Source organism: Natrix helvetica, assembly GCF_964273705.1.
Source record: "Natrix helvetica genome assembly, chromosome: 2".
Classification (NCBI taxonomy): domain Eukaryota; kingdom Metazoa; phylum Chordata; class Lepidosauria; order Squamata; family Natricidae; genus Natrix; species Natrix helvetica.
Genome location: NC_138552.1, coordinates 171850160 through 171916582, shown reverse-complemented (window position 1 = coordinate 171916582; position 66423 = coordinate 171850160). Strand labels below are relative to the sequence as shown.

The window sequence follows — 66423 nt, the reverse complement described above, 5'->3', positions numbered from 1 at the left end:
CATATTTTTCACTTTCACTAGTAAGAGTATCAATTTTAGCAATTGATGTGGTTACAGTAATAGAATTATCAACACTTAGTTTGTGAATAAACTAAACCTATACTTAATCCCAAAAAAATACCCTTAAGGAAAATTGAGGAGAAAAATGCCATCCATCAGGTCGCAATAAATGGAAAACAGATTCATCCAAGCAAGTTTACCCAATGCTTGATAGAATTAAGTGGCATGGCGGTTAGATTGGAAATAGTTTTCAGCATGTTGTCTGAAGCACGTTGATCCAACGATCTTCCTTGTCCGTTTGATAAAATACTAACACAATGAACAATACTTTTACAGATTAAGTTGACTTTATTTACTGAATGAGGGAAAAGAGACACTGTTGTTGTTCCCTGTAGTGATGTAATTCTTTAAAAGAATGAGCCACTAGAGGTGCGAGATTTACATTAAGATATGCTTTTGTGGGCATCCCTGGATTTTCTCTTCTAGTCTCGTTTGGGCAGAGACTATGTACAAAAACTGCCTTTCCTCTCTGCTGTCTTTTTCCTAAAGCAGATAGATGCACATGTGGAGGTACAGACACATGTCCTTTTGTTGCATAGCTGGTGGTTGCTTCCTTCTTCGTTGTTTAGGAAGATCAAGTAGGCGCCATTAGGGAGACTTCTAACATCACATCTCTTCCCAGAAAACAGTGCTAGGAGAGTACAATTTGTCTAAAGTATGTACATATAGTTGTATAGGTTTAGCAGGATTTTTTAAAAACATACTAGGGCATTTATGTTAAGCCAGCATCAAACAAACGCTATTAGGATGGCATATTGTACAAATATAGTCTATAATTTAACTGGTTATATTTCTGCTGTTAAAGAAACTTGTTTTTCTTTAAACAAATCTCAGACTTCTCAAAGCCTAGGGAATTTTGGGCTGAGATTTAACTAAAGTAGACGCACACCCCTAATATATATGCATCTATGCAAAATTTCCTTTATGGTTTGTTCCATTGTATATTCAAATGGAGCAAAATTAGACTACACAGATGAAGAAAATGATAGCGTATTCAAAGACATTTTCAAGACAATGTTAACAGCATAATCCTATGCTTTCTTTTCCCCTGTTCAGTCATGTCCAATTCTTGGAAACAACCTGGATAGCTCCTTGCCGTTTCCTTGGCAAGGTCTTTCAGAAGAGGTTTGCCCACTGCCTTCTTCCTAGGGCTGAGAGAAAGTACCTGTCCCAAGGTCACCCAGATGGCTTTGTGCCTAAGGGAGGATTAAGTCACAGTCTCAGTTTCTATCTTGGTGCCTTAACCACTATACTAAACCGGCTCTCTTATCTACTCTGAAGTATCAGTAGATACAATTAGCTAGGCTCACACATTTTACTAGGCCTGGTTTGGTTTTGGCTGATCTCAAAAGGGTAAACAGGGTAGACTTACTTAGCATATAGGTGGGGAATCAAAGAAATAGCAGGGCTGGAGCTTAGTTTGGAAATTTGGAGAATTGTCTTGGAAGAAAGCAATAATAACCGGTGCCCATTTTGTAGCCAAAACAGTGCATCTCATCAGATGACCGCAAAGATACACGCCTGACCCAAAAGAGACTGTACACTTTATGACCTACTTAGAATAACTTTGTCACTTTGAATGTACACTAATCGGCATACATTAAAATGAATTTTTGTTGCATACAGCTCTCAAAGGGTCACCATTTCCAATATACGCTACATAAACATGACAAAATATATACAAAATGATATAAATTTATAATACGAACTCATCATTGTATTAAAACCATGGTTCATGTCTACCATTCATCTTTGATTTAATCAGCACACTATGGTTAAGTAAAATATGGTGTTACCTAATGTGTGGACCTAGAATATAATTTATTTGAAGAAAGTGAACAAAGCCAAGTGTTTGGGTCATTGACCCAACTGCCATACATTTTTAAATAGGACACCTCTTCTAGCATAAGAGCCACCCTGATTTTAGTAATCAGTCCGATTCGAATCAGCATGATTGCAGCACTCTCGCTGTTCTCTCAGCCAGCAGGAAGTATTGAGGTGAAGAATCAGATTGTAGATCAGGTGTAGTCTCTCCCAAGAAATCCCTGACAAATACTCTGCTTCCATCGCCTCTTAGCATTTGGGGATCAAATTTACATTTTCATTTATAAAGGAGAATATTTATAGCTCAGGGTTGAAATGTGGGGTGCTGGGTGCTCCCTGAGCTTGGTTGTTTTCTTGCTGGTACCACCGATGATGTTACCTAGTTTGGGTAATGAAGTATCTGCAAGAAAACAACCAAACTCAGAGAGCACTAAGGACCCCATCCTAGTTGTGTGCCTATGTGACTGAACATGAGAGAAAATCTCTTTTGTGTTTGCTCCTTCAGTGAACAATTTCTCATTAGGTGACTTGTGATTAAATATCGGACAAATACATTACGTAGATCAGTGTCTTTCAACATTGGCAACTTTTAAGATATGTGGACCTCAACTCCTCGTAAATTGCAAGGACATAAACTATTCACTGGCTTATTTTGAATTGGAAGCCTAGTATTCCGTGGGCTCTCATAAGTCTTCTGTACACTCCAACTATAATTTGTACACAAAAAGGTAAGGGTTTTTTTTCCTGGAGGACATGGGAAAGAAAAGTGATGGGGATGTTTTCTGCGTTTAAGATTTGCATCATTTTGTTTACCATAAAGGAACATTTCTGTACAAAACTGAAAAACAGCACATCTAGGCTAACGTGTTCTTACCTCATTCACTAAATAATGTGAAATGATTACGCATATAGTAGAGGTAGTCCTCAACTTACAATGATAATTGAGCCTGGCAATTATAGTCCTAAGTCATGATAATCATAAAGTGAGTCGCCCGGTTTTATGATCTCATTTGTGGCAGTTGTTAAGCGAATCCATTATTCACTATAGGCTGGTTCTTGCCAGAAACCAGAAGTAAATGCAGGTTTCCAGCAAAACTGTTATAAATCATGGTCACGTCACCATGGGGTGCTACAGACAGACACAATTGCAGGCCGGTTGCCGAGCACCCCAAATGCGGTCAGAAGCTGAGCGCTCTAATTGAGGCCCTGATGTTGGAAATTCAAAACCACTTTGTAAATAGCTTTTGCAGGGTGTGGGGGGTCTCCATCATATCTTTGAATGGTCGCTAAGTAACCAATAGAAAGTCAAGGCTCACTTGTACTACTATGTCTGTGTATTCATCATCATTTGAAGCATTTTTTAAATTAAGAGTTTAAACTTATTAAAAATATTTGCAGGCTTTCAGCAAAAATGCTGTAATACTCAACCTATGTACATTGGAAGCATGCCCCACTGAATTCAGTGATAGGGAAGTCACACTAATCTAAATGTGCAGTCACATTGTATATATTTTACTTCGATGTGAATCATTACATGAATTTTACGAGGATCCCAGATATTCTGGCAAATTGTTTGATTTGAATTGAAATTTAGAATGTAACTATTATGAATTCAGAAAAGAACCTGTTTAAAGCAAGCATGAGTTGATGCTATGTTGAAATACCAACATTTCCAGAAATAAACTGGGGAGGGTGTGTTGCCTAAAAACTCTGTAGAAGTTATTCGTTGCTGTTATTCATACCTCGCGATAAAACATTTATTTAATCATAGTTTATTGAATAAATTACAATCAAATAATTTACACGAGAGGACACACCACCATTGAACTAAATGTCAATTTTAGACTCCCTTGACCAAATTGTTCTAACTTCAGAAGCATCTATCTTGCTTAGTATTTAGATGGGAAATCACTAAAAAGAAATCCATGGTTGTAGACTGGACTGGGAACAGGCAGAACAGGACTTCACATAAATGTAAGATAAAGATAATGGCAAACTGTTCTATAATATTTCCAAGACATCCATGAAATTACCAAGTCAAAACATCCTAAAAAGAGACCTTTTTTAAAAAATGAAGGCAATAGATCAAATCTGCTTTAAAAAAGAGAAACTGTAGAAAGAGGCTAGACTAGTTTTGACAATCTACCATCTCCTAACCAACACCTAACCAACTATAAGGGCAATATGAAAAAAACAGCCAATGCGAATGCCCTGCTAGTAGAAGAGCTAAATAGCTTCTTCACCCACTTTGAGGTCAAAAGATCAGTCTCTGTGGCTCTAGCCCAAAGTCCCTCTGATCTCCAGCCACTCACCCTGGATGAACATCAAGTAAGAGCTGAGCTGAAGGCTGTAAATCCCAACAAAGCTGCAGGTCCAGACGGGGTGTTGCGGAAAGTGGTAAAAACCTGTGCTGACCAATGAACAGGGGTCCTGACAAGGATTTTTAACCTTTCCCTGCAACAGGCTAGAGTCCCATCATGCTTGAAAGCAGCCACAAAAACCCCAGTTCTGAAGAAAGCAGCCGTAAAAAGCTTGATTGACTATAGACCCATTGCACTGACGTCTATAGTGGTGAAGTGCTTTGAGAGACTGGTCCTACAACACCTCAGGTCCTTTCTTCCACCAAATTTTGATCAACACCAGTTTGCTTATAGAAGCAACAGGTCGACAGGGGACGCCATCACCACTACTCTACATATTGCACTGAGCCACCTTGAGAAAACTGGGATTTATGTCAGAATGTTTTTTATAGACTATAGCTCGGCCTTTAACACCATCTTACCAGGAATTCTCATTGAAAAGCTGACTGACCTGAATTTCCCTCCCCTCATTTGTGAATGGATCAAAGACTTCCTGATGGATCGTCCACAAACAGTAAGGGTTGGGTCCTTTACATCTTCCACGCTGAAGCTCAGCACAGGCTCCCCTCAGGGCTGTGTGCTCAGCCCATACCTGTACTCGCTGTATACATATGACTGCATATCCTCTGATCCATCCAACATCATAATGAAGTTTGCAGACTACACAACAGTGCTGGGTCTCATAACTGGAGGGGACAAATCAGCATACAGGGAAGAAGTCCAGAAGGTATCCACATGGTGCTCAAGAAACAACTTACATCTAAATACTAGTAAGACAAATGAGATGGTGCTAGATTTCCGGAAGCACAGAGAGGAGCCTGCCCCATTGTATATCGAGGGGGGCTGTGTGGAGAGGGTTTCCTCTTTTAAATTCTTGGGAATGCTTATTAGTCAAGATCTCACCTGGAAAAACAACACGTCTCTAGTGATTGGAAAGGCCCAACAGAGACTTCATTTCCTTAGAGTCCTACGAAAAAATCAGGTGGAACAACGGCTGATGACCTCTTTCTATCGCTCCACCATAGAAAGTGTCTCACATATTGTATTACAGTATGGTATGCTGGTTTAACAGCTGCGGACAGGAAGGCCCTACAGAGAGTGATCAATTTCGTACAAGAAACCATTGGTTGCCCTCTGACACCAGTGGAAGACATCGCCAGATCTCGCTGCTTTAGCAGAGTAAGGAAGATACTCAGAGATGATTCACACCCCGGTCAGTGTCTCTTTGCACTTCTACCATCAGCCATCAAAGTATAGTCAGCCAAACAAACAGGTTTAAAGATAGTTTCTATCCTTGGGCAGTGAGACTTTTAAATACAACCACAATCACTCCATGCACACACTTTTTTTTTTCTTTTTCTTTCTTTTTTCGTTTCTGTTATAATTTTGCACCAGTGAGGTTAAAACCAATTTCGTTGTATTAAGTACAATGACAATAAAGATTATACTTATACTTATTTGGGTAAGTGCTTATCCAGTTCCCAACCCATCCCTTTGTGACTCCTCCTGTGATGCCTCAGACCTGGAGGATTCTGCCTGTCGTCTTCTACACCCATTCCTTGGGAAGGGAGTGGCATCCCCAAGGATTTCTGAGACTATAAAATATTTTAGAGGAATCATCTGTGATTAAGTAGTGTTATATTTCAGAGTGAAAAGGTAATCCATATTATTTCTGGGAACCTAAGGAGTTAAACCAGAACCTTGTGAAGATTAGGACATTTATCTGTGTTTTAGGCACATGCCCATTGTGATTGTTAGGGAAGAATTAATTGAGTGAGTCCAGGGAATAAGGTATATGCACAGGAAATTGTTCTTAGTTTGTTGTTGTTGTTGTTGTTTTGTCTTTTTTAGGATATGGAAATGGGAATGCAAATTTCACTTCACACAAAGTTAGTCTAAGTGATAACTTAGTTACAGTAAATCAAAAATTAAAAGAAAACCTCCAAGCTTAACAGTAAAGAGGAACAAATTTGTAGAACCAGAATTAATAGATTACAATTTCAATATCACTAATTTGTTAAGCTTTTCAAATCAAAATATTTGATTTTTATAGAACGCTCTGTTTACTTAGAAACTGCAAGATTAACACAGGATGAGTATCTTTTTATTTACAAAGTTGAACATCAATATCAGTATACTGCATCATCTGTACATCAAAAAGATTTCCACAGGAATATGAACAGGATAAAATAATGGATAAAAGCAGCATAATTTGAAGTACTGCTTTTATAATATCTACCACCAGCAAAATATGAAAAAATGACAGCTGAATCTGATAGAAAAGAAAATAATTGACTTGATTGTTAAAGATAGTTGTCCAGAACTAGAATTCCTTAGTTCATGTTAACACAAGTCAAAATATTTCTCTCAAGATTCAGAATCGCAGCTAAGCTTTATTCAACTAATCCACAAGTATTTGCTCTCCAAATATAACAGCAGACCAGCATGTTATATAGCAGGAATGGTCCATAATATTCATATGCAAATACTAGATGAAAAAATGATGGTAAGCATTTGTAAGTGGCAAGACAAATATACCCAGATGTGACCAGCCTTTGCTTAGAATATCTTTTCATTAATATCTTTTGTCAATCAGGCCTTATTACTTTGTTTTCCAGGTTGTCCGACTGTCAGATTTTGAAAAAGCAGATACATCTAAACCTTCACCTTTGTTGCACTGCTCATATAAAGTCTGAAATTTAAAAAGACAAGACAAATGATGAGCTTAATCCTTTTTGTCATCTCAAACAAATTCTTAATAAATATTTACTTCCCACCCCAAGTTTTTATTTTTGCTTCTATTTTTCTTCCATTCTTTCAGCCACTTAGAGATAATTTTTTTGCTATTTTTTTCTAAAACTTCTGCAGTAGTGGTATGTAAGTACCAGTTCAGTATATAAACAAGCACAGCAAAAGCATACAAAGGGAGTTTCAATGTTACACACATCCTGCAAATAACATAATTTGTAACACAATTTGATGCAGCTCTTATTTTTCTCCTCTTGTCTTCTATGTACCATACTTTTTTATTCTTCTGGAGGAAACAAAGAAATAACCATCAAAGAAACCTGCTTGATGTTACAAATGCAGCAAAACATAGCAAAATAATTTTCAGGATCAAAAGCAGCTAGTGAGAAAGTTATATTTCTGAGGCTTAACTAAAGTGTTTGTGCATTCATAAAAAAAATAAGGGTTTTGCAATACCTGCCCATTTACAGTTGAATCTCATTGATTTACATAACCTTGGAAAGACACAAGTAACTTGAATAAAATAAATGGCACAGCTTCTGTTCACACATTTTCCTTACTCTTCCCAACACATATTGCAAATAATCTTCTGGAATTTATTTTGGCCATGTTCAGGAGAGGTAAGTTTAATAATTAATTAAATTTAGAGTATCTTCATACTTTCTTATAAGACTTCTCTACCATTTTAGTAAAAACATCAGTTTTAATTAAAATGTTATTTAAAGTCTTTATTGAAAGGATTAAAGTATTTATCTGCAATTATTTTCAAAAGGAATTGGAAATTATGTCCATAAATATGTCATTAGAAACCATCCCACCTACCCCATTATATATTGCTTATTTTGATCAAACCAAGTAGAAGCACATTGTCTAATTAAATATTTTATTTATGTATCTAAACTCAAATAGGCATGATGAAATTTTTCTTTAAAAAAAATCAGGGAAATCCATGAGAAATCAACTGGCTACTTTCCCATTTATAAGCTTGTTCATTTAAAATAGCTTACTTGATATTTCAAAGCACTCTTATTGAATGAGCTGGAATTAAAGACATTCAGGAATATAACTATACTCATGATACTGATCCCGTCAAGATTAGAACACATAGTGTAAATTGTAAATACTCTTCTCCCCCCCCCCCCTGTCAATTTCCTGGAATAAAATTAAAAGTTTCCCCAATTATGCACAGCTCATTTTATCATTTCTTGCTTTGCTGCACTGGTGGGAAAGAAGGACTCTTTTAGGGTCTTCTGTGCAAATACAGGCCTTGGCCAGGGCACAAAGAGTCCCTGGTTGTGGCATGAGAGAAGCCCTGGCAGCACCAGCGTGAAAGGTGGCACAAAAGCTCCCCCAATACAGTAGTGGCACACCGTGTGGCAATGGACAGGGCTGGGAGGTGGCCAATCAAGCAACTGGCCAATAGGCAATCATAAATATAGGCAGACCCAAGTAAGCCTGAATTTTGTCCATGTGACCATGAGAGCAAGGAAACAGCCAGAAATGCGAGGACTGGTGATAAGTCCCTTTGTTTAGCACTGTGATAATTCTGAACATTTGCTGAATGAACAGATGTTAAGCAAGGACTACTTGTGTAGAAGAGTGTCCCACTTCATCTAACTCAAATTATTGATTATTGTCTACTTTAGAAGAGCTTCTATTTCATTAACAACATAATTCCTTATCATTTACTTACTAACAGTTGAAACTATTTCTCACTACACTTTCACCATTCTATCAGCCTATTTCTCTCTCCCCGAAGAAACTCTGAGCAAGAAATATATAGTTCTAACATGATTTTATTATTTTCATTTTAATTATACTAGCAGTAATATTACTTATTTACTTACTCTAGCAGCTTTGGAAATAGAGTTAGGAGAATTCAAGCCGATAAGTTGACCAAGAATACGCTTCATTTCTTCTGATGTTCCTTTTGCATTTTGATGTCCTAGAAGAATTTAAAGTTAAATTCTGTTTGAGATGAATGCCCTATGATTTGATTTAAAACTGTTTGAAAATTTTGGTACATAGCACTTGGTGAACTAACTTAAGCTAGCATACATAATTTAACCTGCAAATAGTTTTTTTAAAAAATCACTTTTAAACAAAATAATTTTGGTAGAATAAACACAATAGTAATATCTATTAGAAAAGTTGAATTACCTGTTTGTGAATTGGACTGTATATGTACATAAGGATGAATCAAAAGTTCAGAGATAGATATTCTTTGCTTGGGATTCCTAATTAAACAATTCTGGGGGGCGGGGAGACATAAAGTTAGGAAATAATTGAAAATAAAACCAATCATACTGAAGAATATATACATAAATCAAGAAATATGAAATCAAGAAACCTATTATGCCTCCATATTCTAGGATAATTAAATGTAATTAAAATAAATCATGACTTGGAAAATTATCTCTAAAGCAGAACTCAGAGCATGAAATTATTATAAAAAAGATACAAAATATTACCTTTAAGACATCTAGAAGATCCTTTTCTGCAATATCAGGAAACATTATTTCATAATTAGGATCAATTATGGCATGAAGTTTTGTTATATAATTTGTTATGTTCTGAAATGGAGTTTTCCCATAAGTCATGGAATATAAAATACAACCCAATGACCATACATCGCTTTTTGGGCTAATCTAAAAAATAGAAAGAAAAACAGGCTCATTCAATCACACCATTATTTTGACATTCTTATCATTCTTAACATAATCATATCTGATACAACTGATTATGCAGTAAGGGAAACCATTTATTTTATACAATCATACATTATGGTTCTGCATACCACCAAAGTGGTATATATAACACCTGTACATGTCGTTAATTCAGAGTCCAATCAATTAAAGTGAAAGATAATGAACCAAAAGTCAACACTGCTTTCAATGTAAACTCTCTAAGTGGCATTAACAAATCAAGCTTTTAGGAATATGATAAAGGAATGCTAAAAATTTGCATCCTTTAAATTACAAATCAAATACCAAAGTGTCTGCATTTAAGTCTGTGTAATTTTATGATCTAACCTCCTTAACAACAGATTCAGCTGAATCTCAGGGATGACAAAGAATAAGTGAGAGTAGGCAGAGAAAACTGGACCAGGAAAGCAAAACATCCACCCTTTAGGAAGTGATTTTGAATAACTGCAGCAGCAACAGCACAGCATGATGTGACATCACATGGAGGTGGCAGTAGTTCTACATCATACAACTTGCCTATGTATCAGTAGAAACGTACAGTAGAGTAAAGATAAGCCAGAGTGAAGAAATCAAGCTTTACTATCACCAATTTTATTTTTGTACTTGAAAGCAACATTACTTGAAGTTGCTGTGGGCTAAATTTTGGCATCAAGGACCAAATAGTTCAGACCAAACATTGGAGTGGGAGGTGTCCCTGTCAATCTTCCTGACATCAAGAAGCAAAGACAGTTCACTATAGAAGGCCAGGCATGGAAGAACATAAATATGAGGACAAAAGAAAGCAATGGCCAATGCCACCCAGTGCACTAACAGGTCAGTGGATGACAAGTTGTACTCTCAGATGCAGATTACATAACTTCATCATTTGCATATTTCAACACAGATGTCATAATTTTGAGGTCATCAACTTGTTGCAGATGCCTATGGGAATAATGCCCCTTACTCTCTAAGCAAGTCATCTTCTATTAATATTAAATCTCTGTTTGCCTACAAGATACTTATTTTAGTAAGATGTCTTCCACTTGCTTAATGTCAGTTAAGCATGGAGGGATCATGCTTCTTTTTAAGGAATCCACTCAAAAGTTAATACAACTCTTAAAGTCACAGCAACCCTTTTTTCTTAGTTCCTGTCAAAGCCTTAAAAAGTTGGGCTGCTTTTGGTACTTTTACAGGACAAAAGAAAAGTGCTGCAATTTGGCAGTTCGAATCTCACCAGGCTCAAGGTTGATTCAGCCTTCCGAAGTCAAAAAAATGAGAACCAATGCACTGACTCTGTAAACAGCTTAGAGAGGGCTGTAAAGCACTATGAAGCGGTATATAAGTCTAAATGCTATTGCTATTAAAGCATGCACAGCCCTCACAATTTCGTGCTGCATAAATAAATCCCATGGGTAAAATCAGTCAATCAGCAGCTGGCCACATTTAAAATGAACTTTTTCTTCCATTTTGTTTCAGAAGAAAAGAGAGATGATAGGAATAAGGAGTTTGCCTCAGCTTTCTTCTCAAGTTTCTTTATAATTTATTTCTAGCTCCTTGTTTAAATAAAATTTGCTCCAATTTAGAATATCAATATTTTATCTTTTGAACTATAGGAAGAAAATATTACCTTTGATCTTGACTTGCCATTTTCTGCACTGGCAGACATATCTTTAATCGCCTCTGGTGGCATGTAATTAATGGTGCCAACCTGTTAACATAAAAAATAGAACTATGTACATTTAAATAATAGTTACATTTAATACTTCTATAATTGATTAATAATGTAAAATATAATATTAGAGATATAGTTCCTTTTTGGGCTTTGAGAATACTCATGGTGGCTACAAATTAAACTTTTTTCGCCCCAAATAGCATGACATTTAAGCAATTTAATCCCAATATTTTACAGACAATTCAATAGAAGTCCGACACCACATAAGAATTCCGCCATTTTAATTCTAATACATGTCTGGGGATGCTATGTAACTATACCCTGCTCTAATATTTTTTACATCAAGTCAGGAATGCCTGATACAATGTTAATGGATACTAATATTAACCATGCTAAAGGATAATTAGATTCTCTGGTTAAGAATTCTAGTAAAATAAAAATCCTAATTCACTCTAGAATCAGTAATAACTACACTAATTTAGCTACTGTCATAATAGGAGAAACTCGTTTTACTAAGAGTGCAGTCATACAACCCATTCATGATTACTTAACCTAAATTTAACAGTAGAACAATTCTACAAATAACAGCAAAATGTGTTACCTTTTTAACAATATTGCCGTGATGGGACAGCAGATACTCCACTTTTAAACCTAAAGGTGGCCATTTAAATATTAAGCTTGTTGGATTCTAGATTCTCATCAGCTTTAATCAGAATAGCCATCCATGAAATAATGAGAGCTAAAGCCACATCTAGAGACCAGACTATTGTCTTCTTAATGTTTTTAAAACCTTAGATGGATGTTTAATACACTTCATAGTCCCATACATTTACATATACAAGACTCTCCTTAAAGTTTTCAGCAACAAAGTGAAATAACTGGAACTGTAATAGCTAGGGCAATTCACTTTTCTCTCTCATTAGAAATCATTATGAACCCTTCAACCTAAACCTTTGGAAAAATAAGATTTGACTCTGGTACAAGCGTACCAAGAAAAAAAAATGAAACACACAAATGTAATGTGTGTGTTGCTGAATGTTTCCTGATTGCAACATGTTCTTATCATACTCCATTATCAAACAACAACAATAAGCAATTATTTAAGATAATTGCTTCTTTTATGTTTAGTAGTTCACACTTGTCTCACCTGGGAATCTTTAACAATGCTAGTCACATCTGGCTGCATCTGATTCGCAATGCCAAAATCTATTAGTTTCAGCATTCCATCTACTAATAGAAAGTTTGCTGGTTTCAGATCACTGTGAACAATACCTGCAAGTTAAAATGTGTTCAATTAATTCAAAGTGTGTCAAGAATTATTATTACTTATCCACATATTAAAACACAAGGTAGGGAAAAAATGAAAATCCTATGTAAAGTATCTAGGCAATCAGGAGTGGAGGGTCTTTGCGTCCCTGCTATCACTGGATCTTTTCTGCTATATGACATTGTAGAAAAGCTGGTTTAGAAAACTTTCTGGAGACACGTGTGCAATTTTGAATTACATTGTTTTCTCCTAGTTTGTCCACTGCATAAATGACCACTTTCCTACACATCAGAACACCATCTTCCCTACTGATTGCCTCTGAAAGCATCTGGAATCCTCAAGTAGTACAAAATATTTCTATTACAATGTGTAATTCCAATTGCAGTTCAAAATTTTAGAATTTTAAATAGTCTGTAAATTGGGGTCTAGCTACTTGGAAGACTAGACTAGAGTCAGGAACAACTAACTCATATGTGCGAAGGGCACCTTTACCTTACTTGACAACTGGTTCATATTTATGACGGTTGCAGTATCCCGAGGTCAGGTGATCCCCTTTTGCAACCTTCTGACAAGCAAAGTCAATGGGAAATCCATATTCACTTAATAATCATGTTACTAAACAACTGCAATGATTCACTTAATAATGACAAAAAGTCATAAAATGGAGCGAAACTCAACAAATTTCTCACTTAGTAACATAAATTCTGAACTCAATTGTGGTCGTAAGTCAAAGGCTACCTGTATCTTAATACCTAGTTTAATTGTAGAATACAGCAATAGCTATCTAAGCTAAAAGGAGCTAAGAAATTTGCTGATTAAAAAAATATTTTCTCACCTGATACTATTATCTTATTAATTTCAATGAAATCTACATAAGCATTTGGTATTGTGTAAATTATTGTGTCAACAGTAATACACAGTCTGACAGCTCATACATGGCGAAAGGAAAACAACTTTATAGCAAATCTGGCTATTCTCAAAGCAAGATTCAAAGTCTCCCTCCCAAAATAAGGCCTTATTCTATAGCTCAATTTGGAAAAAAAGCACATAAATTTAACTTCACTACAGGATTTGTTTTATATAGCAGCAGTCACTGAATTCTTTTGTAAGGGCTTCTCGGACATTCTAGAATAAAATTATTTATTAAAAATGTGTGTACCTATATAAATGATTCCTATCAGTGGTATGTATATAAATATATCTAACTGAAATGTAGTATTGTTTAATATTTAATAATAATATATTTTTACAATTTATATTTTTTTTTCACAGCTAGCTCCAGGAAACCCATTTTTAATTGTATGTATGAATTGTTTTTCAGACAAAAATTCATTCTCATATGCTAACGAATTCTTTTCTCCCTTCATCTTCTGATAGGATACTGTAGTTCATTGAAGTGCCTCAAATTCTCCAAGTATCATCTTTATTCTTAACCATCACTTTTCTTCGTTTGCATGGCTGAATATTTATGACTCTAATAATGAATTCAATCAATCAATCAAGCTTTTATTTCTAAACCGCGCCCTCTCCTAAACAGGACTCGGGGCGGTGTACAGTCATTATTAAAAACCATATACATATCAAAATAGAATACATATACATAAACATAGACACAGACGTAGACGGAGGAGGTAGAAAATATACTGTACCATATTTAATTGAAATACAAATAAAATTAAAATTCCCTTAAAAATTCCACGATAAAATGTTTGCCAGGAGGTGAAAGATGGAGCTATAAATCGGCTAAGCCAGCTAATTGGAACAGGTGGGTCTTAAGCTTCTGTCGGAAGGAGCGGAGGTTGTTAATAGTTCTAATATCGGAGGGGAGGTCATTCCAGAGGGCTGGGCCCATCACAGAGAAGGCTCTACTCCTAGGCGCCACCCGTTGGCACTGCTTGGCGGATGGCACCTGGAGGAGTCCCTCCCTGTGAGAGCGGATAGGTCGCAGAGATGTGTGGGGTGAGATGCGATCCCGCAGGTAACTAGGTCCCATGCCATGGAGCGCTTTAAAGATAGTAACCAACACCTTGAAACGCACCCGAAAAACCACAGGTAGCCAGTGCAGCTCGCGCAGGAATGGTGTTATATGGGAGCATCTTGTTCCTCCCATGATAGCCCGCGCGGCCGCATTCTGAACTAGCTGTAGTCTTCGGGTGCATCTCAAGGGGAGCCCCATGTAGAGAGCATTGCAGTAGTCCAGGCGAGACGTCACCAGCGCATGAGTGACTGTGCGTAGGGCGTCCCGATCCAATAGGGGGCGCAATTGGCGCACCAGGCGAACCTGGTGGAACGCCCCCCTCACCACGGCTGTCACATGGTCATCCATCGACAGCCGGGCATCAAGGAGGACGCCCAAATTGCGCGCCCGTTCCACAGGGGGCAGTAATTCACCCCCTATGGCCAGCGATGGCATCCACTGGTTGAACCGGGGCGCCGGTAGCCACAGCCACTCAGTCTTGGAGGGGTTGAGTTTAAGTCTGTTGTCCAATTATAGCACTTTCTCTCATATCTAACTGTACCTTATGATGGGCAATCTTTTTCCTGATACGGCAGTAACCAACTATGCCCTGTAACTAAGGCAAAGTTGAAAGGGTCATATCATACATGTGGGTGAAAGTGGGTCTAACAGAAATTTTTCTTTTTAGAAACTCTTTGAATGTGCATTTTACTCCTACCATATCATGCATTTAGTCTAGCGGTTTTATTTTCTCTGACTTTAGTTGTATTATCCTAACTGTATTCCTTGCAGTTGTTCCTGTGAGAAGCTATTCTAAAGAACAGAGTTCAAACATGCAAACAGTAGTTACCATGTTGGTGAATTGTATGTACAGCTTCCAGCATGTTTTTCCAATAACTTTTCCGTTCCCATGGATTAATTGTCTTTTTCTTTTTAAGCCAGCTATTAAGATCAATATTGCCACATTCCATCACCATATAGATGTTCTTCTCACTGATTTCACTAAAAGTTGCAAAAATAAAAGTTAATCTGAGAATGCATGTTTGGGTAGGCAGAAAGAGGGATTAAACTGATTTTACAAAAGCATTTACTTACTAATCATAAAGCCGGATGATCTTATCACTATGTTGCTGAAGTTTGTTTAAGTGAGCAATCTCATTTTTATAGCTTTCGATGGTCTGTTGATCTGCTTCTTCTAGATTAACATGTTTGATGGCAAAAAGCTGTTTCTTTTCATCAAGTACTTGAAATACCTTTACAAACCAATTAAAAAAACATAACTAGATTTTTAAAAATATATTACTATATTTACTCTATCGTTTTATTTTGGATAGATACATAACTTCACTGCACTCATTAAGGCTATGAATTTCAACATACTGTGTAATAAAAAATGCCTATATTTAAAAGAACAAACAAACAAAATCCTCAATCATGTATGAAATAATATATACAACAGATTTGGCTGAGGTCCATTTCCCATTTAATACACTATATTAAAGCCAAGGAACCAGTGTTTTATTTTTCACTGCTTCACCACTATCCACAACCTTGTTTTGAGTTCTCTTTTTAAGAGCCTTTAAACAGTATATGATTATTCCCACATTACTTTCAAAGTCTCAAGTTATTTATGGCATTAAATATATGCATTCTTATCACTAGGAGAGTCAAGTATTTATCACTGACTCAAGAGCATCCACATATTTGCATATTTCTACCGACTGGAGCAATGTTAAGGAGAATTAATGCGTATAACGTGTAGCATTGTTATTGTTGGTTTAAACGCATTTGCTGAAAAAGTCTGTCAATGTTTTAATTAAAAATCCTCATGAATTTACTTTTCAACCAGCTTTTCTATCAATTTATATATTTAGAGATCTGAACTTTTTGAGCTCTAAGGTAAGAATAAAATGCTAGATTAATTTTGGCTGATGATAACTGTTTTTGGATTAAAATAGTTTTCAATGACTCACACCTAATAAACTCATAATTGAACGTGTTCCATATGTGTTCCAAATAAGCTAGCTTTGAAGGCTGTCCAGAAGTCCCATCTAGTACAAAATCCAGCTGAGTATGCTATTAAAGGGGGTAGGGGGGAGAGATAAATACCATTATGCATGAGTTCGATGGTAGAAATGTGTATATAGAAATCTCAGCCACTGAAATCACATAGAGCATTAGCCTTGCGTACACAGGATTACAAATTTAGGATTACATCCAGTGTTATGGTCATATTTGGGACTTTTGTTGATATCAATTACCTGTGCATACTCTAAACTAGAGGAGTCCAAACCATACTTTCTAAAATAGATCTGGCATTTTTTCAAGGAAAAGATAATGAGTTGCTAGAATGGTCTAATCTATGGTTGGAAGTATATAATCATATATAAAAATGTATTTTCATGGTTATACACGAAACAATATTTTTTCAACGCAAAATATTTTACTATGATTTGTTTTCAAATAACAGATAAAATAAGTTCCAAGCTGTCAACTGTAGCAACCTTGAGGTGCTACAGTGAACTCCCCAAAGTGCTATGGGATATTTTACATTTTTGAGATCCATATTTTTGCAACACCAAGGGTGTGGTGAACTGAGCTTTGGGAACCTCTGATGTAATCTATTGATATTTTATTTTTCACATACTATCTTAGCCACTTTATTTAAAAAACACACAGGTATATATCACTGTTGTATTGTACATGTTAACATGCTGAATTAACGAATATATTGGATTCTTACCTTACTAGATCCTCCTCTGCCTATTTGTTTTAACACAGAGTACAATTTTCTTTTTACAAGTATGCATTCATTTGGTAATACAGAAGCCGAAACCTGAATAAAAAAGTTTGTATATGAAAAGAAATATACATAGAAAGAATCAAGTGAAATCTCTGGCCTTGTTGCATTTACTGTATTTTATTTTATTTTACCATTTATATTTAATTGGTTTTATTTATACCCAGAGTCACTGAGTTGGATGACATACAATATATATCAGGGGTGTCAAACTTGATTTCATTGAGGGCCGTATCAAGATTGGTTTTGACCTTTGGGAGGGGGGTGGATGTGGGCAGGATGAGTGTGGCCCGCATGATCTCACTTGTGTCGGGAGGGGTGGGGGGTGCCTATGGTGGCCTAAGCACTCTGCCAGCGAAAACGGGCTCCCGAACTCCGTTTTCGGCTGCGACGGCCTCCTGCAACCCTCTGCCAGTGAATATGGAACCCAGGAGGGCCATGCGCCACCCTCGTAAACTCCATTTTCAGTGGCAGAGGCACTGTGGGCCAGTTCTTTGCTGTTCCAGCGCATCCCCGTGGCCCAGATCTAAGCACCCTGCGGGCCAGATTTGACCCCCGGTCATTCAGTTTGACACCCCTGGTATATATATAATGAATTATTTGTTGTTGTTGTTGTTGTTAAAACAAAGGGTAGCTGTATAATAAGCAACATTATTTTATGAAGCTGTAAACCGTAAAATCAAGTAAGAGTCCCTTAGACCTTTTTGTGCCTCTCTTTGTGATTTAAAATTTGGCAGCAAAACAAACATCAGAAGTGTTATTCTCCAGCTTCTTTTTAGAAAATAACAAAGTAAATAATTTGTTAGCTCTCAGACTGACTATACACGCAGATAATCTTCAACTTATGATCGGTCACTTAGCAACCATTCAAACTTATGATGACTTATTCAAAGTTCCAACATCCTCCCCCCGTCACATGGCTGCATTTTAAACACTTGGCAACCAGCCCATTTATGCCTGTTTGCAGCTCCTTGTGGTCACAATTTATGATGGTTTTGCTGTAAACTAGTGTTTACTTCCGGTTTACAACAAAAATTGCCCCATAGTGAACGACGAGTCATTTAATAACCATGGCATTCATTTAATGACATCTGCATTTCTTTAATAACTGCCACAACAATAGTTGTAAAAATCCAGTTCAGTCACATGGCACTCTGCTCTACAACCATCACCATTTATGACCATAATTGCGAGGCTCAATTACAGTAGTAACTTGAAAAGTATTTGTACATAAATGTATTGATAAATGTTTACAAATCAGTCCTTTGACCATGTAAAAAAACCAAGCTTCCTGAGAGTCCAAGATTTAAAATCAGTCTCAAAACAACACTAGCATTACATCGAAGTCAAAAGAGCAATTGACCTTAAAGGGATTTAGTTTCCAATGATCTATGTACAATTAAGAGAACAATTTAAAGTAGACAAAAAAAAAAGACCCTTGGAACAGAACGTAAGGAACATATGTCAGCATTTGACACGAAATTACCTGCAAATTGTGAACATGTAATTGCTAAAATGTACAACCTTTTACTAAAATTGGAAGAAGAACAAATTAAAGAGTGTATGATAAAATGGGCTAAGAGCTTTGGTTATAATATACAGATGGATTAATGGGAAAATATGTGATTGTAAAAAATAATTTTGATAAAATGGATGTACCGCATGGTATGACACCAGAAAAACTTTCTAGAATGTAGAAAGATGCTGCCAACTTTTGGAAATGTGGAAAACATGAAGGGTTGTTATCTCATGCCTGTGGAGCTCTAAAAAGCTAGGAAAAAATGGTTTCAAATACATATAGTGATACAAAGAATAATATTCAATTGAAACCAAAACCTTTTTTGTTGGGACTAATGAATACCCAACTAGAAAAGGCCTATGAAAGATATTTGTTGTACATGGTATCTGAAGCAAGGTTATTATATGTACAAAGATGGATAGACTCTGAAATACCCACAATGGAAGAATGGTTGGTGAAGATGACAAACTTTGCACAGATGGCAAAACTGACTTGCTTGATTAGGGGAAAGACAACAACTACATTTGTCAGTGACAAAACAGGGGGGGAAATGAATTTGTTATTTATGGGTTTGACAATTAGAAAAGATAGAATATGGAAAGAAGGAAACTAGTATAAAATATAACTGCATTTTATTGCATTCATAACTGCAATAAAGAAGATTGGAAGCTGCTTTTTGTATCTTTTCTTTCTTATTCACTAACTTTCTTATTCTTTTGTTTGTTAATTATTCCTTTATCTTTTTCTTTTTTCTACAAATCTGCATTGTTTTACTCTGTAAAAATATTTTCAATAAAAATTAAATTCAAAAGAATTAATGTTAATATGAAGTTACCAGCAAAATTCTTAACTCCTCCTTGCTCAAATGAATGAAACATTATTTAGAAATCAACACTTCTTTTGCATTTTTTAATACAATTTAGAAATAGCTGATACCTGAAATCCACTCTGTAGATGAAATGGAGTTGTTGGAGTACAATGTTGCAAATATGAAAGCTGGTTGTATGGTGTAGTTGCCTTATCCAGAGATAGAAAATTATTTCTTACAACTGGAGTACTGAAACAGGAAGAAAAAATATAATTATTGGACAAAATACTGTATTTCCTAACCATATTTGCAAATAATAAACAACCTGGTTTTTTCTTTCTCTGAGCACTAAGACTTTGTTTTATTGGACTATTGTGGAGTATATGCCCTTTCAATATTTTAAGAAGTACATTAGGCCAACATGAAATAAATTTCCAGAATTACTTTTTCACTTTCAACTTCACATGAATCCCTTAGAACATATTTCAACTCTTCATTCACGTGTCTATTTTCTTATGATGGCTTAAACTATCCAAAACCTAGTTTAAATAATCTATAAATAAATCTGAATGTAAAAAAACAAACAAACCCCAGCCTCAAATGAAATTACCAGGCCACATAATCATGAACCATGCTATTGCGAGGTGTTCCACCAAGAAAAGCTTGACTCTTTCTGTCTGAAGCAGTCTCTGGTGAAATGATACGTGAAACTTGTTCTGACGGTGAACATCTTTTAGGAACTGGAAAGGCAGCATGTTCAAAACTTGAGTTTTTTCCCTGCAAAATGGAAAAGACTTTTATATGACTGGTTCTTAAGAAAAACATATTATATGTCCACTTCCATTGATTCGCAGTTGACAATATAAATTGAACTGGAAAGCAGAAATGGATAATATTACTTACTTTCTACAATGAGTACTACGATCTTAAGACTATTGGGAAAAAACACATCATGGGAGAAATCATAGAATCATAGGGCTAGAAAGGGCCTTGGAGGTCTTCTAGTCCAACCCTCTGCCCAAGGCAGGAGTCATTATTCCATCCCGGACAAATGGTTGTCCAGTCTTTTCCTGAAAAGACTCAATGATGGAAGCAAAAGTAAATCGAAATCACAGATTTATTTTGCTTTTCTAGATGATTAAATGCATTTTTATGACTTCAACAAACAAGGTTAAAATAAACATGGAATTGTGTAATATACAATCAAAGCCAGTCCACTTGATCCCCCCACCCCCACCCCCGATTGCAAAAAGGTTACGTTTTCAGTTTTGCAAATCTAATCAGAATGTGTGCATAATTTTCATTCTGGCTATAGTTTTCTGACAATTCTGCGAATGCTTGGCTGTAATAACCAAACAATCTATCTAGTAAGCTTGTGTCAGTTTGAAAAGTACCTCTGTTCTCCATTTTGATAGACACTCAACCAATCTTCAGGCTTATTAGCAATCATCATAATCAGAGTAACAGCTACAGTATAGCTTTACTTAAAACAATTTAATTGTGTTTCTAGTTAGCATAAGAAACATGATCAATTCCCTTCCCTAGTGGGAAAGGTATAAAGGTAAAGGTTTCCCTTGCACATATGTGCTAATTGTTCCTGACTTTAGGGGCGGTGCTCATCTCCGTTTCAAAGCCGAAGAGCCAGCATTGTCCGAGGATGTCTCAGTGTTGATATGGTCAGCATGACTAAATGCCAAAGGTGCAGAGAAAGGTATATAAAAGAGCGAAAGAAAATATGTTTTTCCCCTACAAAGGATACTGCTCTAGACTAAACACTAGTTTAACATCTACTTTTAACAAACATGTTTATTAAAGTGGAGGCTAAACTTAGTTTTTAGTCTACAGTAACCTTCTTTGTAGGAAAAATCTTTTTTTTTTGCCCCAGTGTTTTTTTCCCTGCAAGTTAAAGGTTCACTTATTTGGGTCCATCAGGTGTTGATCTATTGGTTATAACAGGAATTGACTGAGCAGCTTGTCCCTCAAACCTAACATTATGGGCTGAAAATGACTGAATCAAAGTCACCCAGCCAGTTTTCATGTCTAAGGTGAGACTTGAACTTCTACCACATTAATTTCTCTGTCATTTTAGTGCCTATCTGTCATTTTAGTGCCTATCTGAGTATGCCTATTTGTGACACTAAAAGCTAGTACTTTCCAGATTCCTCTTTACTTTTCTTGATACTTTTTAATAGTAATAATAATTTATAAGGTCTGAATGCTGATCGACTGTCAATGACTCTGGGTGGCTCACAATAATCAGAAAAGAAATTAAAATAAAGATAAATATCAAGTGGAACAAGGAGTCCAATGGGAACTAAATGAGGTATCTGGGATCATACTAATAATATGACCTCACTGCATACCCTCACTTTGAAGTAATGAGGTTTTTTCCTGGACAGGAAAACATGGAAAAAATTTTACAGGAAAATTTTTTACATTGACTAAATTAATAATTTGCATTAACAGATTTACCTCTGAGTTTCTTTTATACTGGGCTTCAAGGTGGGACCATTTATTTTTAGATGCAAGACAATTTAATTTGAATTGCTCCTGCTCCTTTTGGTAACTTCCAAGAGAAAGAAGGGGCTGCTGTTGCCCTTCCAGACAGGTGGATTCTATTATTCTTGGTTCCTCCTGCAGTATTTCAGTTTCTGAAACAAATAATCTAGTTATTAACATGAATATGACAGAGATTTCAGTCATATATCTAAATAGAATATCTAAATAAAACAGCCAGTCAAGAAAAGGACAAATTATATAGGAAATACAAATGTTTTTAAAAGTAATCTATTTGCCAATTTCTGTTGTTTTCTATGGCGGAAACACCTAAAAAGATTTGAAATGGAAAAGGGAATGCGTGAATTCCCTTAAATTTTGCTTCAGAAGAACATAGCCAGTTCAGAATACTTAGACAGAACATTGCAGGTACAGGTCATCCTCAACTTACAACCCAATTAATGACCATTCAAAGTTAGGGTAGCTCAGAAAGAGTGCTTTACAATCTGTAAAGTACTTCCAGCTGTCATAAAATATTGCACCACCAGCCCTGATGGTCACCTAAGCATGATCAGGATGCTTGGCAACCTGTTTACACTTACGGACAGTTTCTAAGCGCTCCACAATCATGGGATTACCATTTGCAATCTTCTCTGTTGGCTTCCCCAGAAAGCCAATGGGGAAGTTGGTAGGGAAAGTTGCAAGCTGCTGCCCCCTTGCCAAAGGATTTCCCCTCCCCCCACTTTCCCATCCTCTCTGTGCACGGAGGGGCAGAAATCCTTCATCGGGCTGCATTGATCTCCAAGATCTGTATCATTTCTGCAGCCCATTGCAGAGGTTCCCTTCTGTGCACCCTAACCCTAACTGCTTACCCTCCTTACCAATTATGGCTGTAGTTCTAGAGAAATCAGTCAGAATCTATATCTGTGATGGTGAACCTATGGCACATTTGCCACAAGTGGCACGTAGTGCCCTCTCTGTGGGCACACAAGTTGTCGCCCTAGTTCGGCTCCACCGCGTATGCGCACACGCTTCCTGCCGGCCAGCTGGTCATCAGGTCTCCAGTGCACATGCGCAGGGGATGGGGTGCATGCAGCCGAGCACATGCACACATGCACGGGGGAGCATGCAGGCAGGCATGGGTGGGGTGGCTCTGGGAGGGCAGGGCTCATGTGCAGGGGCCACACACGCATTGCATTTTGGGGCTTCGGGCGTGTGCACAATTTGGGCACTCACTCCGGAAAAGGTTATCCATCACTGATCTTTATTATTGTATTTTGATTTGACTCAACTAGTAGTTTCCTCTTTTTCCTCTTTCTATAATTCATATACAGATTGTGCTATGTCTATTTCTATGCTCTATTTGAACATAGAAATCTATACATACCAACTTAATTGCCCACAGAAAGCGTATCTTAAATCAGCACACAATATTGCTTCCTTTTCAGAATTAAATTTTCAATACAAAATGCAAAATCAAATTTGACACACAATATTCAAGGTATAAATCATAAGCCTTTTCACTTCCTTGAATTCAAAGGGAAAGTGTTACTTTGGAGCATCTGGAGGCTGTTAAGACGCACCTTTCAAACACCTTAAAGCAGCTGCATCTTTACTCAGGCTGTGTGCTCCATAGATGCATTGAAATCCTACCTTTTTTCTTTTCAACCCAGAGCACTGAACAGTGCTAATAAATTATAAAAATAATAAAGTTATCACAATTCCACATCCATTAAAACAAACCTCTTTTTTTAACATAAACAGGCTCATTCTTCTCCTTTAATGTTAGAGTTGAATTCATAGCAACTTCTGAATTCTCTTCATCTGAATGTATAAGATTTCTAACTGGCAAAGGCTAAATAAAAGAGGAAGAAAAATAACGCTCCAGTTAATGACTGCATTTCCCCATTTCCACTTGCCCAAAATCCAGAGATAAAAATGTGCAGCACATCAAGGGCTTCTGAGCCATGTTAAGCTGATGTTCTCTTCAAAGAGAATTTATGGCATAGAAAACAGTTTCCCAATCTCTCCTCTATGCAAGCTACCACTGGCCTACTGAGTTTAAAGGCTCTACTGAACAATGCAGAATGAGACACAGAGATTACTGGCAAAACCTCTCCTGAAAAACTCTCCTGAAAATCCAGTCTCAATCAAAGGTCTAATGAGTAGAAACTTAAAGCATGTCATAAATATTCCATTTAGTGTCACAATATATCACTTGACCATTCGGTTGAGGTGTTCTCTTTTTTTTAAACTGCTGTGTTGTTAAAGCTGAATATTTAACCTTTAATTTTTGATTGCATTCAAGAGAAAAGAGGGAGGGAAGAAGGTACAGTTCATCCACATTTGTCCACACCAACTGTTATATTTTATTTCATTTCACAAGGTATCACTGAATCGTATCAGTAACTATGTTTTAAAAATAGGGGACAGCAACTTAAATTCAAAGCTAAGAATACAGGTAGTGCCCAACTTACAACCCTTTATTTAGCGATCATTGAAAGTTATAACAGCTTTGGGGGGAAAAAATGATTTATGATCGTTTTTCACCCTGACAAATGTTGCAGAATCCCCATGGGCACATGATCAAAACTTGGGTGCTTGAATACTAGCATGTATTTACCACAGTTGCACTGTCCTGGGGGGGGGGGGGGGGTCATGTAATCCCCATTTGTAACCTTCCCAGCTAGCTTCTGACAAGCAAAGTCAATGGGGAAAGCCAGATTCCCTTAACGACATGTTCAACTTAACAATGACTGGCTTAACAACCCTGGCAAAAAAGTTGTAAAATGGGGCAAAATTCACTTAACCACTGTCTTGCTTAGCAATGGAAATTTTGGGATCCAATGTGGTCATAAGTCGAGGACTACCTGCAACTCATCAGACTAGGAAGATTCAGTTTATAAATGCAAGCAATAACCCTATTTCCCAACATTAAATCATTTTTGTACTTAAATAGCAATAGCACTTAGACTTTACTGCTTCACAGTGCTTTACAACCCTCTCCAAGAGGCTACAGAATCAGCATACTGCCCCCAACAAGCTGGGTCCTCATTTTATTGACCTTGGAAGGATGTAAAGCTGAGTCATCTTATAACAGGACTTGTTTATACAACAGGATTATCTTCTTCATTTGAATCCGGTCCCAAAAACTGCTTAGGAAAGATCCTCCTACCCCATCAGTAGGACTCTACTAACAAATTCCTACTGTGTTTCCCCGAAATTACGACATGTCCTGATAATAAGACCATGCCATATTTTTCCTGTGGGCAAAAATATACGCCCTCCCCCAATAATAAGCCCCCTAGACAACACCCCCTCCAGCCAGGCAGAGCGCCACTCACCAACCTAGCGATATCCCGAAGGCGCAAAGCTGCAGGAGCCGGGGGAGGGGGGGCAAAGGCGCTCATATTGATTGATGCCTTTTGGATACTGCTAGGTTGGTGGGTGGTGCTGTGCCCAGCTGGAATGGGGGGTTGCCGGGCAGCTGCTCTCACGAGCAGCCGCCCAGCAATGCCCCTTTCCAGCCGGGCAGAGCGCCACTCACCGACCCAGTAATATCCCAAAGGTGCTAAGCCACATGGCGCTCTGCCCGGCTGGAAAGAGAGGTTAAACGAGCACTTGTTCTGCCTCCAGCTGCAGCGCTGGGCCTGGGCGCTGCCGCCACTGCCGCCACCGCCGCCATGCTCTGAGCATAACTGGCTTCCAAACTCCGGAGATCCGCTGCCGAGACTTCTGGTAGCGGTCGCTCTGGGACTACGCTCTATGGTTGTGGACTGGCTATTGGAAGACTCTGGTACAGAGAGTCTTTCTGCAGCCAGACCACAACCATAGAGCGTAGTCCCAGAGCGGTCACTGCCGGAAGACTCGGCACCGGATCTCCGGAGTTTGGAAGCCGGTTATGCTCGGAGCATGGCGGCGGCGGCAGTGGGGCTGCGGTGGCGGCAGGTTTGTGGCAGGGGGCCGCGGCAGCGCCCTGGCCCAGCCCTGCAGGGAGAGTTGGGCATGGTGAGGCAGGGAGGCACCAAGCTGGAGGCAGAACAAGTGCTTGCGCAACCTCTCTTTCCAGCCGGGCAGAGCGCCAAATGACTTAGCGCCTTTGGGGTATTACTGGGTCGGTGAGTGGCACTCTGCCCGGCTGGAAAGGGGTGTTGCTGGGCGGCTGCTCATGAGCGTGGTCATCTCATGAAGGCTTTGTTGTGCTGCTGCAACAGTGCAACACAGCCTGTGCCCCTGAGGCTGTGCCCGGCTCTTCAGGCGCCCGCTCGCAAGAGAGCAGCCACCCGGCAACTCCAAACCAATAAGCCCCCCCCCCCCCCAATAATAAGGCCCAAGCAAAATTTGTGGCAGGGGGTGAAAAGAAAATAAGACAATAAGCCCCAGTCTTATTTTCGGGGAAACACGGTATTTTTTTCTATTAGAGCCAGTTTGGTGCAGTTGTTAAGACATTAGGCTAGAAATCAGGAGAAGAGTAAATTCTAGTCCTGCTTTAGGCACAAAGTCAGTCCTGGGCCAGTCATTTTCTCTTACCCCTAGTAAGGAGGCAATGGCAAGCCACTTCTGAAAAACCTTGGCAAGAAAACTACAGGGACTTGTCTAGGCAGTTTCCAGGAATCGGACACAACAGAAGAGAAAAATAAATGGTCTATAGCTTGTGTGCATGTATGTGCACCGGAGCACCGGAAACCTGAAGATCAGCTGGTCGGCATGCGCATGCTTGAAAAGGCCTGAAAAACGGCCCATTTTCAGGCACTTGTGAAAGCCAGCTGGCAACAGCACGTGTGCCCAGAGAGAGCTCTGTGTGCCACCTCTGGCACGCGTGCCATAGGTTTGCCATCATGGATCAATATTGTATGCAGAATGGAGATGTCCAACTGTGGGCCGACTGGTCTGCCCAACAGCCAAGGATGGCTGAAGTAAAGCTCTTCATTTGCAGTGTAAGCCACATTTAACAATTACTCTAGCTAGAACATCTGCAAGAAAGACTTTCCTTCAGTTACCATCCCATTTTCTTGATAAAGGAAAGAGGTGTTTGAACGTATCAAGGCCCACATCTGCTAGAAAAAAATATTTTTTTTGAGCATTGCAAGCAGAAGTCTGCTATTTTCTCTGCGATATTAAATGTCCCAGTTGGGGCATTTAGTAACGTCTAGATGCATTTCCCCACAAAAATGTTCTCTATGTGTAGGAGTCAGCAGCAGGAAACCCTTTCCCCATGTTCCTGGGTGGAGAAAGGACATCAAGAAGCAGATTTTCCATCCAGAATTAGAACTTTGATATCTGCGCCCCCTCCCCAGGCGTCTCTTATTTGTATCTGTAATTTCTAGATGCAGTTCCCCACAATTTACACAATCAAATTCTATGCCTTTTACTCTTCTTCTTGCAACTTTATAAATGATAACAATAGACATGAAACCGAGTATTCTATTACCTTCAAGTCTCTGGGCACATAAGGACCACTTTGGTTAGGTTTTGATTCAGGCTGTAGTAGCTGGATCAGATTAGTTCCAGATGTTTGCCTAGTTTCCCAGAATATTAAATTTTAATTACAAGGTTCCAAACAAGCAACAGTACTCAAAAAATTAGCAAAAAAACAAGCTACTAGTAACTATTAAAAAAAAAAAAGATAGCCAAACTGTCTCAATTTAGCACTTTTTTTTATTAAATTAATCCAAACACTTTAAAACAAATAGAGTTCAATAGAAATTTTCCAAACCCTGTGGCCTTGGGTTTGTCTTTGTAATCCTTTCTGCCCTTTCACAATCCTAATTCAAAATTTTCTTTTAGAAGTAAATGAGTTTGAAACATTACTCTGTAATAGAGTAATTTGTGCCCCAGAGTTGTACTTACATCTAAGCAAAAATTTTAAAGCTATTCAGAGGTCTGGAAAGTTATCTGCTCCTTCCCTGTCCACTACATGTGGGGGGGGGGGGGGGGAGACATGAAAAAAGACCCAATTGTTCTGGTATTTTGTCTTATTCACCATAAGCATTTAACACCTAATACATTATCCCAAAGAAAATTTAATTGCTTCTTACATACACATCTATTCCCTTTCAGGATAAGTATGTTATACAAGCCACTAACAAGGAGTAAGAAATAGTAAGCCAAAAAATTAGAAAGCATGAGGAAAAGAAATTAAAAGTAAATCTATTACATCCTTCCCCTTCCACAAACAAATGTAACTAATGTTGCAGATATCTAAAAATCTATTATTATTATTTTATTCCATCTTCCTTCATCTACAACTCAAGGTGGTGAACATACCAATACTCCTTCTTCCTCATTTTCCCCACAATAACCCTGTGGGATGAATGGGCTAAGAGAAACTGACTGGCCCAAAATCACCCAGTCATTTTTTCCTTTCATTCCTTCATTAATTCATCCTCTTTACCCTTCAGTTCAAGACTGAAACTTCCATTTGGTCTGGTCATCACCAGAAATTTGACCATAGATATTTGGCTTCTGCTGCCCATCATTTACTTGGTTAATCAAGGCTTTTCAAGGAACATTTGGTAAGAGAAGGGGTGTGGATTAAACTATTAGCTTCGTTTTCTCATATCAGCTAGCAAGCCACAAATGCAACCTAGCTTGCTCATGCTATTCTATACAACACAGGAACTCTAGTCTGAAGCCAATGTACTGAGTACTCTGTCCTTTCAACTTCAAGGTACACACAGGATACTCTTTCCTGTCAATATCCCAAAATACTTCTCTATAGCCAGTTTCATTGTTTCATACCTCTTTACAACAGTAGGAATTTCCACCTTCAGTGATTCATTTGTATTACTCTCACTTTCATTTGTTAATTGAAGAGGAACTCTCCCAAACATACATTTCTAAATAATAAAATACAATGGAAATGATCAAATAGAGATCAATAAGTAAATATAACAGAAGCATAAAGAATATGTTGTATTTGCGGAATATTTATAGAAACATAAAGTGTTCTACCTGATTAGACTTATTTAATTGTGTTAATGGTTTGCGTCCACCAAAAACCAATTCAGCCTCTCTCAAGGGATCATCTTTCTCTCTAAAATGAAAACATGAGACGTGCAGTTGTATCAAGGTGACTGAAGCTAGAACAAAAAGAACGTTGTGTAATATTTTAATCCACTTACCCCTGGAAAAAACTGGGCATACTGGTAGTGATCTCATTAAAATCAGCGGTTTTTTTCTTATTCTGCAAGTTTCCAATTATATTGTGCAAGTCTGGTCCTGTAAATATGTAATTTAAATTAAAAATATTTTAGCCAATCTCTGCTGAACACTCTACATTTAAACATTACAATAAAATTCACAATGTTTCAGAATACATGTTTTAATATATTTTATAGCACCATGAAGAACTTTAAGAAGTTTACTCATCATTTTCTAGCAAGTAAGGCATGTTGAATAACATTTTAGGATTTGAAATAAGGTCACATCATAATTCATAATTACACTTAGATCACTCTAAATCAATCAACATTATCCTCATTCTTCTAAAATCCATATTACCTAGTAGTGCTCTGTAGTGATGGGATTCAAAGGGCAAAACGTATAAACTGCATGAGGACTGGCATAAGGCACCTATCAGGAACACCTTAAAGCAATTGCATCTTGGCACATTTATTATATTCCATGCAGGATATCCAAAAAATACGCATTGGGTTTAATGCAGGAATGAAGTGTCATGTGCATGCCCATTTGTACAGAATCTAAAACACATATATAATACTTGATAACATATAGCTAAATAAAAACATCCAGTGCTTGGGAGCAGGCTTTCAATGCTTCCATATTTCTTGCTCCTTCCCCTTACTAAAATTAAAAAAAAAATGATGCAGCATACAGAAAATGAGTAAAATTAAACATATGTATCTATTCATTTATTAAATGTATGCACTGCCCAATTCCCAGTAATTCTGGACAATTTATAAAATACTAAAAACAATTTAAAGTTGAAGATTCTGGGCGGTCTATGTTGAGATGTGATATATCTAATGCATGAAGAACTGCTAAAAGGACCCCTGATCTTGCAAAAAGCACAACTAACATACTAGACGAAGCTGTGCAAAGATCTTCTTAGAATTCAATTCATTTTTATTTTTTCTTGTTCCAATATAGTTTTCTTTGTCAAAAAAGCTACACCTTGTAACAACCAGCAATAAGGATTTGTGATAGAAAAAAATGGCAAAAAAGAAATGGAGGGCAGGAGGGGGATCTGGGGCAGAGTGGAGGCATTAGAAAAAAAACAGGAGAAGCAGAGGAGGAAGGAGAGGCCATGAGGAGGAAAAGTTGGAATAAGGGTCAATCGTGTGCCAGGGTTGGTCCCGCAGTGGCAAGGTCGGGCGCCCCAGGTGGTTACTGCCGTCTTGACGTCCTCACACCGTTCCATCAGTAGTACCACAGATGGGACCAGCAGCAGGGTTAATACTGCGACCGATGCAAGTGTTTGTTTGTTTGTTTGATTGGATTTATATGCCGCCCTTCACCCAAAGGACTCAGGGCGGCGTACAACATTAAAAAACACATATCACAAAAGTTAAAAAGAAATTAGATACATATCCAAAAAACAAACTCAATTAATAGGACAATAACATTTAAAAAACGAGATAAAATTAACAGGCCAGGCCGGCTTGCTGGAAAAGCCAATTTTTTAGGGCGCATCGGAAGGACTGGAGGTCAGGGATTATGCGAAGCTCCGGGGGCAGCTCATTCCAGAGGGAAGGCGCTCCCACAGAGAAGGCTCTCCCCCTGGGGGTCACCAGCTGACACTGTCTGGCCAACGGCACCCTGAGGAGGCCAACTCTGTGGGATCGTACTGGACGGTGGGAGGCTACTGGTGGCAGTAGGTGGTCTCGTAGGCTACTGGTGGTTGTCCACCTCGTAATACTCCTTGTTGATGCAGCCACCATGGATGCCCTCCTTGCCCATGACAAGCACAATTGTCTTGTTGGTCATGGTGGCCATGATGTTGTAGTGGGGGCCCCGCCGGTGCTCTTTGTGCAAAGATCTTCTTGGCTACAGTTTCTATCTGCTCATCATGGAGGAGCTGAGAGTCCAGTGAGATCCCCAAATTGTACATCAAATTTAAATGATACCTCCAGGCATTGGAACATTGCTGTCCTAACTTACTGAACGAACAGACATAAACCAAGGATTACCTGTATAGATTTTAAAGTAAATTTCCCTCTATCTATAATTCATAGGTTTGTGCGTACTAAACATCCAATTTAATTAGAGTTAACCAAGTCACAAGCATTGTAGGCAATAAAATGAAAGTTAGAATTGTCAGAGTGTTCACACACTGACCATTTTGAGACAACCCAGGAGCCAAATACAGTAAACAGAGCTTTGTCTTTCAAATAGTGGTTTAGCTACAAGGAATATATACATGCACGTACTAGACAAAGTCAGGCAATCCCTCATCAACTATAGCACTGAAGCACACATGGAAACAGAGATACGCCCCAACAGGGCGTCTCTTATAATACAGACTCTTAAAGTGGTAAGTCAAATAACCCTGCTGACTCATTACTACCATTGCATCATCATTACAGCATTACAGAATTACATTAGCTGGTCAGCTATTAAATCTTCATTACCCTGACAGGAATTATGATTGCTACATTTGAATGAATACATTAAAAATGTGAGCCATTTTTTGTTCAAAATAAGTTATTTTCTAAATAGCTGTAGTATATATTAAGTGTTTAATTTTCCAGTGAAGCGAATGTCAAACTTTATATGAAAATTCTAAAGTCTACAAGATTAGCTTAGAACAGAATGAGGTTACTTACCCAAGTTATAATTCTTTTAATTAAAATTCAAATGATCAACAGTTTATGGCTCACCTGACAAATTTTCTTTTTCTTCAACAGAAAGTAGTTGTGTTTTTTGTAAGTATAAGTTTCGTAGAGCAATTTCTAACATTTCTGCTGGAACTGCTCTTGATTCTACACCTTTTTCAAGAAGCTGTTTTGCTTTCTTGACATTTCCTAATAAAAGATAACAGTCCTTTTATTTTTCCAAAAAAAAAAAAGAATCACGTATTTTTGAAAATAATAAGAAAAAAAATGTCCTGCGTTGAGTTCCTATTATGCAATTATGTGGATATCCCAATGCAACTTTCTTCGCAGCAGCACCAAATCATCTTCCAAGATGCCCTTTGATTTCCCAATCTAACCTAAAGCAACAGACTTCCCTAGAAATCTTCATCTAATCAGAACCAATCCTGTCTGGCTCCCAAGGTCAAAGTATTTAACAAAGAACTACTACTTGTTGCCGTATCTCTTTGCTGCATAACAGATCCGGGAGGATTGGGGTGGGGAGGTGTAGCAAGGGAAGGGACCAATCTCCTCTGCGCGAAGGCTTTTCTCAGGACCCTAGATCTCCACTTTGTCTCCGGAAAAAGCTATTGCCATCATTGGGATTTTGGCTAGTGAAAGAAACGCAGGATGGAAAGAAAAGTTCAGAATGTGGGAGTGCAAGAACGTGAGTCTCCCTGGAGCCTGGCACTGGTAGCTGGGCGCAATAGCAGTAGTAGCAATTAGAACTGCATGACAGATCTGGGGGGATTTCAGGTCCCGCTTCAGCAGCCTCTTCTCGGGCGGTTCCGTGGGGCAGAGAGCGCAAAAGCAGCGTTTTCAAGTGGCAACACGGAGATCTCAGCTGCCTAGAACCGTCTGAGAAGGGACATGTGAAGCGGGAGCTGTGTGAGAGGTGTAAGGCAAGGTGGCTCGCTGCTCAGCCTTCCCCTTCTCCAGACAACCCAGTTAGAGGGCGGTCAGCTTCTGCTCCTGGCTTGGGATATGGATCTGGCCAGGAGGAATGCAAGCCCCATTTTGGCAATCGGGGAGGAAAAAGAGCATTTCAGGCAGCAGGCAGTTCCAGGCTGCAGGGATCACCCAGTGCCTGAAATGCTTTTTTTCTTCTCCAATTGCAAAAATGGGACTTGAATTCCTCCTGGCCAGATCTATTTCCCAGGCCAGGAGCAGAAACCACTGACTGGGTTGTCTGGGGAAGCGGGAGTCCGAACAGCAAGCCATCTTGTCTTACACCTCGCCTCCTACACAGTGCCCGCTTCACCTCCCGCTTCTCCAGGCGACTATATTCAAAGTATATGACGCACCCAGATTTTTCACTCTCTTTTTTTGGGGTGGGGGGGGGGGAAGGTGAGACTTATAGCCTGCAAAATAGTGAGGATTACTTGTATTTCCTTTATTTAAGATTTAAAATATATATATATATGTGTGTGTGTGTGTGTGTGTGTGTGTGTGTGTGTGTGTGTGTGTGTGTGTGTGTGTGTGTGTGTATTTGTGTTACAACCCCTGGTATGCCTAAATATGGGAGGAAGGTCACTACTCCCTCTTTCTGTCCTTCGGCTTATCACAGAAGACCATGCAGGCAGAAAACGATATTTTTATTTTTAATGTTGCCTTTTTTTTTATATTTGCGTTGAGCTAATTAGCTCGAAATAGATCTATACTAGTCTCCCTTTATTTATTTATCAGTACAAATACAACACACACATATATATATATATATGTGTGTGTGTGTGTGTGTGTGTGTGTGTGTGTGGTGTGTGTGTGTGTGTATCAGTATTTTTCTAAGATCTTAATGTAGTTGTTTTGAAAGTTTCATATTAAACTAAATTATTTAAATATGAGCGCCAGTTTGGCAGGTGGTTAAGGGCTGAGATAAAAAATTGAAGCTTGAGTTCTAGTTCTCCTTTATGCATGTGGAGTGATTTTGGGCCAGTTATTCTCTTAATTCAACCCGCCTAATTGGGTTGCTCTGGTGGATAAAATAGGAAATGGGAGGATTATGTATACCATTTTGAATTATATAAAATAAAGATGAGATATACATCCTGCAAAGAAATAAATGCAATTTAAAGAATTATATTAAATACATTATTTCATATTTTATAGAAATATTTAAAGTATTTATTTATTAAATATTACATAGAACTGCCACCTTTATTTCTATTCACTATTTCAATTTTTAGCTATCCAAGCACTGCACAGCAAAAATATCTTTATGCCGCAATTAAAAACAGTTTCCTTTTGATCAGTTGAACTTTCAATGCATTGGAGAAGTAGTGAAGTGAAAAAATACAGAATAAGGACAGGACAGTATGATGTTCAAGTTACAGTAAAGGCATCGTCTATTCTAATTTTGTCTGCTTTGGTGTAAAATTCGTTGGAAACTCCCTTTAAAAAGAAAAAAAAAACATTTAATCATTCTGTAATCAATGTGGTCTCCTACCTAACCAAATAACTTAGAAGAAAAAACATTGACTATAACTGCACAGTTGAATCTCTCTACATGGCTAAAATAGGCTAAATAGCAGCAAATCTACATTTAACTATAAACCTGTTCCTACAAACCTTGTGAGAGTTCAAATTGTGCAAAAGCTACATGGACAAAAGCAAATTTCTTGCAGTTCAGCCTAGCAAGATGGAATTGATCACGTGCGTCTTCTGGTTCTTCAATACTGCAAATAAAAATAAAAAAACCAATACAACACTGATTAATTCAGAAAGAAAAAATGTTACATATGGTTTTAAAAAATAAATAAAATCCTTACAGGATTGCAGGAGCTATAACATTTACGCAAAACTATCTTCTTCATACCGTAAAGGTATATCCTTCGGATCGAACTTAACTTTGGGTGACATCGGACACATCCATCTGGGTTTTTTGGTAACAGTACAGAACTGTTTCACTATTACTTTTTCCCTGGAATTTTTTCACCTTCCATTCTTGCCTATATCCCTAGCACAGTGGTCCCTAACAGAAGTATCATATCCAGTTGTGCTTACTCAAAGCCAGCAAATGTTATTTAAAGTAGCATCTGAGGCTCAATAGAATATATTCCACAATAATTCCATATGATCAACCAAATCCAAGCATGAGCTACCATGGATTTCTAGTACCGTAGTGTTCAGGAAGCCGCCACAAAATGGATACTCTATCCTAATGAGGAAAACAAAAGGAGCTAAAAATGTGGAAGAAATTGAGAAAGAGGTGGCAAAAACAACGAAATGCGCAATAAAAATTTCTAATGTCAAATCCTTAAAATTTGACATTAGATATTGTCAAGACTACCTCTTCCAATAACAATCAACCTATTGAATGCCTGCTTTCTGTGCATCCTACCATATTTTTCGGAATATAAGACGCACCGAAGTATAAGACGCACCAAGGTTTTGAAGAGGCAAATGTTTAAAAAACTTTTTGCACTCTACAAACCTCCCAAAAATGGCCTGTTTTTTGTGAAAGCGGGCCTGTTTTTTTTTTAAAGGCATGAAAAGCCTTTAGGAGGCTTATAGAGTGATCCTGGGGGCTGGGGGAGACAAAATTGATCAAAAAACGTCCCAATGTTTGCTCATTTCTGCCCTCCCCAGCCCCCAGGAGCTCTCTAAAAGCCTCCTAAAAGCTATGCACGGCCATTTTGGGGAAGTGGGTGGGGTTTTGGGAGGCAAAAAATGTTGTATTCAGTGTATAAGACTCACCCAGATTTTCAGCCTCTTTTTTGAGGAAAAAGGATGCTTCTTATACTCCGTAAATTATGATAAGTCTTTTCTACTTCTACTTTTCTACTGAAGGGAAGAAAGGAAGGCCAAGAAGTAGGTTTTTTCCTTTTCCTGTCGAATAGTCTTCCTCCATGAAATCAGACTTTTGAGCAATTAAATGAAAAAGGAGGGAATTTTGTAACTCGTGCCTCCCCAGACTTTTGGAGACTTTCTGAGAGCTTCAATAAATGTAATGCTGGGGATCACCCTATCAGCTTTGCTTACTTGAATATTCAAAAGCATTTGAATTAGTGGTTAAGGGATAGAAGGTACAGAACTTTATAAGAATTTGTATATGCAGTACATAACATAAAAATACAAATAAACTGTCAGAAAATATTAATGAAAGTGATTAAATGGAGTCACTGTTTTAGTTTTTAAGTGGCTTTTAATTATCATGATTTAACAATAAACAGTGAATTGGGCAAGTAGGCAAATGACACCATCTCTTTGGGGTGGCGAAAAGTAATGTGATTCTGAAGAGCTCCAGAAGGATCATTTTGAACAGGATGAATGATCAGTCAAAAAGCAACTGCAATCAAGTTATGTAAAGATTAAATAATAGAAATTATGGCAGAATAACTACATAACTTTACACATGCAAAGGTTGCATGACAAATGCCTCCAATGTTATAAATTGTCCACAGATGGTGGTACTGGTGTGGCAGAATATCTGTCATGTTCTTTAGCATTGTTCTGTCACTTCATTGGATGGGAAGCAAGAGGCTTATGTTGTTACTCTTTGGAAGTAGAAGCCTGCAATAAGTACCCATTCCTATGCTTTAAGTAATAGGTTGAATTTTTGTAAGTATTCTAGGTTGTTGGTCCCAAACAATGTGAAAATGGTGAACCAAGAAGAGCTGTGTAATCACATACAAAGTGGAGGGGTGAGTGACAGCAACAGACAAGTGTCATATCAGGAAGGTTGATAAACTGATTAAAGACAATCAGTGATTCACTCACAGGGAAATTGTTTGACTTTTGATCAGAATTTATGTCATACATTACTGATGTGTTTGTATATATGAGGTAGTTTGTTGAAGATAGATTTTATTGTACAGAAGTATTTTAATTCTTGGTTTTATTATACCACCACCACCCCCGAGTCAATTTGGATTAGATGGGAAGCCATGAAATTTGACAAGTCTTGATGGCTTAAAATTTCCAGACTGAGGAAAAGATGCCTCTAAACACCAGTTGCAGAGGAACAATGGAAACATAAAATTGTCTCCACCTCCACCTACCTTAGAGGCTGGATATGTAAAATAAAAAGTTGAGTTAAGATGGGCCTGATATAGCAGGAGTAGCTTATGTTCTAGATCAGGGCTGGGTTGCTGCCGGCGTTACTGCCGGTTCGCTTCACCCGCATGCTGCTCGCTTCGCTCGCGGTTGCACGCCGCACGTTGCTTGCGCATGCACAGATGCCTGTAAATTGTTCTGCACATGTGCAGAACATTATAAAATTACACAAAAAAAAACCCATGCCAGCAACGGCATGGGCGATCGGGGAACCGGTTCATGGCATGGCCAGCCTGTTGTCCCTACCAGTTCGGCGACACATTCCCAATTGCTACTACTGGTTTGTCCAAACTGGTGCAAACCAGTAGCAACCTATCACTGTTCTAGATGGGGTCTGTGTAAAGTCAAAGCCTCTAATCCAGAAATGCAAGGGCAAAAGCAAAAGCAGCAAAACAGAAGCAATTAAAATTGAAATCTCAGGATTATTTTGCTTTCCTAAAAGATGTACTCTTTTATGACTTCAATAAAACATAGTTAAAATAAGCATGGTTTTGTGTAAAACACTATCAACGTGAGTCCATTTGAATTTTTTCCCCAGATTGCAAATACTTACGCTTTCAGTTCTGCAAATCTAACCAGAATATGAGCATAATTTTCATTCTGGCTATATTTTTCTGCTGACAGTGCTACAACTGCTTGGCTGTAACGACCAATCAATCTATTTAGTAAGCTTGTGTCAGTCTGAAAAGTGCCCCTTTTCTCCATTTTGAGTAAGAAACTCAACCAATCTTCAGGATTATTAGCAGTCATCATAATCTGATTAACAGTTCCAGAATTATCTAAAACACACAAACAAAAAACACTGTCAAAAAGACCAAATTCATCTTCAAAATTAATATAGGAAATGATTCCTCACAAAATAGTAATCAAATCTACAAACAGGTCTGTGTGTGTGTGTGTATGTGTGTGTAACAATTTCTATTATATATCCAGGTTATTATTTTAATTTATAATGCAACAATTGTGAAGAGGGACTGGTGGTTTTGTGCATTACATAACAACATCAGATAGTGCAACTTAAACATTTAAGTTTAAATGCTAATATTTAAATGCTTTTTAATGTAATTATTTCTTATTAAATATGAAGATGCATTACCCCCAGAAATGTAGAGGTTTGGTAATCAAATTGGTTGAAAGAAACCCAAAATATCTAGTGACCACTGGAAGTTCTCTCTGTGCGCGTATTCATGTATGTACAATAATACAGAGCGAATGAATAGGCAACATATTTCAAAATAGGTCATTCCAGCTGAAGTCATTAACTGACAAATAAACAAATGTTTCCTATATTTGGCTATTAAAAAATAAGTATTACTTAAATCTTTAAGATTCGAGGAACAAAGTTAAACAAGTGTCAATACAAAAACATATAGCTACCTTAGAAAAATATTGGAGGGAAAATAGAAAGTAATAGAAAGTACATTTATTTTTAACTGTCAGAAGAAATTTAATACATGTCCACTGAACATAATTTGTTAAAAAAAATTGAAGAAAATAAACATGGGGAGGGGGAGAAGGAATTCTTCTATTCAGTTGATCTTTACTTTAGCTAAAGCGTGACATACCTGTTGTATCAGTTGATACTTTAGTAAAGTTAAGTTCATCTGTAACATTATCTTCATGTTTACATTTGTTTTTTAAGTCTCTAACTCTACTCATAATAGATGCGACAAACAGACCCTTTTCACTCAAATCATCTTCCTGCATCTCTAGAAAAAGAAAAGTCATATTAAATACAGAGCTTTCTAAAAATATGAATGGTTAACTTTTGCTTTAAAAAGAACCCGGGATAACTTTACAACCAGTATTTTACAGAAATAATTAATTGCGAAAACATTGCAATGCTATACATTTCAGTAAAATAGAATAATTTAGATCTATCCAATTCTGCTTTATTCATCACATATACTAAGAATTCAGTTAAATGAAATTTAAATCATTTTAATTTGTACATTAAAAAAATAAGTAACTTGGTAGGAAATATTTGCATTTGCCTAGCTTAGTTTCTAATGCAATATTTTCTGTGTTCCCACAAAGCCAGCCAAGCAACTTTTCTGAGAATGTGGCATAATCACATGTAACATACACATTCAGGTTTTCTGGCAAGGGAGCACATTAACAATCTACTCCTGCTGTACTAAGACGGGAAAAGTTGCAAAAGCAAACAGTTGACGCAGTACAAAGCCACTTCACAGAATTGCCACATTTGCCTCTCCCAATCCATCCTCATTCAGAATCTAAATCAAAAGTATACAATCTAGGATGTGAGAGATAAAAAATGTCATATATTTTTTAAATCTACTACTAAATGTATCACTGATGTTTTGCTAGGAAAAAAAAAACATTCAAATCTTCCTTTATTTCTACTTCTTTGTAATAGTCACTTTAATGGAAAAGGAAATAATTCTGCTCTTAAAAATTAATTGTTTCTTTTCCTTTTTGTAGAGGTGTAACTAACGACTGCATCCATTTGCTCTGAAGGGAGAGGAGAGGAGCTCTGTTTAATAGAGACATCAAACTTTCATTCTCTTAAATAAAGTCCATTTATCTCTGAGCACATATTTTTCATTGATCCTGCCGGACAAGAAGGTATGTAAGTAGGAGGAGAATGCTGAACCATTACAGAAAAGGTATCTGATTCCTGAGAAAGTAGGAAGCCTGGGGAAAAAAACCTGAAAACAGCTCCACCTTGATTGGGTCAAGTATAAAAAGAAATAAAAAGGGGCTTTGACAAGCTTTCAAGAGTCTGTTGCAATAATCTAAACCTCATTATAGTGTATTAAAGACTCCTAATACTACCTCTTTCTTGACCTTGTCTACTTTGAAGAGCTGACAAAGGCGGTCACTTCTTTTTGAGTCATTCTTGCTTAACCATCTTTTCTAGACTGTTTGGCGATTTACTTTCACTTGGCAAACCTGATTTTCTCCAACTTCTTGGAGTCCGAAGACAGTAGACATTATTTGTAAATTGGGAATGACTGACTCTTCTGTTTAATCTGTTGTTGAGATTTGTTTTCCTTCATTAATTTGCTAAAGTTAGCTAGTGTAGCTCTTCTTGTTCAGCCTCTTTTCTGACTGGTGTTTTTATTCACTCAAACAATTCTGTTCAGTGCTAGCAGTTTCCCTACCTCTTCTTGGGGGAAAAAAATAAAGCACACTCCTTAATAGTCATTTCTACATCTCAATATTTTTCCTGAGGTTTTTTTCTAAAAATCTTGACTGTTTTTCCTTCTTGAAAATATTGAATAATGAAGACCAGTTTGTGTTAATTTATTAGAATATACAGTAAATAGACAATATGATTCCCCTTGCATTAAAATTAATTCATATGCAGAACCAGCCACACTGTTGCATTCTTAATACACGCAAACATATTCAATTTTCTGATAACTGAGGATTGATGTCTTTGCTTCCACACATTGCAGAGACATAAGAACTAAGAACTGTAGTAACTGAAATACCAGACTTGATCAAAACAGGGGGGGAAATCATTGCATGAAGAATTTAAAAAGAAACGTTGATGCTAATGTTTTGTTACGAATTGTTATAAATAATGAAATTTATCTAGTGTTGGATAAAATGGATTTTTATCTTGTGGATCTTTTTCTGCATTCATAAAATTCCTCAATAGGCTCTTCCATAATGTAGATAGTTCATAAGAAGCTGGGGCAGAAAATATAAGTGAATGAGGAAAATGGTAGCAGGCTGCCCCCCAAAAATATTAATAGAGAATAACATTGGATTATTATAAAACTGATTTACAGTCATATGGATTTTGATATGGTCCAGTTATTTTTCCATATTGTGGAAAGCAAATTATTAGGATATTTTAGGCACTTAGACCTTAATCTTGAATCAGATGAATATTAATTTTATGTGATTCATTGTAACCGGATTGTAAGAACTGAGACTGTAGTGATGATATTTTCAAAGACATCCATCAAAGTCTTACAAGAAATCAGGCCTATTCACCTTTCAATCTATAACAGTGAAATGTGACCCACAGTATACATTGGGGTAGATGCTTGACAATCACATCTGGTTTTGTAGACTCAAAGTGTATCAAGCTCTGTTGTCATTAGCTTGGTGGATTATAGCCAGGGAAATCCATAAAGAAAAAGATGGGATATATGTTTAGATTATATCTTTCAAGTATCAACAATACTTGATCGTTATCTATTACTCTGCAATTTAGCCAATACATTATTTTGTTTAATATACGTAATTTTAAAGCGATTTGAAGCTTAGCATATTGGCTAAGAAAACACTACTCTTTTACTCATACTGGGCAATGACAATAAGCATAACATAATCCTATAAACAACTCCACCACTGTGAGTTGAAATGAAAACAATTTGGAAAGCAAATGTCAACAGTAATCTCACATTCATTTTCTAACTTAATTGCATATGCATATGAAGACACAAAATCTTTCAGACTATCTTAATAATCCTTGAAAATTAAGCAATATTGCTACTGCTCTCGACAAAGCATTCCCACACTTGCACACAAGAATTAAGAAACATAGTTTTATACCAACACCAGACCTAATGTCCCAAATCTCACTCGTGTGGAGGCGAGAGGAAACATAATTTGCATTTACACCACCACAGTGTTAGGCAACTTCTCCCACTGGCAATAAAAGATTTTGCTCAGTTTGTTTCTCTGATTGAATGATTTTTTTCACAAACAAATCACTCCCTTGACTTAACTGATCCTAGCATCTTGAACAAATATGGACTTGCAAGAGTTTGGAAACAAACAAATGCTTTTTGGATTTCAATTGGCACACTTCCTGATGACACACTATAGTGTTCCCTCTCTAGGGTGGTAAATACATTTAGAATACCATATTTTCCAAACTGTAAGACGCACCAGAGTATAATATGCACCAAGATTTTGAAGAGATAAATTTTTTAAAAAAGTTTTTGCCCTCCCCAGTCCCCAGGAGCACACTGCAGGCTTTCCAAATCCTCTGGACACCCCATTTTTCACAAAAAATGCAGAGAGTTTGGGAGGCCTGTAAAGTGTTCCTGGGGGCCGGAGAGGGCAAAAATGTGACACTTGATGGGTCTGGGAGATCAAAAACAGGACATGCAGAGGATTTGAGAGGCCTGTAGAGTGCTCCTGGGGCTGGGAAGGGCAAAAAAGAGCAAAAAAGAGCCCATTTTTCACAAAAACGGGCCTGTTTTTCCACAAAAAATGGGGCATGCAAAGAATTTGGAAGGCCTTATTTTGTGAAAAACGGGCCCATTGTCACTCGTTTTTGCCCTCCACAGCCTCCAGGAGCATTTTGCAGGCCTCCCAAACCCTCTGCGCATCCATTTTTGCGAAACAGGCCCGTTTTGGGGAGGCCAAATATGCTGTATTCAGTGTATACAATGCACTCAGATTTTCACCCTCTTTTGGGGGCAGGAAGGTGTGTCTTACACTCCAAAAAATATATAAATATATTGTGACAAAAACCAGCATGGACAAAAGCCAATTATAATAGGTAGATCAAATGTTTTTCTCAGTTGGCACCCACGTGTAGGAACACAGAAGGGGAGAAAAGATTGCAGAATAGGCTGCAAAATGAAAGGTGTTAAGGAATATGACATATCATCTATGTTTATTACAAGACTTATTTCCATAAACCACTAAGACCTTTCTGCCACTACAACGATCAAATTTAGATTTTAACTATTTCTATCACTAACTCAAGTGCAATGCTAACATCTAAAATGATTCGTAATGGTCCCAGTTATGCAAAATCTGAGGATAACCATAGAAACCATGATTAAATCTATGTCCTTATTTTCATCCAGTAAGAATGTTTAGATCACTCAACTGGATACACTAATTAAGTATATCCAAATCAGACATTTAATAAATAAGAACCTTATAATTATAGCTATGCTCTATAGATAAAACAGCTTGTTATTCTTACCAAAGAACCAACATAATGCAGGATTTAAAGCAGGGATGGGAAATTTATGACTTGTGGACTTCATCTCCCAGAATTACTGAGCCAGCCAGGAATTCGTCTTAAAAGTGTTAGGCAGACAATGGAAAGACCCAAGATTACCACATCTCGCTTGATGACTTTGAGTTTTTCGTTCTTTTAGCACAAACCACCTCACGGGGTCATTGTTATGGGAATAAATTGGAGGAATGTAACACTGATTTGAGCTTTTAAATAAATTGGAGGAATACTATACTGACTAAAGAAAAAATAGGATATGAACCTAATAAATTACATTAAGAAACATTGGAATTAATTAAATCACCCTGTAAAGGAAATTTGCTATACCTGTGCAAAAGTGAGTGTTTCTCAATATATTCTAAGAGTCTTGATTTTGGATCTCTGTGTATTATTTAAAATATACCAACTAAATTACCTTTGTTTTGGCACAAACCTTAAATATATAGTCCACTAACAATCATCACCAATATGATTTTCTCTAGGAATGAATTTCTATATGCTGATATCACACTCAAAGATGCACTATAAACCATTATGAAATAGTGATGATAGCAATACTGTAAACCTAATAAAAGCCAATTTTCTCATCCATTATTATTTCAATTTTCTTCAAAACCTGCAATTATTATAAGATATGTTTATTACTTTAATAATCCTTGAGATTTCACCAACCTATGAATGGTTCAACTCAAACAACACTTTATATCTTCTTCAAGTATCTTATCTTTTACCTAAGATGAATCAACCACAGTATTCATCAACTGACTCTATGGGAAAAAAGCTTTTGAAAAATTTTCACCTCTACAACTTGAAACAGAATCATACCAAATAAAAATATCACTTTCGCCCTGCTGTTTATCTAACTGATGCATATTATGATGTCACAGCATATATCAAAATATGTGCCTCAATGCTCTCAGAACATGTCACCCATGTATGGTTTCTAACAAACACCTAATTCACTAGAAAGGAGAATTGCAAAAATTAATTATTTTCTTCAATGCAAATCATATTCTATAGAATTTAGATCTTCATCTAACTATTCACCACAGCCTGTCTTCATGATATATTTTTCCCTTGTTTTAATTTCTTCAAATATCAGCTGTTCCCATTGCTAAGCATCAAAGTATACAAGTCACTATTATGAACCAATTATAGTTTTTAAATTATTTTTAAGAGCAATCCAATAAACAGGTACCGTATTTTTCAGAGTATAAGACTCACCTTTTTTCCTCAAAAGAGGCTGAAAATCTGGGTGCATCTTATACACTGAATACAGCATTTTTGGCTTCCTGAAACCCCCCCCCCCCTTCACCAAAAGGGCCATGCATAACCTTTAGGAGGCTTCGAGTGCTCCTAGGGGCTGGGGAGCACAGAAATGAGCAAAAAAATGGACTGTTTTTGGCTCACTTTTGCCCCTTCCAGCCCCCAGGAACATTCTATAAGCCTCCTAAAGGCTATGCGTGCCCTTTTTTGACAAAAAAACGGGCCCATTTTCGCGGAAAATGGGCCATTTTTGGGGAGGTCTGCAGAGTGCAAAACTTTTTTTTAAAAAATTTGCCTCTTCAAATTATTGGTGCGTTTTATACGGTAGTCCTAAACTTAAAACCATTCATTTAGAAACTGTTCAAAGTTACAATGGTACCGAAAAAAAGTGACTTATGACCATTTTTCACATTTAACGACTGTAACAGCAGTCCCTTGGTCACATGATCAAAATTTGGATGCTCTGCAACCAGTCCATATTTATGATGGCTGCAGTGTCTTGGGATCATCTGGTCACTTTTTACGACCTTCCAATAAGCAAAGTCAATGAAGAAGACAGATTTACTTACTAACCATGTTACTAATTTAACAACCTCACTGATTCACTTAATAATTGTGGAAAGAAAGGTTATGAGATGGGGCAAAACTCACTTAACAACTGCCTCACTTGGCAATCGAAATTTTGGACTCAATTGTGGTGATAATTCGAGGCCTCCCTGTAAAATGTGCTGTAATGGTGCAATTAGGTGATGATGAGAATTTGTTTACAACTAAGTCCTCCTGTAGTAGGTAAATATACAATAGGCATACCAGCTGAACTAGGCAAAGGTCCTTCTAGCCATTGTTTCCACCTACAATTCTTACAAAATCTTCGAGTCCAGAAATACCAAAGATGCTATCAAAGATAGAGTGATTGCTTGTCAATAGAGATAATATCAATTATTTCCAACTGCAGTTGATCAAGCAAGAGAGGTTTGTTAGATGAGGGCCCACATTTCTTCTGCCCTGCCGCAATCAGCTTCAACTCACCCAACCCGCTGGGTTTCTAGAATTGCTTCCAATATGAGCTGCAGAGTGTATGCTGTGTCCCTGGGAAGCCTGCAACCTTCAGTTTCCTCCAGTTATGCTACCATTCTAAACAATGCCTCTCAACAGCCTCCAGCTTTGCCCAAAGAGCCACTGCCAGTTCTCCTTCCTTAACTGACAAAGGGTGCTTCGCAACCCTGTTGTCTTCTCCCAGGCCTGGTTCAGCAAACTGTCTTTGGCAGACAAGGCTCAGCATCTCAGACTCACTACAGAAATCCTAGAACTGGATCCAGGGCCAGAAGACAGTGGAGGTCAGATGGGGGCAGCAGGCGTATGTGGCAAAGGGTAGGGTACCCAAAAGTGCACAAATGTGGGAATATGGAGTGGTTGAAATTAAAGTTTCCCTGCAACTGTAAGGAACCCAGAACATTTTGGATTGTTAGAATATAACACATACAGAGAAATAGGATATGCCTATGGAAGCCCAACTTCTAAACCCTGTCAGGAAGCTTTGTTCAGTCACTATCTCCCAACCTGATCTACCTCAGAAGTTTAAAAAGTCACTTTTTATAAAGAAGATGCATGATGTAGAAAAGCGGGAATGCTGCATTGAGTTTATTGAACAAAAGGCAAAAAAGTCATATGCTTCACCAGTTATGGAAAGCATTCCCTTTTCACCCCCCAAGAAAAAATAATTGGGTGGGGCACTGTTAAAATGCAGCAAAAGATAACTGGATGAGTGGTTGATGTGAAAGAGCTAAGCAAGTAGTAAGGAGTACTTTGTGATGGGAACAAGGCATGATTTTGACAGGAGAGAGAAAACACTATATAAAGGATAAAAAAACAATGATAAAAAACAGCTAGCACTGGCTCTGGCTTACGTCAGCTGTTAATACTGCAGAAGAGACTGCTTCTGCCTAAATCACCATGGCTTTAAAAAGTCTTAGATAAAACTCAATTGCTGGACTTCTCTATGGAAAGTCTGTGCACATTAGGTTTGATGTTAGAAATCTGGGATACAGATTTGCTAGAAATCTGGTATACAGATTTCCAAATAGGCTAAGTAAGGTATCATACACTTCCCTTCCAACCACATATTTATCATCCATTCCAATTTTAAAGTTTCATAAGGCCTTCCCTTTAGCCAGGCTGAATACTATATCCTTAGCAGTCCTTGGACATTTTAAAGGTACTCCTCTATATCTTTGGTTATTTCCATGTAGTGATGGTTCAACAGAAACTCTATGCCTGTGATGGCGAACCTATGGTATGCATAGCTATGTCGGAGGGCATGCAAAGTGTTGCCCTATGTCAGCTCCTGGCTGGATAATTGTTGGGTATTTGCTCCCAACTGCTGCTGTGGGAAGAAAAAAAATCAACCCCTGATTGAAAGTTGGTCAGGGGTTAAGTAAAAGTAGGACCCTGAGGGGCTTTGCAGTAATCCTTTCCTTTTGAGAAGTAATTTGAATTTGGCTGCTTTAATTTTATTTATTTTGTCAAGCATGTATAATGTAACAAATATGTATAAACATGATTATGAATATAAGAAATGGATACGAATAAGTGGGGACTGTAGGACAGGCATGGTAGCCACGTTGGTGCGCTTATGCACAACCTCTTAAGAATGGCGTGAGGTCAACATCTTTTTTTTTCCTTTGGAAAATAAGAGGGTTCTACCATTGTTTTGCCTAATACATAGATTTAAATTTGGTTCCCAAGAGTGTGTTCCTTTTTTTTTTAATCTAGCCCCAATGAAATCCTTGGGTTTTTGTTCAGGTAGTGATAGTAGCAGTCATACAGATTTGTAAAGGGGATGAGAGTTGCAGCAACCCGAAGTTGAGAACTATGAGCCAGCTATGGGAAAGAGGAAAACCTCTGTACGTTCAATGCCACGCATCCTACAGAGAGCCATGGGGTATTTCAGAAGCACTTTTCCACCAAAAAACCTGAACGTCTGAGAGCAGCACTTCATATGCCTCGCTTAACCCGACCCTTCTGAAATACGTTCTTGGCCTTCTCTGGGTTGACCAACACCCCCCTCCCCCCTCACTTTTTTTTTCTTTTACAGCGAGGATTGGGAAATCAGGCTCTTGCTCCCATCAGCGGGAACCAAACGGCGAGTAGGAAGGCTCGGCTTTCCGTCAAAGGCAAACCCGGGAGAGGAGGAAGAGGAAATGAAGAGAATATGCCGAAGGCAGCGACTCAAAAGATAGGGACGAGGAAGGGGAGCAGCAAAACGGGCCGCGAAAAAGCCCCTCCAGCTGGGAAAGGCCTGCAAGGACATCAAGAGGACCGCGCTCGACTTCAGAGGAAGGCCGTTAGGGGAGACTAATGGAGCAAAACTCCACCGAGGACCGAAGGGAAGAGAGCAAGAACGGAGCAACTCACCGCGTTTCGTGTTATTAACACTCTTCGTCACTTCGTGGCGGGGTGGGGGTGGGGGGTGGGGTGGAGGTGCCGCCTTCCCACCGTTTGAATCTCGTCACCAAGGAGAAGCTCGTCAGGCGATTGGCTAACTCCACAACGGAAGCATGCGCCACATCGGATTGGATCGTCGTTTGATTGGCAAGGGGCCCGGGCCACTTCTTGACACGGGGAAAAAAAGGAGGATGGGCGGACGGTTCCGATCGCTTGAAAAGCCACTTTTTAAGGCGGGCGAATCGGTCGCCAGGGTAGCATCGGGCGCGCGAAGAGGATAAACTCGCGGCTCAGCCAATCCTTACCGCTTGGAGGCTGCGATCGCCTCAGGGTTCTCCCATCATGCCGTTCAGAAACAATAGAGTTGGAAGGTACCTTGTAGGTCATCTAGTCCAACCCCTCCCCTGAAGCAGGAGACCCTATATTATTTCTGACCGATGGCAGTCCAGTTTCTTCTTGAAATCTTGTGGCTAAGACACTAAGCTTGTCGGTCAGCAAGGTCGGCAGTTTGGCGGTTGGAATCCCTAGTACAGGTCTCCTGCGTGAGCAGGGGGTTGGACTATATGACTTCCAAGATCCCTTCCAACTCTGTTATCAGTGATGAAGCTCCCACAACTTATGAAGGCAACTTCTGTTCCATAGATTAATTGTTCTCACTGTCAGAAAATTTCTCCTTATTTCCAGGTTGAATCTGATCTTGTTCCGTTTCCATCCGTTATAAGGTGCTTTTTCAAGAGGCAACTAGACTTTCTGGTTTTTTTCTTTGAAGATGTTTCGCTTCTCATCCAAGAAGTTTCTTCACCAAGAAGCTGAAGAAGCTTCTTGGATGAGAAGCAAAATATCTTTAAATTAAAAAAAAAAACCAGAAAGTCCAGTTGCCTCTTGAAAAAGCACCTTTGGGACAAAGCTTTTGATTGTTGACAGTTGATTGTTCTCAGAAAATTTCTCCTTATTCCTAGGTTGAATTTCTCCTTGATCATTCGAGGATGCGCGCATTGTAACATTGCTCTGATGAAAAAAATGGAGGTTTCCGTGTCCCCCATTCCTCCCATTTCCTCATATATACCAATAAGCAATAGAGATTTTGGAACATGCAAAGAGAACGGAGAAGGGAATGCACTGAACGGTAAAATATGGCCGTGATTAAAAGCTGCGATTCAAAGAAGTTCTTCGGCGTGCTTAGCAGAATTCAAATGCTCAGCAGGCTTGGCCTCCATCTTTTCCAAAAGCGAACCCCAAACCTGGGGTTTTGTATTTATATATCCAATTTAGACACTGCCCATCTTGCTCATAGGGTGACTGCCAGTCCAAGAGGGCTGGGTATAATTAAAATCATAATAGTGTCAAGATTTTTCAAAGCCTTGAAAGACAAGTTGTTTCTGCAGGGCAAGCTGGCAGAAGTTTTATCTAGGAGCTGCACCTAGCCGAGCCTTGAGCATTTGTATTGTTTGCCAACACAATAACAGAGTTAGAAGATATCTTGGAGGTCTTCTAGTCCAACCCCCTGATCAGGCAGGAGACTCTTCAGAAAAGTGGCTGTCCAATCTCGTCTTAAACACTTTCAGTGGTGGCATATTCACAACTTCTGGAGGCAAGTCGTCCACTGATTCATTGTTCTAACTGCCAGGAAATTTCTCTTTGGTTTTAGATTGCTTCTCTCCTTGATACAAAATGAACCGAGTACTGTTATATGGACTAAATATTTGTGAGTCCAGTCATGAGCCAATCAGAGTTCAGTTCCTTTCCATCCTTCCAACCCATCTGAACAATATTAAATAACATCTGGCCAGTACTCTATTTCCTTAGTTATGATAACTTCTATCTACTAGAGCTTGATGACCCTACACATGTCTGTGTGAATGGTACAAAAGTGAACTGCCATAGCCTCCTGGTATATATATATGTATATATGTTTGTGTGTGTGTGTGTGTATGTATGTGTGTGTGTATATGTATATATATGTATATGTATTTGTGTTACAACCCCTGGTATGCCTAAATATGGGAGGAAGGTCACTACTCCCCCTTTCTGTCCTTCGGCTCATCACAGAAGACCATGCAGGCAGAAAACCATATTTTTATTTTTAATGTTGCCTTTTTATATTTGTGTTGTATTTGTACTGATAAATAAATAAAGGGAGACTAGTATAGATCTATTTCGAGCTAATTAGCTCTCATCAGCTAGCCATACCCTTACTGGGATTTGAACCTGGGCTGTATTATATATTAGGCAGGAGTCTTAGCCTCTAAGCCACAGGCTCTCCTCCTTATCAGTTGAGGAGGTATTTAGGCATACTAGGGGTTGTAACACAAATACATACCTATTTCCCTGGCTCAACTGATAAGGAGGAGAGCCTGTGGCTTAGTGGCTAAGACTCCTGCCTAATATATAATACAGCCCAGGTTCAAATCCCAGTAAGGGTATGGCTAGCTGATGAGAGCTAATTAGCTCGAAATAGATCTATACTAGTCTCCCTTTATTTATCAGTACAAATACAACATATATATATCTATATATATCTATATCTATATCTATATCTATATCTATATCTATATCTATATCTATATATATATATATATATATATATATATATATACACATACATACATACATACATACATACATACATACATACATACATATCATAGTATAGCTTTGGCTCCAATAGTTCCAATCCAAATGCTGCTAAAATTTTGAGTACAGACAGACAGTTGACAGTTGACAGTCCTGCATTCATCACTGATGAAAAATAATAGTGTACCACTAGCCATGTTTTTCATTTTAAATATCTCTCTCACACACATTCCTTCTCTCTCCCCCCAACCCTCCGTCTTTCCTTCTCTCTCTTCCCCCCACCTCTCTCGTGATTCTAACAATAGAACCCGCAGTCATAGTTGCATGTTGATATGGGGAGTACGACAGGGATGGGTTGCTGCCGGCATTACTGCCGATTAGCTATCCACATGCAATGCGTGCCGCCAGATGCACACGTTTGCGCTGTTCAATGCAAATTGTTCTGCGTGCATGCACAGAACAATTCATCGTGAACTGCACACGTGCAGTCACTAAAATTCAAAATGGCGACGGCCAAGCGGCAGCGAGGGAATCGGTTCGGGGGCGTGGCAGGCCTGGGTTGCTTCCGGTTTTGCGACCCAGGCCTTTGCCGCCGAACAGGCAGCAACCCGCCTCTGGAGTAAGAACATGAAGGAAAATGAATTCTTAAATCCTGCATATTGAAAAGAAGATAGAAACACAGAAATCTAAATTGCTGTGCAAAAAGTTATATTTGTTTTGGCTCAAGAGGCAGAAGGCAAAATAATTCTTACCAACTGGAAAACATTGACCAGAAGAGGAGATTTAGAAGAGATTGCTACTCTTGCCCCAATTTTCACTCAAACAGAATAGAAAATAAAATGCTAATTTCCCCAAATAAACAATATTGTGAAAATCATCCCCGATCATTCAGAACTAATTTCTGAAATAGTTCAAAACATTGTGTAAGTCTTATAAGAGATGAATGGGGAAACTGATGGATCTAGTGGTCCAGATGCCAGGAGATTGTGAGTTCTAGTCCTGCCTTAAGGTTAAAAGCTGGCTGAGTGACCTCGGGGCAGTCATTCTCTGTCAGCCCAACTCATCTCACAGATTTGTTGTGCTGGGGAAGAGTAGGAGAAGGAAGTACAGGTAGTCTTTGAGTTATTGAGCACAATTGGGACCAGAATTTATGTTGCTAAGCAAGGCAATTGTTAGGTGAGTAATGTCCAAATGTACGACCTTTTTGCTATAGTTGTTAAGTGAATGACACTGCCATTGAGCAAATCTGGCTTCCCCCATTGACTCTGCTTGCTCAGAAGTCAGCTGGGAAGGTCACAAATGGTGAACAGGTGACCCCAGGATGCTGCAATTGTTCTAAGTACATGCTGGCAGCCAAGCACCTGAATTTGTGACTGTCGGGATGTGAGGAGCAGTCATACGTCCCTTTTTTCAGTACCATTGTAACTTCATAAGTCACTTCATGAATGGTTATAAGTCAAGGACTACCTGTGTTCTTTATATTTGCTGACTTGAAATAAAAAAAATAAAGGTGGGATATACGCAAAATAATAAGCAAACGACACAATCTATCAGAAAATTGAATTCTGTGTGGTCTCTTCTGCAGTAAGGTTTTTGTTTTGTTTTTTTTGCTGGCTAAAGCAACCCTGGGTCTGAGACCATAAAATAAATGATCGACAGAAGATGCCAAGATATTTAAAATCAAAATTAGCTGCAGTGAGCAAAAATATCAACAAGAAAGGTTTGGCAGGGCACACAGTTCACAAAGGGGTAGATCCTTCCTTTCTTGGGTAGATATTCAGATTCTTTGCCCCACGCTTCAGAATGCTCATCCCAAGAAAAGAGGTGTTAAACAGTGAGGAATCCGCAAGACCCCAGCACAGATTGCTCACCTTGTTAAGCTCTTAGAAGAAAGGCAGAAGCCATGCAGGAGGCGAAAGGAGTAAGCAATTAGCTTATTAAGGTCAGAGTGAGGAGGCTGCTAGTTTCTGGCCTGACATTTAGTAAGCAAAGTAGTGCACTGCTCAGGAAAGCACACTGGAAGAGTTGTCTTACTCAAGCCTTTCTTCTTGCCATTAATTAAACAATCACAGCACAGTGACCACACTGTTTAAGCTTCCTTTTAATTGGATGGATGAAGTTTTGGATTACTTCATACCCAGTGGGGCCAATAGTCAGAGTGGAGGTGATAGTTCAAAACATTATTAGTGTTAGTATATTAGTATTAGGACAATAGTATTTACTTCTCAATAGACAGGCAAATGATATGTGATCCACATCAGAGTGTAAGTCTCACAGGTCTGACCTTATAAGGAAAAAACAAGCTGGGAGAGGATGAGGAAAACCCATCTAAACAAATGTGTTTTAATTTTGACAGGATCTTTTTATATAATAAACATAATATTTACGGATATTTACTATTATGGATATTTACGGTGCAATCTTAAACATATTTAATGTAGGTTCACTGAACTTCAAAGACTGGCGCTTAGAATAACTTTATTGTCACTTTAAATGTACACTAATCAGCACATATTAAAATGACATTTTATTGCATATAGCTCTCAAAGGTCACCATCTTCAATATACACTACAATAAACATGACAAATAAATAAAAAATATGCATACACCCACATATATTATTATAGGACACAAAGAAACATCTAGTTCGGATGTATACATGTACATGGCAAGAAAAACTAATCTTGCAAGTTTCTCGGACAGATGGCATAGGGCCGTGATAGCAAACCTATGGCACACATGCCACAGGTGGCACAAGGAGCCATATTTGCTGGCACTGCAGCCCTCAGCTGATTTTCGACCTTCCAGAGGACAGGGGGAGGCCATTTTTCCCCTCCCCAGGCTTCAGGAAAGCCTCCAGAGCCTGGGGAGGGCAAAAACTCTCCCCCCCTTGAGGGGGGGTCACGCACATGTGCGGGGGGTCATGCACGCATACGCAGGTGGGTGGGCACGTAGCACACACACACAATTCTGGCACACTTTTAGAAAATGGTTAGCCATCACTGGCATAGGGAACACAGCTGCTACAGAATATGATAGTCCTTCTAAAACTCTTCAAAACCTCGTCCTTATGTTCTGATATTGCTTTTTAAGGGCCTGAATAATCTAGAAAAAAAAATTCTTAAGGGACATCTTCTCCCATATACATACCAGCTCAGTCATTGTTTATCATTCCTGGTGGCTTTACTCCATGTGACCCATCAAGTAAAATGATCTTGGTGGCTACACAGCTTCTTTGCTGTGGGGCTGCATTTGTGAAATTGTGAAATGCTAACCCTAGAATACCCACACCTTCGTTCCTCATTCATCTCCCCGGCATTTACATAGTTAATATTTTATTTTAAATTGTTTACATGAATTTTGGTGGTAGCTTTTCCATGGATTTGTTCCTATCTATTCTGATCTATTTACTAATAATTGGGAGAGGAGCTTTCACTTTTAATGTTTTCAACAGGTTTATAATCTATCAATAAAGTCCATTTACTGGGTGAATTAAGCAAGACAGGAAGAAAATCAACTCATTTGAGCTGTGGGGCTGTATATTCCTTGGACAGCAAAGGTGACCAACAAGCAAGTACTGGAGTGCGTAACACCAGACACGTCACTGAAAGGCAAAACCACGAAACTGGATCTCACTTACTTTGGCCATATCATAATGGAGGTATTCATGAGAGAAAGCAATTATATTCGGAAGAGCTGGAGGCAAAAGGAAACCAGGCCACCAAAAAACAGGTTGGCTGGACACCATCAAAGATGACACTAGTCAGAAAATACAAAAACTCAAAGAAGTAGCACAAGATCGGAAGATGTGGAAACACCTGGCGCATAGAATTGACAAGCATCCGGCACGACTCAATGGATAACATCATCATTAAGAGGCAGGACTTGGAAAGTGGTGTCACAGTTGCATTTTGGCTGTTTTAGCACATTTGTAATTTCATATACCTGCATATCAGGGGTGGGTTGCTGCCGGTGTTACTGCCAGTTCTCTTTACGCGTGCTTTGCTTGTGCATGCACAATTGCCTGTAAATTGTTCTGCGCATGCGCAGAACATTATCAAATGACTAAAAAACATGCCGGAAACTGCATGGGCAACCAGGGGACCAGTTCGGGGCTGGGCCAGCCTCCGTCCCTACCGGTTCGACGGCCCAGTCCGAATTTCTACTACCGGTTCACTTGAACCGGTGCGAATCGGTACCAACCCACCTCTGCTGCATATATGTGTTACTCGCTCCCAACTCTAGTGCTCATCTCTGTTTCAAAGCCGAAGAGCCAGCACTGTCCGAAGATGTCTCCATGGTCATGTGGCCGGCATGACTAAACGCTGAAGGCGCACGGAACACTTTACCTTCCCACCAAAGGTGGTCCCTATTTTTCTACCTGCATACATGCTTTAGAACTGCTAGGTTGGTAGAAGCTGGGACAAGTAACGGGAGCTCACTCCATTATGCGGTGCTAGGGATTTGAACTGCCGAACTGCCAACCTTTCTGATCAACAAGCTCAGTGTCTTAGCCACTGAGCCACTGCGTCCCCTAAGTCGTAGTTAATGCAACCCCAAGTTCAGTCACTAGCAAGGCTAGTGTGTCTGCAATTGAGACTAGCAAATGAATGGTTATGTTGGGATTTTAGACACTGCTAATCTTTGTATGGGCAAAATGGAGAAAAGGAAGATTCCATCAGAGGAAAACAATAGATGTTTTTTAAAAGAACAGGCTCATTATTACAAATGGACAGAAACCTGATGTAATTGAATGCAACAAACATGGTCATAGTAATGCTAAAGTAGGACAAGATGTTGGAATATTTGAATCTGTGGTAGCATTTTTCTTTTTGTTTCACTTACTATAAGTACTCTGTGACTTTCTTAACCATAAATTTAAATTATATTTTTATAATTTACTGTAATATTTCATTATTATATAAATGTAGGTTTAAAAAGTTTCCTGCCTATTTCCAGAACTATATTTTAAACCAGAACCAATTACCATGTTTTCCATAGAAATATCACTTTAAATAGTGTGAATTTGAATAATGAGATCATTTCATGGGATTCATTAACAGCACCAATCAAGACCTCCCTGTATTTCTGGAAATTTAGATTAGTTAGGAATACTTTTCTGTCTCATTGATTGTAGCTGGGTCTTTTCTTGTTTTGTTGATTCTTGTCTCATTATATCCAGATTAGATTATTATAATGTGTTGTATTTTAAGATGAAGTTTATTTGGAAACTTCCATAAATGAAAAATGAAGCTGACAAGGTGTTAACTGGAGCTTGCAGATTATAAACTTCAAATGTTATGGCATTTGCTTGGTTTCCCATCTATCTCCAGGTTTAACTGTAAAGCTGCTTTTCATTCTTATCTTTAAACAGCCTACAGCAGCTTTCTCCATTCATTGCCTTACTGCTAAATCTATTCTACTGGCTCTACTACGTATCCTACTCCTCTTAAGGAATGTGGGTAGGATAGGATGAATGCAGAAAATAGGCCTGTCATTACTGTGAGATAAATATTCTCTTAGTGGAGGATCAACATTCTCCATCTCAGTTTGTGTTTTGGAAAAAGACACAATTTTTCAAAGCATTTTGGGCTGTGTGCCATTTTAATAATGACATCCTTTTAAAAGGGGGGAGTAAAATAGAAATGCAGGGATGCGGTGACTCAGTGGCTAAGACGCTGAACTTGTTGATCAGAAAGATTGGCAGCTGGGTGGTTCGAATCCCTAGTGCCACCTAATGGAGTGAGCTCCCATTATTTGTCCCAGCTTCTGCCAACCTATCAGTTCGAAAGCACATAAAAATTCAAATAGAAAATAGAAAAATAGGAACCACCTTTGGTAGGAAGTAACAATGTTCCGTACACCTTTGGCATTTAGTCATGCTAGTTACATGACCACAGCGACATCTTCGGACAGCACTAGCTCTTCGGCTTTGTAACGGAGATGCGTCGGGAACGACTAGCAAATATGTTCAAGGGGAACCTTTACCTTTAAAACAGAAATCTTTGCCCATTAAATAATCTTGCTGTGCATTAAATAATCTTTGTGCATTAAATAAACTTGCTGTGGTTATCAGGCACATAAATAAAGTTCCATGACCTTTTCCCACTTGTTTTTCCATCAATCCCAAAAGAAAAAACTTCGTTTTAATTGTATATTAATCTTTAAATTCTTCAGAATCAGTGTATTAAAATCCATAATTTTCTACTTTTTTATACATATGGCAAACATGATAAAATGCCCTTTCTTGTTGTTCACATTTACAACATAAATTTGAGGTTCCCTTATACATTCTAGACCACGAGTATCAAACTCACACATCACCTTGCTGTCACGTGATGTTTCGTGACATTTTTTCCTTTTGCGGAGCTGGGGTGGGTGTGGCCTGCGTGTGATACATTCGGCCCATGGGACACGCCTGTTCTAGACAATTTTCTGATCACATATACCAATGGTAAATAATTTTTTTTAAAAAAAACCTTCTCTTTTAGAGTATAACACAATGTAAATTTCAATCCACTCAGCCACAAATTTTCCCATTGTTCCATCAGTATATTAACATGATGGCAAACCCATGCCACATTTACCGGAAGTGGCACGCAGCACCTTCTCTGTGGGCAGGTGAGCCATCGCCCCAGCTCAGCTCCACTACACATGTCCATGCCCATCCCACCAGCAAGCTAGCACTCAGGCCTCTGCCAGGCATTGATGCGCAAGCGAGGAGCCATGTGTGCATGCATGGGGGTGCATGCAGGGGTGTATGTGCATGCTCGGGGGCGAGGTGCATTCTAGAGGGGGTGTATGTGGAGGGAGTAGTGTACATGTATGGGGTTGCTGCATTGCATTTTGGGGGTTCCCGGCTTTGGGCACTTGGTCCTGAAAAGGTTGGCCATCACTGGTATATTATAACCAAAATTTTTAGCTCGGTTTATCATAAACTCCACTGATTCTTCTGTTTCAAATGTTAATAAAGGTTAATACATATATTAACTGTATTAATACATGTACCCAATTTTATTTCACAGTCAGTTGTGGGTTGCAGGCGGTACGCTCTGGTACGGATACCATTCCGGTACGGTGCTCCGGAGGGCCCACCCGGCCACCCGAGCTCCTTACCTGTGCTTTAAAGTTTCTGCGTTGCCACGCAATCACATGGCAATCGCATGGCGCATACAGAGCCTGCACAACGCTCCGCGGAGTAGCTGGAGGGTCACGCAGGCGCTAAGACACATGAACGCACTGTGTGCGTGTGTGCATGTGCTGCGTGTGGCTATGAGAACACCACCGGCCCCGTTCCAACTGTACCGGTTGGAACAGGATTTGAAACCCACCACTGCTAACAGTGTTCAAAAACATGAATTCTTTTGTCTAGTATAATTCTTTACAACAATTGTAGGAAAGGGCATTTTGTGAAGTGCTTAAGGCATCAGGCTAAAAACCAGGAGACAGTGAGTTCTATTCCTGCTTCAGGCACACAGCCACCTTGAGTGACCTTGGGCCAGTCACTTTCTCTCAGCACTAGGAAGGAGGCAATGACAAACCACTTCCCAAAAACCTCACCAAGAAAACTGCAGAGACTTTTCCAGGCAGGCAGTCTCCAAGAACCAGATATTAATAAATGGAATTTTTTAAAAAATGTAAATAAGAGAACCATTGACAACTATATTCTCCCTAATATATTCTTATTTTATATTTCCTCTTGACAAAGTTCTATTATTGCATGACAAGTTTTGTGTTTATGTTTGTCTATTATGTCTTGTCCATAAATGCTTCATTTATGGGGAGATATATAAAGCTGGTTTTAGGCATAACCTGGATTTGTATCTATTCTGATATTCTCAATGTCACATGCCAAAATAATTATGTTTAAAAGCCATATTAACCTTGACTTTACCATATCCCTATTATCTATGCCCCACAAATTTCAGGTCATGTACTTCTAACTCTAAAGGATTTATTTTATTTGTCAGCAACATCCACTTATTATCCATTTATTCAAACCAAACAAACTGCAAAATATAATTTCAAATCTGTCTGAAACTAAAACATCATTCTAGGCAAGACAGAAATTCTCTCCAGCAAAGACAACTTGTAAGTTCTCCCATCTTAACATACCCTTCTTAATTTCATAACAGGTCTTAACATGTTTATTTCCAAATAACATATAGTTCATATCTGTCAGAGTGACAGGATCTTCACATTAATAGTGATAACTTGATATAACTAGCGTTTTAACTAGATATATTTGTATATCTTTTTATTTTTCTAGGATGTGCACTGAAATAAGTCTCAATGTACAATAGTAGCTTGACTTAAATAACTTTTGTAAATACATACGTATATGTGTGTGTATATATACACACACGTGTACATACACATACATATATATGAATAATAGGAAACATAAATAATCCCTGTAGAGTAAAACTTCAGGCCATTCAAGTATAACTCATATGATCTCATAAATTTGTGCCTATCACATAAAAGTATATTGCAACTCTTATTTCAAAATCAAAACCCAGTAAATGTATATATATTGCACAATCAATATCCAGTCTTCCTACTCTCCACTATGTTGCCACAAGCCACTGAAGAAGATTAGTTTGAATATTAATGCAGAAGTCATGATGCAAAATTATTCTTGTGAACAGATACACACCTTCTACTAGGTGATACACCCACTAAGGTGGATGTTGTAACCATAGCATACACCTGCTGAGTATGGACCAGCTAAGTGACATACTTTAAATCTGATCATACTTGAGACTATAATTTCAACATAAAACTCCCAGTTTGGCATATCCTTGCCTCAAAGTCGATACAATATACATATTGCAAAAATTCACCACACCTAATATACCCTAGATAGTATGATAACACAATTTTACCTTATTACTTAAAAGATTTTCAGATTAATGTAATGACATTTGTAAGATGCAAATCCATAGCACTCTAAAGCAATGTATGCCCGTGTATATAGTTAGTAAGACAGTCCTCAATTTACAACTGGTCATTTAACATCTGGTTGAAGTTAGAACAGTTTCAGAAGACGTGATTTATGGCTAGGAGGCACTTCCAGCCATTGTAAAATATCACATTTTCCTCTCATCACATGACCTAATTTCAGGCACTAGGCCACCAGTTCACATTTATGACTGGTTGCAGTGTCCTGTAGTACATGACTGAAATTTGTGACTTTTTTGCAGGTTTCCAACAACAAAATGTCCATTTGAGAGAATGCATTCTGATTTACAACAGCATGATTTGGATCTACCACTGCATGATTTGCATAATGACTGCCATAAAAACAGTGGTAAAATCAGATCTGGTCACATGGATGTCTCAACTTACAACCATCACAGCTTATGATCAAAATTCCAGGTGCAATTGCAATTGTAAATCAAGAACTACCTGTAATCCTTTTATCAATCTACATCACAGGTGTCAAAACTCAATTTCATTGAGGGCCACATCAGGGTTATCTTTGACCTCGTGGAGGCCAGGGGGCATGGCCAGGGTGAGCGTAGCCAGCTCAATGTCAATTGTGTTGGGATGCCTGTGATGGCCCAAGCACTCTGCCAGCAAAAATGGCCTCCTGAGATCTGCTTTTGACTGCGATGGCCTCTTGTAACCCTCTGTCAGCGGAAACAGAGTTTAGGAGGACCACCTGTAGCCCGCACATTCTTCATTTTCAGCTGTGATGGCCTTCTGCAACCCTCTGCCAGGGAATGCGAAACTCTGGAGGGTCCCTGTGGCCCTCCATGGCTCCATTTTTGCTGGCACAGGCACTGTAGGCTGGTCTTTCACTGTTTCTAGGGCAGCCCCCGGGCCAGATCTAAGCATCCCAATGTATCTCTGGCTCCTGGGCCTTGAGTTTGACTCTGGCTCCTGGGCCTTGAGTTTGACACCCCTGATCTACGTCTATGATTGTGAAGAACACAAGAAAGACCTGAGATGATTTTTGATCATTCATTATTTTCAACTGTGTAATTTGTTTTTTCCCAAAGCAAAGCTCCCACAGCTCTGGAAGAAAAGAGAAGTCTGGCTGGCAGTATTGCTAATCATTCCAGTGTGGTTATTTTTTTCATTCAAGGAACTTATGTATACAAGGCGTACCACTCATTCCATTTTCTGCTGGGGTTGTTTATTTTAACATAAAACCTGGCTGGGTTTGATAAAAAAAAAGACTTTCTGTTCTAGTAGTCAAGAAGGAATGGCCAACCAGCTCTTCCCATAAACAGGAGAAATCGTGCTGGTGCATATTATCCAATTCTTACTATTCAAGGGCTGACTGCTCTTGATGTGGGACATGATAAAGGTTATTTTGGAATTCGGAATACAAATGTTCTTTTGTAAAGTTCTAAGCTCCCAGTCCCAATCTTTTTAGGAGTGAATTGTATATATGTGCTCAATGAAGAATGACCATTTTTCTCCTTCTCTCCTGTATTTCCCACATTTCAACAATGTGCATTCTAAACGAATGACTAATTTATTTATTATTTGTGAAGTTTTATCTCACCTTCATTATTTTATAAGTAACTCAAGGTGACAAACATACATAATAACCCTTCCTTCTATTTCCCCCACAACAGCCCTGTGAGGTGAATTGGGCTGAGAGAAAGTGACTGGCCAAAAGTCACCCAGCTGGCTTTCATGTCTAAGGCAGGGCTAAAATTTACAGTGTCCTGGTTTCTAAGCCACCACTTTAGTTATTACAACAGACTGCTAATATTAATATCAATAATATTAAATTCTAACCTAATATTGCTCTTTGAATAAAACTCAAGTTTTTGAAAGATCTGATACTCCAATTTCCCTTTCCAGTTTATGTTTTTATCTGTTCTGTCATTTTGATTTTTTTTTTTTTTTGTTCAAAGTAAAACAGTCTATGCTGTAGCTGTATAACTGGCTTTAACTTGAGAGGCTGAACTTGTTTGTAGATGTTCTAGAATTTAAATGGTTCCACCCATTACCAATGCAGTGATCTAGTCCTCAGATTTCTCTTGTTTCTCCTATTGGTGGATACATCACTGGACTATGAGCTGAATATAATCTTGCAGTGGCCCATATTGCTTAATCTATTTGCATATTTCCTTAACATTTTGGGAGGTAATAGCAGGATCTCTCACAAGCAATACCATTTTTATTCATGAAGCCGGAGTATTAGTATTTAGTACTGCTGTTATTCTTTCTTTTATTATTTTAATGTGTACTAGTTTTAATGTTTGTAATGTGCCCAGAATCATCTCTGATGAGATGGGTGGCATATAAATTTAATGAATGCATAAATTAAGCCAATCAGCACAGTATTGTTGACCCTGCATCTTTTACATCACCTTTGTAAAGATAAAAAAATAAAAGTATCTTTTACACCACCTGCAGTGTGAAGAATGTTCTAGAATCAAATCTAAGATACCCGATTGGTTGTTTGGGTAGATGCATTCCTGGCCCTAACAGAATATTTACAGTAATACTAATTCATTCTATTGTTGGGACATTAAAAACTGAATATTATTCACCTTAGCAAGGAGAAGACTATCACAGGCAGGAAAGCAATGGCAGTGACTTCTCTGTTTCTTGCCATCAACTGTGGCAGAGTTTAATATGATAGTGCCATCATTTAGCACCTTTTTTTTGTAGCCTTGTAATAAGTTTCCCAAGGACCTGAAGGAGCAGATAACAAGGCAGTGTTTGTGTTGTGACTGAAATACTAGTTGTTCAACTTCCACTGTTAAGATCTCCTCCCTTTCGGGAACAATTGTTGTAATTAAGTGAGAATTGTTCAAGCTTGCGGTCAGCATTATGCGGCCTTCATTGGTTCAGAATGGTAGTGAAATATGATCATTAGCTTGCTCTAGGGGCACGTGGTCTGCCTTCTCTGGTCAAAAGCATTGTTGAACCCAGCATAGTTGGTAGGCAGAAATCAACTCCTCATTAAGTAGTACAATTAAGCAGGTATGAAGGAAGTGGAGGACCATCAGCCTTAAGAACTATGAGTTCTACACCATGATAATTCTAACACCACAGAGATTGGTATAATTAAGGTTAAAAAGAATTACTGTCTCCTTCATATTTTCAATGCTAAGGGAGCAGTTTCTCTTTATGCTACCTCAGCTTTTCTTTCTACATCAACATGGTTCTTTGTGGTGAATCCCAGATGTCTTGCCTAATTTTCTGTTTTCTTTGCCATGCCACCATAAAAGAAAGCCAGTTTGGCATGGTGGTGAAGGTGCCAGCCTAGAAACCAGGACATTCTGAGTTCTAGGTCTGCCTTAAGCATGAAAACTGGGGAGTTATTTAGTGCCAGATACTTCTCAGTCCAACCCACCTCAAAGGGCTGTTGCCATGAAGAAAAGAGGAAGCAGGAGTATTACCTGTGTTTTCCCCTTACCATATACTGTATATTCAAAAAAGGACAAAGTCCCTTGGAAGAGAAACAAGGTATACCAGAAAAATGTGAGGCTAATCTGAAGGTAGATTTTAAAATGACAGATTACAAAAATGTGAGGGAATGAGATTTTTAAAAAAGGAAAGAATTTTTTAAACAAACAAACAAACCCAGGAATGACAATATTACTCAACAAATTAAGCTTTTTCAGAGGGAACTATCTGTGGTAAAAATGAGACAGACAGAAATGAAGATGGTCCATGCAAAACAAATTCTGAACTTGCAAATAAACCAGAAAAATGGCATATTAAAAAAAGTGATATTAAAATTACAAGAAGGTAAAACTGTAATAAAATATAAATCAAATATGCAAAAAAGGCTTCATAGGTATTATTTTATACAAAAGTCAAAAACATACCACAGAAAAAGTGGATAAATATAAACAGAATTTACCAAAGAGAATATACAGAGAATCAGATACAAATTTAGAACAGAGCTATGACAATAAGTTAATTGTGTGAAGATATCAAAAAGACTAAAACAGGAAAGGCATCTGGTCCAATGGGCTGTCAGTTTTTTACTATTTATGTTTTGAGGTAAAAAGCTTTTACAAACTTTACAATAAACAATGAATATTATTCTAAAAATTGGAAAAATTCCTGATAGCTAGAAAGATGCTAATATAGCATTACACTTAAATATTTGACTTTAACAAGAAAGATCAATACCTATAATAAGGAATAATGACAATTTATTAATGACTATGATTTTCACCTAATGATTGAAAATAATTTTACCAATCTTTATTTATGAAGATCAAAATAGACTTTTACATAAAAGACAATTACTAGATATAATAAAAACAATAATTTTCTAAACTTGACTGTAAAAAATATGATTTCTGTAACAGACTTGTCAAAGTCTGGAATGCTCTACCTGAGTCAGTTGTTACAGCTACAAACTTTCACAGTTTGAGTCACAAATTGACTTCCGTGGACTTTTACGTCATACTTAAGTGGTTAGTAGAGAGGGCGTGCATAAATGCACTAACGTGCCTATCATGCCTGTCACTGTATTTTATTCTTTATTCTTGTTCTCATTTTTGTTTGACAAATTCTAATAAATAAATGAATATTAGAAATATGTTGGATATTTTGGAATATTTGGAGCAACATAATGAAAAATAAGCTGCATTGAAATTCTTAAACAGAGAAGGTCCTTGACAATTTGAATGGTATTTTCTTGTTAAGAATTTTGGAATATATGAACCTTCAAGATAATGTTATTAAATGGGTAAGATCCATTGATACTTCAGTGAAAACACAAATTGTTAACAAAGAATACCAAAACATTGTGAAATTGAAAAAAGGACAAGACAAGGATGTCTACCAACTCCACTCTTGTTCATTTTAGTTCTTAAAGTACATAATAGAGACATAAGACAAAGTCAGAGAATCATGGGAGTGAAGATGTAAAAAGAAACTTATAAGTTTAGGATATTTGAGGATGACTTGCTATTGGAAGATCCACTAGAGGGAGTAAAAACATCAATGACAAAATTAAAAGACTGGTATGTTCACAGGTTTTAAGATTAACAATCAGAAAATGAAGGTGTTAAAAATACGAAATTTATAAAAACCAATTAGAACTAATAGAACAAATTGTTATTAAAACTGAGAAAAAATTAAAATACTTTGGTATTACTATGGCAAATATGAATTGTTTGTTATAATATAACTATGTTAAGACATGGGATGAAATCAACAAAAATATGCATGCTAAGATGGGAGAAATTAACTTTGTCGCTGTTAGGGTATATTTCTGTGATAAAAATGAATGTTTTTCCTAGAATTTCAGACAAACTATTATTATGAAGCTTTATTCAAACAATGACAAAATATGTGTCTGCTTTTAATGGCAAGGTAAAGAGCAATGAGTTAAATATAAAGTGTTAAAAGATGCAAAGGTAAGAGGTGAACTCAGTTTATCTGATTGTAGTTTGGTCTGGGTAAAAGAATGGATTTGTCAAAAAAAGAGAGACTTTTGGAGTTAGAAAGTCACTTTGATTTGGATGGCATAAATATTTAGGGTACAATAAAGTTAAAATTAATGTGGATTTTAAAAATCATTTTATTAGATGTGTCATATTGAAAATGTGGAATAAACCGAGGTTGTGATCAAAAATACATTTGTGAAACTCAGCACAAGAAGCATTCCATAGAAGTGAAACAGCAGGCAAAAACAAATGGTTAATGTATAAAGAATTATTGGAAAACCATCAAGGGTAATATAAAATGAAATCAAGGGAACAATTAGTGGCAGAAGAATATCGTTGTCAATGGTCTTCCCGTTTACAATTATTACAAAGATTCAAAATGGATTAAAAAGATTTATGGCATGGAAAAAAGTAAGACAAAATTTGAAGTTCAGTTGTGTATTGATGTGGAACATATCATTGCTAAAATGTATAAACTCTTGTAGAGATTTAAAACAAGAAGAAATAGATTAAGGAATGAATGATAAACTAGGCTAAGAGTATAAAACATGGAGCTGTGGTTTTGGTAAACTGAGATTCATCTACAAAGAGCTCTTTGGAATTTCCTGAGTCACTTGTAAGTACCTGAGCAGTAATTGAAAAGGCTTCCTTCCTTCCTTCCTTCTTTCCTTCTTTCTTCCCGCCCTCCTATTGGCACAGTAGGAATGTGCGTGATAGTATTCATAAAGTATATTTGATACAAATAAATTAGAAAGAACTTGTGCTGTGGTAGTATTATGTGGAACATTCACTATTGCATGTTGTAACATTGCTTATATGAGCTTAAAGGTTTTGTAATATAATTGATGAATAATGTGGGCATTGATCCTGCTACCAATTTCTAATTCAATTTTATTCATATTTCATAATATGATTTCAATTCGACCTGAGATGACAGATGATACAATCCATTTCAGTGCTGGAGAGATTCAGTGTCAGTTGTGCAAGGCCTCTGTCCCATAACTGGATCCAGTGCTCAAGCTGGGCTCTCATCAGTGTAGAATAATTTGGAACTATTATTTCCCCAAGACTGGGAAGCTATACATCTTTTAATTGAAACCTGAAACTGTGTTTTTTCAGCTACATCACAATGCTCTCTCATATTCAATATCAAAACAATTAATATTTAAATATTCCATATTCTAAGTCAGTGGTACCTTCCCAATGCCGTGACCCTTTAATACAGTTCCACATCTTGTGGTGACCTCCAACCATAAAATTGGTGTCTCGGTTCCTAAGACCATCAAAAATATGTGTTTTCTGATGGTCTTAGGCGAACCCTGTGAAAGCGTCGTTCGACCCCCCAAAGGGATCCCGACCCACAGGTTGAGAACCATTGTTCTACGTTCTATTACTAGGCCATGTAGCTCCCTACCTAGTATACATATGCATTTGATGTCTGTTTCCTAACTTTAAAAATCCACATTTTTCTCTATTACATTCCACTTTTATTTTCAGCCCACCTTTTTAACCTATGAAAATAATTTTATTCTCTTAAAGGAACATGAGCTGTCTCATTCAGTTTTGTGGCATCTGCAAATTTGATAAATGTTCCTTCCACTCTACATTTGATTTAAAAAGAGCTTTTATTTGAGTCCCACTTCATATTCCACCCATTTTTCTTTACTTTATCTATAGAATCACAGCAAAGAAGGCTGTGTTCATATCTCAGTGATTTGATTATTTTG

General features: G+C 38.0%; 1 protein-coding gene across 2 annotated transcripts; it reads right to left on the bottom strand.

The window, feature by feature from the left end:
* Nucleotides 1-6332: 6332 nt before the first annotated feature.
* TTK (TTK protein kinase) lies at nt 6333-47915 on the bottom strand. Of its 2 annotated transcripts, none has more exons than XM_081942469.1 (22): nt 47708-47915; nt 38628-38771; nt 37616-37841; nt 34576-34682; nt 32038-32181; nt 29320-29416; nt 29150-29231; nt 28937-29034; nt 27627-27714; nt 23939-24050; nt 22172-22350; nt 20310-20476; nt 19828-19948; nt 17316-17408; nt 15668-15825; nt 15423-15574; nt 12496-12620; nt 11304-11384; nt 9464-9640; nt 9153-9243; nt 8840-8937; nt 6333-6936 (listed from the first exon to the last, which is right to left on the bottom strand). In XM_081942469.1, the coding sequence occupies exons 2-22, from the start codon at nt 38767-38769 to the stop codon at nt 6847-6849; spliced, it is 2628 nt and encodes an 875-aa protein (XP_081798595.1). In that variant the 5' UTR covers nt 38770-38771; nt 47708-47915; the 3' UTR covers nt 6333-6846. The 2 variants fall into 2 exon arrangements, with proteins under 2 accessions (XP_081798595.1, XP_081798596.1); XM_081942470.1 differs by lacking the exon at nt 47708-47915 and adding an exon at nt 47386-47401.
* Nucleotides 47916-66423: the final 18508 nt, after the last annotated feature.

What these genes read in the sequence shown, in the direction of transcription:
- TTK (XM_081942469.1), bottom strand. Translation starts at nt 38,769, where the DNA reads ATGCAGGAAGATGATTTGAGTGAAAAGGGTCTGTTTGTCGCATCTATT. An exon ending in AATTAAATAAGTCTAATCAG is followed by an intron (nt 29,035 to 29,149) that starts GTAGAACACTTT and finishes TTTATTATTTAG; the next exon opens with AAATGTATGTTTGGGAGAGT. An exon ending in ATGGCAAGTCAAGATCAAAG is followed by an intron (nt 9,641 to 11,303) that starts GTAATATTTTCT and finishes TCTATTTTTTAG; the next exon opens with ATTAGCCCAAAAAGCGATGT.